This window comes from Lithobates pipiens, unplaced genomic scaffold (genome assembly GCF_037356315.1).
Source record: "Lithobates pipiens isolate NorthernLeopardFrog02 unplaced genomic scaffold, aLitPip1_a1.2 Scaffold_18, whole genome shotgun sequence".
NCBI lineage: Eukaryota > Metazoa > Chordata > Amphibia > Anura > Ranidae > Lithobates > Lithobates pipiens.
The window spans coordinates 575,983,583-576,053,456 of NW_027507758.1; the positions used below are offsets into that span (position 1 = coordinate 575,983,583).

General features: G+C 43.5%; 1 protein-coding gene across 1 annotated transcript; it reads left to right on the top strand.

The window, feature by feature from the left end:
* Nucleotides 1-25,223: 25,223 nt before the first annotated feature.
* LOC143989061 (cytochrome P450 2C26-like) lies at nt 25,224-57,640 on the top strand. Its single transcript, XM_077489073.1, has 10 exons — nt 25,224-25,357; nt 27,992-28,188; nt 29,678-29,840; nt 34,804-34,953; nt 36,869-37,029; nt 38,106-38,282; nt 42,873-43,014; nt 54,316-54,500; nt 56,078-56,219; nt 56,988-57,640. The coding sequence occupies exons 2-10, from the start codon at nt 28,006-28,008 to the stop codon at nt 57,164-57,166; spliced, it is 1,482 nt and encodes a 493-aa protein (XP_077345199.1). The 5' UTR covers nt 25,224-25,357; nt 27,992-28,005; the 3' UTR covers nt 57,167-57,640.
* The last annotated feature ends 12,234 nt before the right edge of the window (nt 57,641-69,874 follow it).

Sequence of the window (69,874 nt, forward strand, 5' to 3'; positions counted from 1 at the left end):
TCAATAAAAGGAAAATTACAAAATTGTTATCTTAATCTAAACTAATTCAATTTTTACCAATTTCCCCATTAACCTGGATTTCATTTCCAACCAAAAGGTTGTCTAAACCAGTTTCAATATATCTATATTTATTAATAAAATTGTTAAACTCATATTAGAAATTAATACTCATATGATAATTTCAAAATCACACACTAATATATATGCACAGATAAATGTCCTTAAAGGGGGACATATTACTTCATTTTACTCAATTTCTCTCTTTTTTTTTAAAAAACACTGTTTCCACAATCACAGAATATTCAATTAGTGTAAGACATGGTTAATTTGTAACCTTCATTTTACCATGTTTGGAAAACAGATTCAAAAATAATTGTGATCACATTGTTTATCATTAGATTCGTTAACCCGGCACATTTTGTTATAAATGTTTTGTCTAAAAAACTGAAATTGGCATGGTGTCCTTCCAGCTTATCACCAACCTCTCATGCCAGCCACATTCTTTGAGGAGAGCACAAAGGAGGGGGTCACATCTGCGTACATGACACAAGCGATAGAACTAAAGGTTCCAGCATTCACAAACATACACAAGTATCGCTCTAAAATCGCTTACATTATTCCCATTTGTACACAACATATGCATATCATTCTCTCACTTTCTTTTAACGCTTTTTAATACTTCCTTGCTTAAATTTCTGCTTTCTTTATTTTGTTCTGATATCCTTTGCATCCAATGTATTGTAATACCATACTTCACATACTGTACCTTCTATGATCAGACAGGCAGCTATAGTGCTCATCCCATCTTCCCTCTCTGACAACATATAAAGCATTCTGTTTTAACTCTCATTACTGTTTCTTGACTTTACTAGTTGTAGTGCCTGACCCCAAATTCATCCCACAACTTAACATCAAAAAGTCCCTTTCTGTCTAGTGTTAATGTCACTCTTGATCCATCCTGCTCACATAAATAGCCGTTTCTCTAGCTGTATACTCTGCATGATTTTTTGTCCCCGTGGACTTTGGTGGTAACCCAGTTACCCTTTGTGGATCCCTGTCCACTTTAACCATTAATCTAGGGACTCAGTATAGGCGGAACCGCACCTTCGGTTCATATATAGCACTCCTCTTGCGCTGGGCACTTTTGAGGGTCTCTTACCTGTCATTCCCTTACTTAATTTAATGCCCATAATGACTGGCCAGTCTTCTCTACGTGTGCCTATACCCTTTTGCCTCTAAACTACTTTATCTAGCAGATGTACTACATATACCTGTGAACAGCACTATTCTTCCCTTTCTCTATAACACTCTGATGGACAGTAGACAGTGACAACATAACATATAACCACCAATCAATACAGTTCGATTAAGGGGAGTAAAATAGGTACCCTTTGTTCCGAAAATGCCTTACCGATCAAGGAAGTCTGATAACTCAAATGTAAGCAAAAGGCTTACCTCAGCCGGCTGATTATCAGAAATTCCCGGATCGTCTCAAGCTCCTCGTTTCGGATAGTCAGGGTCACCTGATAACCCCTCCTGGCTCTGGCTTCGCCACCTGAAATGGATATTTTGATGATAGGCAACTCCTATCCTCATATTGATTAGTGCTTCCAAATTAATAACTACTGCAGTAGGGAACAGACACAAAAGATACGCTCAGCATCTTTCCAAATAACCCTTCTCCTTTATTATGACGCATTTGAAGGCTTTTATACACATGATTACGTAGGTATCACATTAATATTACAATTGTACATTTATGGTAACAAGGGGCGTTACATAGGCAGGCTAATTCTAATCAAGACTTGAAAGAATGCAAAACATGTACTGAAAACATTATTAGTGCCGTGTGCACAGTGAGGGCATCGCACAATACATATAAAATAGAATACAATTATATACAGAACCTACAAATTTCCATTACACAAGTATATTTTCAAAAAAAAATATCCATTTATTCTGGTTCAAAAAATAAAGATGAAGGCAACACTGGAGAAACTTGTGACATTTGTGTAGCCTTTTGGCCCCAGGGCAAACATTAAAGTCTGTGGAAAAGAAAATTGGCATATTGAGAAGTACATATAATGGGGAGCACAATCTGGTCCCTAAATCCCAGAGATCAAGAGCAGCAGCAGATGGTATATATGTCCCCAGGCTGTGGTACAACAGGCTGCGTCTTTGGTCAGACCAGACTGAAGCCAGGTCTTCACTTTCTTCTCTTCGCTCCACCCTTCACTGCACCCTTCCCTGCAGACTTCTCAACAGCCCTTCTGTGAGGCTGTGTCTCTGGTGGTGTACTTGTGGCAGGAGGAGGAGGAGGAACAGGAGGAACTTGATCCACGATTTCGCTAGTGGCAGTTAACTCGCCACTCAGCCCCTTCTGCAAGGCCGAGAAAATGATTCTCTCACATTGGAGGCGTTGGCCCCTCTCTAATTGCTGCAACCGGCTGGCTATATAGCAGCCATAGGCCTCTTCAGCTTCGGGGGGGCTCCTTAAGACATTTGTAGCCTCTCTAATGAGGCGCAGTGATTCCTCCTGTGTGACCGTCATCTTCTTTTGCCTTTTTGCCGGAAGACGGAGGGGAGGCACCTGCGACTGGGTGAGGCTCCTACTGGGCCCGGCCACCTCCTGGCTGACAGTGGGCCCAGCCTCCCCCTGCCTGCCACTTTCCACAACTTCCTCCTGGCTGAGCTCATCCTGTGTATAAAAAAGGGACATCGTTTTAGTTTTTTGTTCATCAATCATAAACATTTTTCAGCTCCTGACTTTAAAATTCTGTTAATACATATAAAAGAGTATCATTCTGACCCCAGTATTTATTGTTTCTGCTGGTGACAAACATTTGTGGCCGCTACTGTAAATTGATATGTCAAAATCTTTTTTTTTGTAACATCAATAATATTGTTTAAATTATAACATCTAGTTAACATCATTAATATTATGACTATAAATATTTATTGTAACAATATACCTGGCTCAAGCTGGGTGCATCTGCTTCTTCCAGGATGGAAGGCTCAGGTTGCTCATCAGCCTCTGCTGGGGTGGAGGGAATGCTGCATGGAAGGGTGGAGGGAAGGGTGGAGGGAAGGGTTGAAAGCGATTCCCTGGCCTTACTCTGGTCGCCAATAAAACGTAGTTTGTCAAAGTACCACAGCCTGGGTACATATACAGCATCTGCGGATGCTCCTGATCTGATGGATTTAAGGATTTTATTCTGCTCCTTTCTGTACATATTTCTCAATATGCCAATTTTCTTTTCCACAAAGTCCACGTCTGCCTCTGGGATCCAAGTCTGCACAAATGCCAGAAGTTTCTCCAGCGTTGCCTTCCTTACTTGTTTATTATAGTAAGCACTGTGCTTTACTTGCCACAGATTTGTCAGCTCCTTGTACTTATCGATAAATAGGCTCAAGATTTCTGGATCTTTAAATGTCTTATTCATTTTTCTGAAAGACAATACACAAGCCAAAAACAATAATGTTAGCCCAGACTCTCCTAAACTTAGCCCAATATTGTCAGGAAGATCCTCCTCACGGACGTCCGAGCGGCGAAAGTCGCAGAAGATCTCTAGCCCAGTTCCAGGAGCGTTACCGCGATCGGCGGTGCGCGCGCGGCCGTTTGACGCAAATTGGCGCCAATAGCGCTATTTAAACTGGATCCATGCCTCACTGCCTTGCTGCCTGATCAACAGCGTTCCTGTGCGTCCTGGTGATCCGTATTTGAATCTGAACCTGAACCTGTACCTGTATCTGTACCTGTACCCTGATCCGTATCGAACCCGGCTTGTTCCCGACTCTGCTGTTTGCTGCCTGCCCCCCGACTTTGGCTTGTACCCGACTACTCTTCTGGATTCCGTTTCTGTACCTGATCTGCCCGCCTGTGCCTGACCTGGACTGTTACACCATCCGTCAACTGTAAGTTGCTTGCTGTTGTACTACAGGACACCTCCCAGTCCTCCGCAATATCTGGCTGTACTCCTTCTGCGTTTGTAGCCTTCTACCTCTGGCCGCAGACTACTGGACTCTTCCGCTTCCGCTTATCCATTACACCTGCATCCGTTGTTGGACTACAATACCCCTCCGTTGTTTGTCACTTCCTGCAATCACTTGTATGCCGTTGCTGGACTACCGGAACCCTTCTGCTGTCTGCTGGAACTTATCTCATCTTTGCCTGCATTCAGACACCGGACTACAATACACCTCCTCCTTCAACGGTCTTCTGCCTCTACCACCTGCTATCCAGTCAGGCACTTGTGCCCCTCTGTGCTCCTGAGCCCCTGTCACCACTACCAGGGTCTCTCGAGTCAGAGGTCTACGAGAGGCCACTCCCTGCACTCCGGGCTCTGCTTAAAGGTACGTGACAGTATCAGGCAGCCATGTCTGAGCCCACGCAGGGAGATTCGGCCATGGATGATTTATGCCGTCATCTTGCTGGACTTACGCAGGCTGTTAAATCTCTACAAGAAGGCTATTCTCGATTGGAAGAGCGTGTCCAGGTCTTATCTACCACAGGCCCTACCGTGTCGGGAACTTCTTCTGCGCCATCAGTGGTTATGTTACCCCCTGAACCCAAGGTCCCAACTCCGGAGAGGTTTTCGGGAAATCGCAGCAAGTATAGAGCTTTTCGCAATGCCTGTGAATTGTTTTTTGCACTTCAACCCAGAACTTTCTCTCTAGAATCCACTAAGGTGGGTTTTGTTATCTCCCTTCTACTGGGTAAGCCCCAGGCTTGGGCCCACCGCCTTTTGGAGCAAAAGGAAGCCTGCCTTAATAATCTGAATACATTTTTTCAAGCCATGGGTTTGCTCTATGAGGATCCTCAACAGGCGGCCACAGCGGAAGCAGCTTTATATTCTCTTCAGCAAGGCCGCAGAGCGGCAGAGGACTATGCGTCTGAATTTCGGCGCTGGAGTTCCGATACTACCTGGAACGATGCTGCTCTGCGATACCAGTTTCGCATGGGACTCTCTGAACCTCTAAAGGATGAATTGGCCCGGGTGGGTGTTCCAGCAACTCTTGAAGCCCTTATCAACCTCTCCATCCAGATAGACAGACGCTTGAGAGAACGGAGAACAGAACGCACTGCCGGGCCGTCCCGACCAGTCTGGATGTTACCCCGTGTACCTAATCCCCCTGCACATCCTGCTGCTGACACGCCTGAACCCATGCAACTGGGCTTACTTAGACCAACGCTCACCACCGAGGAACGACAACGCCGGCAGCTCAACAATCTGTGTCTTTACTGTGGAGAACCCGGACATTACGTGAGATCCTGTCCTGCCAAATTCCGTAAGCATTCTTCCGTATCTTCTCCTGTTTTACCTGCTGTGCCTAGTAATGCTACTCACCTGGCTGTTCCCGTCTCTCTTCAGCTACCCGGAGGGAACATTCAAGTCCCCGCAATAGTTGATTCTGGAGCGTGCAGTGGATTTATGGACTTATCGTTTGCCCAAAAGTTCCAAGTGCCCTTACGGCCCAGGGCGAAAGGGTTGTCTGTACACCTTGCTGATGGGTCAGTTATCAAATCAGGACCAGTGACACAAGAGACATGTCCTTTGACTGCTACTATTTCCGGTAACCATCAGGAACAACTCTGCCTGGACATTATTGAATCTCCCCTTTTCCCTATCATACTGGGTATGCCCTGGCTTCGGGCACACAACCCGCAAATAGACTGGTCCACCGGAAACATTTTCTTTTTCTCCCCCTATTGTCGTCAACACTGCTTTCAAGAATCAACTAAGGTTTCACCCCATTTAATGTGTATGGAGACCGATGTTGAGACTCGCCAGCACGTTCCTGAGACCTACCATGACTTCCTGGACGTGTTCAGCAAGAAAGGGGCAGAAACACTTCCCCCTCATAGACCCTACGATTGCCCAATTGAGATCCTTCCCGGAGCCGAAATCCCTTTCGGGAGAATATTTCCCTTAACAGAAGTGGAATTGGAGACTCTCAGGACTTACATTGATGACAATCTGAAAAAGGGGTTCATACGTCCTTCTACGTCCCCAGCTGGGGCAGGAATCTTTTTTGTAGAAAAGAAGGACCATTCTCTCCGCCCTTGTGTTGACTACCGGGACTTAAATAAAGTTACAGTCAAGAACCGGTACCCACTGCCTTTGGTACCCGAATTATTCCAGCGCCTTGGATCAGCTAGTATCTTCACAAAATTGGATCTTCGCGGAGCCTATAATTTGGTCCGTATCCGAAGCGGGGACGAATGGAAGACTGCCTTCCGCACCCGCTTCGGACATTTTGAATATCTCGTAATGCCCTTTGGGCTATGCAACGCTCCTGCGACTTTCCAGCATTTTGTGAATGATATCTTTAGAGATTTTCTCGACCTGTTTGTTTTAGTATATCTGGACGACATCTTAATTTTCTCCCCCTCTCTGCCAGCTCACAGGGAACACGTTAAGAAGGTTCTCACTCGGCTTCGCCAACACGGCTTGTACGCAAAACCTGAGAAGTGCGAGTTTGAACGTCGCAGCATTCAGTTTTTGGGGCTGATTATTTCGGTGGATGGAATCAAGATGGATCCGCAAAAAGTTTCGGCCATCCTGGACTGGCCAGCCCCTACTGATAAAAGAGGAATTCAACGCTTTGTGGGGTTTGCGAATTTTTATTGAAAATTCATCAAGGGATTTTCTACAATCATCGCTCCAATCACCAGATTAACGAGACAAGGTATCAAGTTCCGGTGGACTCCGGAGGCACAGGCCGCATTTTCTTCCCTTAAAGAACAGTTTGTGTCAGCATCTGTCCTGAAGCATCCTAATTCTGCGCTACCCTACATCCTTGAGGTGGATGCATCCGAAGTTGCAGTGGGAGCAGTCCTTTCTCAGAGACAGGGCCCAAAGGCTTTATTGCACCCAGTGGCGTTTTTCTCACGTAAATTGTCTGAAGCGGAAAAGAATTATGATGTCGGGGACAGGGAGTTACTCGCTATCAAAGCCGCACTTGAGGAATGGCGCTATCTCCTGGAGGGAGCAGCCCATCCCATTCTGGTATACACTGACCACAAGAACTTAGAGTATTTAAAGACTGCTAAGAGGCTGAAGCCGCGTCAGGCCAGATGGGCACTGTTCTTTACAAGATTTTCCTTCCACATAACCTATAGGCCCGGATCAAAGAACACCAAACCCGACGCGCTATCCCGGATGTTCAGCGAACCCGAAGTTCTTCAACCCACAGACACCATCCTTGCGCCCGGAAATTTCCTTATGCTCCAGGAAGATCTTCTATCCCAACTTAAGCAGGCTTCATCTTCAGCTCCACATCCCTCAAACACCACTTTACTCTCTAGCAATAACTTGTTATGGCATGAAAACAAGATCTACGTGCCCCAACAACTACGGGTTGCTGTTCTCAAGTCTTGCCACGACCACAAATTGGCCGGTCATTTTGGGGTACACAAGACCGCCGAACTTCTCCAACGCACCTTCTGGTGGCCTCAGCTGCTAAGAGACTGTAAACTTTATGTTGAATCTTGCATTACCTGTACCCAGAAAAAGAGTAGCAAGACCAAAGCCTGGGGGTTGCTGAAACCACTCCCCATCCCGGAAAGGCCTTGGAAAATGATTTCCATAGACTTTATTGTAGAATTACCTCCGTCAGAAGGCTTCACCACTATCCTTGTGGTGGTCGACAGATTGTCCAAAATGGCTCACTTTCTGCCCATGAAGGGTACACCCTCTGCCCCTGAGACCGCAAGGATCTTCATTAAGGAGATTGTAAGACTCCACGGTATACCTGCGAACATTGTTTCCGACCGAGGGGTACAATTTACATCAAAATTTTGGAGAGCTTTATGTAAGTCCTTGAAAATTGATCTTTCATTCTCGTCTGCCTATCATCCCCAGACCAACGGCCAGACCGAACGAACGAACCAGACCCTTGAGCAATATTTGCGGTGTTATTCTTCTTTTTCGCAAGACGATTGGGTATCCCTTTTACCACTTGCCGAGTTTTCCTACAATAACTCTGTTCATTCTGCAACTAATCAATCTCCCTTCTTTGCGAACTATGGTTTTCACCCTCAGTTCCTATCAGCCAATATCCCAGAATGCACGGTTCCAGCAGTTCAAGAAACTTTGGACTTTTTCTGCACCAATAACAAATTGCTTCAAGAAACGATGGCAAGAACTCAAGAACGCAACAAAGCAGTTTTTGACAGAAAGAGGAGAGGGGAGCTCGACCTAAAACCCGGAGATTTGGTTTGGTTATCTACTCTGAATCTAAAATTAACATGCCCATCTAGAAAACTGGGCCCAAAATTTGTGGGTCCTTTCCCAATTTCCAGGAAAATTAACAATGTGGCTTATGAGCTGAAATTACCAGAATCGCTGCGTATTCACCCAGTGTTTCATGTGTCCCTCTTAAGACCTTCAATCCAGGATCCCTTCACCGATCGGAACGTGGGCCCTCCTGAACCTGTGCTTATTAATGGTGAAGAGGAGTTTGAAGTAGAAGCAATTTTGGATTGCAGAAAGAGACGCAACCAGGTACAGTATCTGGTGAAGTGGAAGGGGTATGGTCCAGAAGAGAACTCCTGGGAACCAGAGACTGGCATCCATGCCAAGAGGTTGGTTCTGGCATTTAAAAGATCTCACCCAGGTAAGATGTCCCAGTTGGGCATCCGGAGGCTGCCCATTGGGGGGGGGCAATGTCAGGAAGATCCTCCTCACGGACGTCCGAGCGGCGAAAGTCACAGAAGATCTCTTGCCCAGTTCCAGGAGCGTTACCGCGATCGGCGGTGCGCGCGCGGCCGTTTGACGCAAATTGGCGCCAATAGCGCTATTTAAACTGGATCCATGCCTCACTGCCTTGCTGCCTGATCAACAGCGTTCCTGTGCGTCCTGGTGATCCGTATTTGAATCTGAACCTGAACCTGTACCTGTATCTGTACCTGTACCCTGATCCGTATCGAACCCGGCTTGTTCCCGACTCTGCTGTTTGCTGCCTGCCCCCCGACTTTGGCTTGTACCCGACTACTCTTCTGGATTCCGTTTCTGTACCTGATCTGCCCGCCTGTGCCTGACCTGGACTGTTACACCATCCGTCAACTGTAAGTTGCTTGCTGTTGTACTACAGGACACCTCCCAGTCCTCCGCAATATCTGGCTGTACTCCTTCTGCGTTTGTAGCCTTCTACCTCTGGCCGCAGACTACTGGACTCTTCCACTTCCGCTTATCCATTACACCTGCATCCGTTGTTGGACTACTATACCCCTCCGTTGTTTGTCACTTCCTGCAATCACTTGTATGCCGTTGCTGGACTACCGGAACCCTTCTGCTGTCTACTGGAACTTATCTCATCTTTGCCTGCATTCAGACACCGGACTACAATACACCTCCTCCTTCAACGGTCTTCTGCCTCTACCACCTGCTATCCAGTCAGGCACTTGTGCCCCTCTGTGCTCCTGAGCCCCTGTCACCACTACCAGGGTCTCTCGAGTCAGAGGTCTACGAGAGGCCACTCCCTGCACTCCGGGCTCTGCTTAAAGGTACGTGACAAATATAGACCTCAATCTATAAGCAGTATATGCCACTGATTTTGATTTTTTTTTTAAACTTACCTTAGTTTTCCTTGCTCACAACTTCCGTTCCTATTTTCTCCAAGCACGTACGACATGTGCATGTTGGCGTTATATACAGAGCGCACGCGTAGAACCACGCCTGCGTTGCCCGCCCATGACGTTCTTTTGGTCAAGTCTTTTTTCCCGCGCTTTTGTGCGCACATAACGTACGTAAGCACGTACGACATGTGCATGTTGGCGTTATATACAGTGCGCACACGTAGAACCACCCCTGCGTTGCCCGCCCATGACGTTCTTTTGGTCAAGTCTTTTTTCCCGCCCTTTTGTGCGCACATAACGTACGTAAGTACGTACGACATGTGCATGCTGGCGTTATATACAGTGCGCACGCATAGAACCACCCCTGCGTTGCCTGCCCATGACGTTCTTTTGGTCAAGTCTTTTTTCCCGCCCTTTTGTGCGCACATAACGTACGTAAGCACGTACGACATGTGCATGCTGGCGTTATATACAGTGCGCACGCGTAGAACCACACCTGCGTTGCCCGCCCATGACGTTCTTTTACAAGAATATTTCCCGCCCCTTTTTCTCTACGGTGCGCAGTAGGAGAAACATGGCGGAAACACAACAGTTGCTTGATATTAATGACTCCAGTAGTCACGAATCCCCGGAGCCACAAACATCCCAATCCGGAAAGAGGAGATTTAAGGCCTCCAATATGGCCTTTGAAGAGATGGTGGAGATGGTGGCAATCTTGCGAAGTAAGGATTATGATGGCAAGCATGGACCATACACCCATCCGAACTTACGCAAGGCCAGAATCATGGCCAAAGTTGTTAAGACCCTGCACAATCTTTTTGGGGTACGACGGTCAAAAGACCAATTGAGGAAACGGTAGTCCGACCTTAAATTGAGGGAGCCGGATCAGTACAGAAGGATCAAGAAAGTTCTTAAAAAAAGTAAGTACTTGTCGTGTGTTCCTATTATGATTATTGCATACTGATCCATATGCTTTTCTTTACCTTTGTACAATGTAAAATTGCTGCTTTCATGTTGGTGGATACAGTAATCGTATCGTTAATAACAAACCCTCGTTCGTTGTTCGTGTCAAACATCGTTTATGATACAGGGTTTAATCATCATTTTTTTTCAGTGTAATTTTTCTTAAGAAAAAAAAAGATTAGGGCATTGTGGCTTAGATGTGTTTCAAACTACAATGACTAGAAAAGAACATTCAGTGTAATTGAAGGAGAGGACACTTGGCAGCTGGTTAAAAACACATCTGCACTCATGAGCAAAAGTGTGGGACACCAGAGAACATTTATTAGGGTAAACCACACAGGGTTCCTTGGTATACTTGGGGGGGGGGGGGGGGGGGGGCATCTGTGAAACTTGGCCCAAAAAGGTAAGTATTGTAGTTTTTTGCAAAGTGAATTTATTTATCATGTCTTCAACTTTTGCATCTCTTCATAAACAGACAATTGTACAACACTTCTAATCAATGTTTCATCTTCCTAGTTCTGGCCTGAAATATCTGTGTGCTAAGTATACCTTTTGGTTTGTTAATTTCTCATTGGGGAGAAAAGACTCACAAAGCAGGATCCCAGGGACCACCACCCTTGCCAGCATGAATGTGAGGTTAGCCCCACCCCCCCGTGGATGTGCATGTGGAGGAAGGAGAGGTGGAGGAAGGAGAGGAGATGGGTGTCAGGCTGGCACTTACCGAACCGATGAGTCCGCTTGGGCAGAGGGTGGTCTCCCGTACGTGTCCGACTTACAACCCCTGATAGAGCAGACAGGTGGCTGAGAGTGCGGAGTGGTAAGAGAGCCTGTGATATGGCTCCAGGAGCAGGAACTTGCAGGAAGCTTCCGGCAGCAGGTGTGTAGGTAGGACACAGGCAAACTGGGTACAGAGCAGGAGCAGAGCAGGCAGGTCCGGGTGCAGGCAGGGTACGGCAACAGGCGGGCAGCAGAGGCACAGAAGGAGCAGGCAAAAGAGAGGTCAAACAGGCCGAGGTCAGATGCAGGCAGAGGTCAGCGGTGTCAAAGGGAAGCCGGGTCGTCAGGAGATAAGCAAACAGGAACACAGGATACGAACAACGGGACAGGAACCGAGAAGCTGTTGATCAGGCAGCACCTGGGAGATGTCAGTAGCAAACCTAAATAGGCCGATTGGCGCCAAGCACCGCGCACGTGCGCGCGCGCGCACCCGAACGCCGGCAGACACACCAGCGGTACCCGAAGTGCCCACCACAGCACGCAACGGCGCGCGCTGACGCGCACCAGCGCCGGCAGGGGCACGTGAGGGCACACACCGACGCGCACCAGCGCCCACAGGAGCGCGCAACACCGCACGCACAGGAACACGCACCCCAGCATGCACCGCAGGACATCGGCGCGCACCAACACGGGCAGCACCGCGACCATCCAGGTAACGACCCTGACAGTGCCCCCTCCCTAAGGGCAGACTCCGGCTGCCCAGGTGAGCCGATCTGGAAACCTGGCGGTTCTTGAAGGCCCGCAAAAGTTCTTGAGCATGTAGATTGTCCTCGGGTTCCCAGGAGTTGTCCTCAGGTCCATAACCCTTCCACTTGATAAGGTACTGGGTTACATTACCCCTCTTTCTGCAATCAAGGATTGCTTCAACCTCAAACTCCTCTTCATTGTCCACTATAACAGGTTCGGGTGGGTCAGTAGTGCGGTCAGCAAAGGGATTTGGGGTAACGGGCTTCAGTAAGGTCACGTGAAAGACCGGGTGCACTCTAAAAGAGTCAGGCAGGTTAAGTTCATATGCAACTTCGTTTATCCTCCTCTTTACTGAAAAAGGGCCCATGAATTTAGGGCCTAACTTCTTGGAAGGACAGGCCATCTTAAGGTTGACTGTAGATAACTATACTTGGCTGCCGGGAGCCAGAACGAGTTCTCCCCGTCTCCTTTTGTCAAACGCCCGTTTATAGCATTCCTGGGACCGGGCCATGGTTTCCTTTAGGAGTTGGTTGTTTTTAGAAAAGAAGTCCAATGTCTCGGAAACTGCCGGAACAAGGCATTCTGGGACTGAGCTGGGCAAGAAGGCTGGGTGGAAGCCGTAATTGGCAAAGAACGGTGTCTGGTTGATGGCGGAATGCAAGGAGTTGTTATAAGCAAACTCCGCCATGGGTAGTAGCGAGACCCAGTCATCCTGCGAGAAAGAAGAAAAACAGCGGATGTACTGCTCCAGGGACTGATTGGTTCTCTCCGTTTGTCCGTTTGTCTGGGGGTGATAAGCGGAGGAAAAAGTCAATTCAATTTCAAGAGACCCGCAGAGCGCTCTCCAAAACCTCGAGGTGAATTGGGCGCCTCGATCGGAAACAATACTTGCCGGGATCCCATGCAGCCTTACAACTTCTTTGACAAAGATCTTGGCCGTCTCCATAGCCGAGGGAGTGCCCCTCATCGGGAGGAAGTGGGCCATCTTGGACAGCCTATCTACGACAACAAAGATAGTAGAGAACCCCTCGGAAAGGGGGAGTTCCACGATAAAGTCCATCGAAATCATTTTCCACGGTCTCTCAGGGACAGGCAAAGGTTTCAGTAGGCCCCAAGCCCGTGTCCAGCTGTTTTTATTTCGGGCGCAAGTGCTACACGAGTCCACATAGTCCTTGCAATCCTTAAGAAGTTGAGGCCACCAAAAGGTGCGCTGAATCAGTTCGGCAGTCTTCAGGGTACCAAAGTGTCCGGCCATCTTATGGTCGTGGCAGAGTTCCAACACGTTCACCTTCAAGGCTTCAGGGACCACAATCTTGCCTTTATGCCAGAACAACCCCTCACTACAGCTGACCTCGGGGCTCGGGGGCATCCCAACAGAAGCCTGTCTGATCCGGGAGATAAGGTCCCCTTGGAGGAGCAAGAAGTTCCCAGAAGGGAGAATTGTATCAGGAGGCCGAGTCTCTTCAGGGATAGAAAACATACGTGACAGGGCATCCGGCTTGACATTCTTAGAACCAGGTCTATAGGTGATGTGAAATTGAAACCGGGAAAAAAAAAAAAAGAGCCCATCTGGCTTGCCATGGTCTAAGTCTTTTGGCAGTTCTCAAATATTCCAGGTTTTTGTGGTCGGTGTAAACCAGGATGGGATGTGCAGCACCTTCCAATAGATAACGCCACTCCTCCAGAGCCGCCTTAATGGCCAGAAGTTCTCGGTCCCCAACATCATAGTTCCTTTCGGATGACGACAGTTTGCGAGAAAAGAACGCCACCGGGAAAAGAAGGGCCTTGGCACCCTGCCGTTGGGATAACACCGCCCCCACAGCGATTTCCGAAGCATCCACTTCAAGAACGAAGGGTAAGACTGGGTCCGGATGTTTTAGAATAGAGGCCGGGTCGTCAGGAGATAAGCAAACAGGAACACAGGATACGAACAACGGGACAGGAACCGAGAAGCTGTTGATCAGGCAGCACCTGGGAGATGTCAGTAGCAAACCTAAATAGGCTGATTGGCGCCAAGCACCGCGCACGTGCGCGCGCCGGTGCACGCAGGGGGCGCGCACGGGGGCGCGCGCACCCGAACGCCGGAAGACACACCAGCGGTACCCGAAGTGCCCACCACAGCGCGCAACGGCGCGCTCTGACGCGCACCAGCGCCAGCAGGGGCACGTGAGGGCACACACCGACGCGCACCAGCGCCCACAGGAGCGCGCAACACCGCACGCACAGGAGCACGCACCGCAGGACATCGGCACGCACCAACACGGGCAGCACCGCGACCATCCAGGTAACGACCCTGACAATGGGCACCCCACCAGGTGAGTGTCTGACACCACAGCTTCAGGTAATCGATGTATACCTGCATATTTCAAAACACACGTTTTTACATCTATTTTAGGTGATGTTCTGGTTGGGGAAAGGGACACATTTCCAAGCACCAGTGCCCCCCCCCCCCCCGAGGATGTGGAGGAAGGAGGGGTTGAGGAAGGAGAGGTGGAGGAAGTAGGGGAGATGGGCACCCCACCAGGTGAGTGTCTGACACCCCAGCTTGGTTAAATCCATGTATGACTGCATATTTTTTACAACATTTTTTATCATCTATTGTAGGTGATGTTCTGGTTGTGGAAAGGGCCCCGTTTTCCAGTGACAGCGCACAAAGGCTGATTGGCCAGATAATGGGCTGGAATGGGGAAATAGATGCCATGCGAACTAGCCTGGATCTCATGAAGAATCGGCTTGACAATATGCAGCAGGAAATGAACATGATCGATATTTTGGGGAGAATATAATCCGTTTCTCCAGAATATCGATCATGTTCTTCATTTCCGTTGTTTTTATTAAGATTGGAACTTCCCAAATTAGAAATATTGGGGCTGATTGTTGTTACATTTTTCAAAATTTTAACGAAAAAGAAAAAAAAAATTTAAAAAAAAAAGAAAAAAAAGTTTAAAAATATAAAAAAAGTCAAATAAAATGTTTTTAAAATAAATAAAAAAATTAATCCAAAAAAAAATATATTTTACATATAAATATTCAAAGGCACATGTGAATGTGGCCAAATTAAAAATTTGAATAATCAACAATGTGTGGCGTATTCTTTCAATGCTCAATACCAGTTTTGGAAAAGTGATTTTGTGTTTCCAGTGACAATGGGCCTTATTTAATTAATGAAAATACACTTGGCACTACAAGTGCACTAGGATAACATAGGAGACAGCACAAACCAAAAGCAAGCAAGAAAAACATTTCCTGATTTTATCTTCTTTTATTATTTTAATTTTTAAAACTTAAAGATTGTGTGGCATTGCAATGGCCCCCCTACCGTTAAAATAAGTCACATATTTTTTCCCGAACCTCACGAGCACTTTGGGGGGCCAAGCCAATACGGCCAGTATCCAGGCCTGTCATATTTTCGGGAACAAGCCCAGCCTCAGGCCCAAATGAAGATAGATAATTAAAAGAGTTCTTATTTAAATAATTGTGCAAGATGCAACATGTAAGGACAACATGATTAAGTTTGTATTCCGCCATGTGTATGGGAGTTAGAAAAACACGGAACCGGCTGGCCATTATTCCAAAGGCATTTTCAACAACTCTTCTCGCTCTGGCCAGCCGGTAGTTGAAAACCCTCCTCTCCGGGGTGAGGGTTCTTTGGGGGAATGGCCTCATCACGTGCTCGTCCAGACTGAAAGCTTCATCAGCTATGAAGACGAAGGGGAGTCCTTCCACATTATCTGTATCAGGTGGCAATCCCAGGCCACCTGTCTGGAGACGCTGGTAGAACTCCGTCTGGGCGAAGACTCCTCCATCTGACATCCGGCCATTCTTCCCCACGTCCACATACATAAATTCATATTGTGCCGACACCACCGCCATTGACACAATAGTATGAAACCCCTTATAGTTGTAATAGTACGACCCCGAATGGGGTGGTGGCATGATGTGGACGTGCTTCCCATCTATCGCCCCACCGCAGTTGGGAAAGTCCCAACGGGTGGCAAAATGGGATGCCACAGTCTGCCATTCCTGTGGCGATGAAGGAAACTGGGGAGGCAAAGCATAAAAAAACAAAATAAGTACTTTTGCACATTAAACATTGTACATTACAACAAAAACATTATTTCCCGCTTCTGCCTAGTGACAGGACACCGATCGTCTGCTCCCTGTCATCGGGAGCAGTGATCAGGGTCAGGTCACTGCTAGCCCATCCCCCAGACAGTTATAAACACTCACCCAGAACACACTTAACCATTCCTCGGCCCCCTTGTGGTTAACACCTTCACTGCATGTGACATTTTTACAGTAATCAATACAATTTTAGAGTAAACATGTGCAGAGTAAAATATTTCGTTTCGGAATTTCGCTTTCGTCCGAAAACTTAATTTATTTAGTTACTCCCGAAATTCGTTTTTATTTATTTCGTTTTTCGTTCAAAAATTGCATTCGTCCGAAAATCCACATGAATTACGGTCGAATCTGTCTTTGAAGGCTTATGGTGTCCGTCGAATGTATAAAGAAGATTCAACGGAGCTAGTATATAGCATACTTTAGAACCCTATTAAAGTCTATGGGACTCCAACGTTCAAAATCTAAAGTGCTAATTTTAAAGACTAATTTGCAAGTTACTGTCCTAAAAAGTGTTTGGGGACCCGGGTCCTGCCCCAGGGGACATGTATCAATGCAAAAAAAAGTTTTAAAAACGGCCGTTTTTTTGGGAGCAGTGATTTTAATAATGATTAAAGTGAAACAATAAAAGTGTAATATTCCTTTAAATTTCATAGGGGGGGTTGTCTATAGTATGCCTGTGAAGGGACGCATGTTTCTGGTGCTTAGAACTGTCCCTGCACAAAGTGTCATTTATGCAGGAAAAAAAGTCCTTTAAAATCACTCGCAGGGGAACCCTGCCTCAAATTTAAGAAAAAATTTGATGTGGGGTTCCCCCTAAATATCCATAACCAGACCCTTCAGGTCTGGTATGGATATTAAGGGGAACCCCGCGTCAAATTAAAAAAGAAAAAATTGACGTGGGGGTCCCCCTAAAAATCCATACCAGACCCTTTATCCGAGCACGCAACCTGGCAGGAAAAGAGGGGGGGAAGAGAGAGCGGCCCCCCCTCCCTCCTGAACCATACCAGGCCACATGCCCTTAACATTGGGAGGATGCTTTGGGGGTCTGGGACCCCTCAAAGCACCTTGTCCCCATGTTGATGAGGACAAGGGCCTCATCCCCACAACCGTGGCCGGTGGTTGTGGAGGTCTGCGGGCGGGGGGCTTATCAGAATCTGGAAGCCCCCTTTAACAAGGGGACCCCCAGATCCCGGCCCCCCCCTGTTTGAAATGGTAAGGGGGTACAAAAGTACCCCTACCATTTCACAAAGAAAGTGTAAAAAAATGGTTAAATAAAACAAACACACTTTTGAAAAATTCCTTTATTAAAAATAAAAAAAATAAAAAAAAGATTCCAGCGGCGGTAATCCACTCTTGCTATCCAGCGACGGACGGTCATCTCTCCAGCGATGGCTCATCTCATCCAGCGCAGCGTATCCATCCTTCTTCTGTCTCCGTGGAGGAGACACTGCAGGCATTCCGGCGGCTTGACGTTTCTTATATACGGAGGGCGGGGTCACCCGTCACCTGACCCCGCCCCCCTCTGACGCAAGGGGAAACCCCGGGTCCCCTGTGACGTATGGGTGACCCCGGCCCCCTCTGATGTAACAGAAACCTGCCTGTGTTACATCAGAGGGGTGCGGGTCACCCCTATACGTCACAGGGAACCCCGGGTTTCCCCTTGCGTCAGAGGGGGGCGGGGTCAGGTGACGGGTGGCCCCGCTCACCGTATATAAGAAACGTCAGGCCGCCGGAATGCCTGCAGTGTCTCCTCCACGGAGACAGAAGAAAGATGGATTCGCTGCACTGGATGAGATGAGCCATCGCTGGAGAGATGACCGTCCGTCGCTGGATAGCAAGAGTGGATTACCGCCGCTGGAATCTTTTTTTTATTTTTTTTATTTTTAATAAAGGAATTTTTCAAAAGTGTGTTTGTTTTATTTAACCATTTTTTACACTTTCTTTGTGAAATGGTAGGGGTACTTTTGTACCCCCTTACCATTTCAAACAGGGGGGGCCGGAATCTGGGGGTCTCCTTGTTAAAGGGGGCTTCCAGATTCTGATAAGCCCCCCGCCCGCAGACCTCCACAACCACCGGCCACGGTTGTGGGGATGAGGCCCTTGTCCTCATCAACATGGGGACAAGGTGCTTTGAGGGGTCCCAGACCCCCAAAGCATCCTCCCAATGTTGAGGGCATGTGGCCTGGTACGGTTCAGGAGGGAGGGGGGCCGCTCTCTCGTCCCCCCCTCTTTTCCTGCGGCCTGCCAGGTTGCGTGCTCGGATAAAGGGTCTGGTATGGATTTTTAGGGGGACCCCCACGTCAATTTTTTCTTTTTTAATTTGACGCGGGGTTCCCCTTAATATCCATACCAGACCTGAAGGGTCTGGTTATGGATATTTAGGGGGAACCCCACGTCAAATTTTTTCTTAAATTTGAGGCAGGGTTCCCCTTAATATCCATACCAGACCTGAAGGGCCTGGTAATTGAATTTGGGGGACCCCCACGCTTTTTTTTAAATTTTTTTTAAATTTTTTTTTATCAATGACTTTCAATGAGTGTTCTCTGTATTACGGGAGCCGACAATTCATAATAGCTGCGAGTGATTTTAAAGGACTTTTTTTCCTGCATAAATTACACTTTGTGCAGGGACAGTTCTAAGCACCAGAAACATGCGCCCCTTCACAGGCATACTATAGACAACCCCCCCCTACGAAATTTAAAGGAATATTACACTTTTATTGTTTCACTTTAATCATTATTAAAATCACTGCTCCCGAAAAAACTGCCGTTTTTAAAACTTTTTTTTGCATTGATACATGTCCCCTGGGGCAGGACCCGGGTCCCCAAACACTTTTTAGGACAGTAACTTGCAGAATCTTTTCTCTCTGTCAAATCTTTTTTCTCTGTCGAATATTTTCTATATATAATCTTGGACTAATAGAGGTAAGGTTAGGCACATTCGACCACAGGTTCTATAGACAGATTGTTATTGTCAGAGTCATGTCGAATCTCCTATTCTATATTGAACTGTTGTAACAATGAAAACGAAAATAAAGCATTTATTTATGTCGGATCTTTCGTTTTTCAGATTTTGTGCTTTCGTTATCGTTTGTCAAAACGAAAACGAAAATAGCTGAAATTCAGACGAAAATGCATTCGGACGAAAACGAATGCACATGTCTATTTTAGAGCATTGATCACTGTATTAATGACAATGGTCCCAAAAATGTATGGAAATTGTCCAATGTGTCCGCCATAATGTGGCAGTCACAATAAAATAAAATAAATCGGTTAGCACCGTCATTACTATATCCAAAAATTGCAAGATTTAAAAAATGCCATAAAAATAGACCATATTTTGGATACGCTAGAACTTTTGCACAAACCAATCAATAAACGCTTATTGCGATTCATTGGAACAAATTTGTTTAAGAATACGTATCAGCATAAAATGATGTAGAAAAAATTCTGGTTAATATATTTTTGGGGCTATATTTCTTATAGCGAAAAGTGAAAAATAATGCATATTTGTAAAAATGCGGTTTGGTTTTGTTGGTGGTTAATCGCAAAAAAAAAAAAAAAGCAGAGGTGATCAAAGACAACCAAATAAAACCTCTATTTGTGCTAATAAAATGAAGATAATTTACTAGAGGAGCCATGTTACAAGGACGCACGATTGTCAATTCAAACAACGCACTGCCAAATCGCAAAAAGTGCTGATGGTCAGGAAAGGGGAAAATCATTCCAGGGTTGAAGTGGGTTAAAAATACAATATATAATTCAACATTAATTTAAGGACACACAGACTATTTGGAATTATATTAAGTGGGGGGATCCAGTTAAGGACACACAGACCATTTGGGATACTATTAAGAGGGGGGGATCCAGTTAAGGACACACAGACCATTTGGGATACTATTAAGGGGGGGGGGGGATTCAGTTAAGGACACACAGACCATTTGGAATAATATTAAATGTTTGGTTTTAGGATAAAGCAATACAATGGAGCTGACAAAATACATTTTAAGTGACTAGACTAGGTGGCTATGGGCCTACCATAGCATGTTGGTGAGGTTTAATGAAGGCAAATATGCATGAAAGACAAAAAAGGAGCATTAAAAGATTACAGCATGCATGAGGACAAAGGGGACATTCACAGCATATTGCAATCATGGTAATTAGAGATTGAGGAAAGAAATACAAGACATTAGCAAACATTAAAGACAGTAAAATGTGATGTTAAATGATAAATCTTACCTTAATATAGTCCTCCTGCAGGACCTGTATGATGGCAGAACAGGTCTCTGGAATAATGATCCCCAGAGCCTGGGGGGAGATGCCTGTCGAGAACTTGAGGTCCTGAAGGCTTCTCCCTGTCGCCAAGTAGCGCAACGTGTGCTCCGGAGTGATGGCTTGCCGCATGCAGGTATCCTGCCTGGTGATATAAGGGGTGAGCAAAGCCAGCAGACAGTGAAAAACGGGGTCCGTCATCCAGAGATAATTCCTGAAATCATCAGGATTATTCTCACGGATCTCACGAAGCAAAGGTATGTGAGAGAACTGGTCACGCTGGAGTAACCAATTCTTCGTCCATGAACTCCTCCCCACCCCGTTCACGGACTGTTCTTGGGTTGAAGAATGAACTACAACACCAAGCACAAGCAAAGCACGAACTCGACGACGAGTACATACACGCAACATTGCTTCAAAACGGTCGGCTTGACAGAACGAACTTAACAGAAGTCACTGAAGAACAGCAAGGCCTGTGAAGAGCGAGCTGAAAGTCAGCAACGAGCGCAGCAGATCGCACTGCAAAATACAGAGACGACCTGACTACACGCACTAAAAAACAGATACAAACCTCACAAGCACAAACTGAAAAGCAGTTAAACGTTCTGAAAAATACGAGTCTGAAAAGCGTGAATCGTCTCTCACCAAACTTCTGCTAACACGAGGTAAACACGAAATTAGCAGAAGGAGCCCAAAGGGTGGCGCACTTGGTATTGAACTTCCGTTTTATAGTCTCGTCAGACCTGGTGTACGTCACCGCGTTCCAGACGGGCGGACTTTGTTGTGATCGTGTGTAGGCATGTCCGTTTCCACGGAACTCTGTCGGAACTCCGGCGGAACTCCGGCGGAACTCTGTTGGAAACTCCTTCGGAGTTCAGTCCGCTCGTGTGTACGCGGCATTACTACTACTACTACTACTTTACACATTAAAATACATTAAAATATGTTTTCTATTTGAAAACAAGGTTACAGCCAAACTTTAGGCAGATAAAAAAAAGACACAAATGAATGCATCTCTAGTCATCGGTTCTTTGTCAAATGTATTTTAAATGCAAGCAATAAAAGTACTGCATTTTATTTGTATCTGCCTTCTGTAGTCCCTTGCGCAGCACATCTAATGCCGTGTACACACGATCGAATTGTCCGGCGTACTTAGTCCAGCAAACAATCCGGCGAATAGTCCGGCGGACTTTCTACCGAACGGACTTGGCCACAAACAGACACACGGAAAGTCCGGCGATTGCTAGCGCAATGACTTACAGCACGTACAGCTGGACTAGAAAAAGGAAGTTCAATAGCCAGTAGCCAATAGCTTCCTTTTTGTACTTGCTTCTGAGCATGTGTCATTCTTAGTCCGCCAGACTAGCATACTGACGAACGTATTGTCCACTGAAACCCAAGTCTGGCGGAAAGATTGGACTGCAAAACTACTTTCTAAGTCTGCCGGACTTCACGCTAAAAAAGTCCGCTGAAGCCCACATACAATCGAATTGTCCAGAGAAATGCGGTCCGGCAGACTTAGTACGCTGGACAATTTGATCGTGTGAACGCGGCATTAGGCTTCATGTACACGGGACATTTCTCAACCGCTGGGACATCACAGCTAGTAAACCACGTTTAAAAACATATGTTTAGCAACGTTTACAAGCCGCGTTTATCCTCGTTTAGCCACGTTTGCTTTCAGGAGCGTTTACTAAAGATAACCTCAGCAGACCCTGCCAAATGATTAGAAAGCACTAAAAACAAGTATTTCAGCCATTCTGTGAGGCAACAGTGTGAGTAGCAGCTGAGAAAGCAATTTTACCTTTGACGTTCTCTTGGAAAACGTTAGACCCGTCTAGTTTGCAAATTCTCAAAGGTTGACGGGTGAGTGAAATTCCTATTCAACTTCAGTGCCACATAATGCAAGAGGTGTATTGTACAGTATAATTGGCTGATGCGGGGAATATCACATGGTATATCACTTGCATACAGTGATCATTGAGTTTTTGGTGTGTTTTTAGCATTTTCCAGGCTCAAAAGTAATAAACGAAATGTTTCCCTTTAAAAACGCTACTAGACGAAAACGTGCCTAAACGCGGGTAGCCGCGTTTAGCAGCATTTGGCGTTTGAAATGCCTCTAGACACAGCTTCTGAATGCATTTTTTTGGGTTCCAAAACAAGCCTCTAAATGCAACGGCCTAGAAATGGCTATAAACAAACCTGTGTACATGTACTGATAAGATAACCTAGAGGAGAGATCAGGGGCAGTTGAAAAAAATGCGCAACTGCTCCTAAACGCCCGTTTGCCAGCAGCAGTGTACATGAGGCCTTAGGCTGGTAGAGGGAGAATTGGCACAAGGTGCCAAGGGATTTGCTGATAGGACAAGAGAACAGAGTGACAGAGAGATGAAATCTGCTGCTTCTCTATTTACTGTCCATTCACTGGTTTGGGGAGGGACAAGATCTGTAATTGTTGCTTAATCTCTGGTAGGCAATACATATCACGTATATGTGTTTAACAGTTTTGCTTATAATTCAACTTTAAATGTACAGTATATCATAGACATCTCATAGATATTTTATGTACTTTATGTGGAATAATGAAATTTAAAAAAATGTAAAAAATATATATTTGCTCCGATGTTCTAGGAATGTTAACTCTGCAAGAGAGGGGCTTTCTCAGCTGTGCTACTCATCACAATTAGTGGATTTTTCTGTGAAATAAATAAGGTTGTTTAAAGTGGTTGTAAACCTCTGACATGAAAAATGAACAAAGCATATCCTTCTAAAGTGTGTATTTTCCTCTATTCAAAGGACCTAGTGTGATTTCTGTCTGCTTTTTCAATCCTCTGTTATCTGCATGAGCTACTTCTAGCAGTCTGTGTCAACACCAAGCGATCCTACGAGATGACCCTCCTCCCAATGACACATGATTGACAGCCTTAGCTGTGCATGTTTCTCCATGAGAATGTGTAGAGGTGGGTGTCCATTCCCTCCACTTAAGAGTCATATTACACTCATCTATCTGCTCTGTGTTGTGCAGTGTGTGACATCAGATGTCCGCCCACTGCTTTCATAAGCAACAAAATGCTGTGTAAATTCTGGATCCTAAACTGATGTAGAGAAGAGAGGACTACAGATAAACTGATACAACGTATGTAAAATGATTTTTTTTTTCGTCACTGTGTATCACCTGAGGCCACTAACTTCAGTGGGTATATGTAAGGGTTTATAGCCACTTTAACCTAACATCACATATTAAAGTATGCAATCATATAGTTATATAGTTATAACATCAGATTAAACTGATACCACGTACGTCCTTTTGATTTATCACAAACTATGTAGTGTAAGGGCCTTGTGGATTGGATATAGATTACATAGGTTGTGTAGGTAAGCTCTGACACCACATAACTTGCATATGTTAAAGTGGTTGTAAATCCTTATATATGGTTATACACAGAAATGAAACAAATCGTTTTTACCTGTTTATCTGCAGCCACTTTTCCTGTAGAGCCTTCGAAAGCAGTGGTCTCCAAATATGGCCCTTTGCTTGCCTTTATCCAGCCCTCGGGGCCCTATGCCATCCACCGACACCAATGATGGTGCACCATTCTTCCCATAGACTAATGATGGGGGGCCATTCCTCACACAGATACCAATAATGGGGCACTATTCCCCCCATAGACATCAATGATTGGGGCACTATTCCCCCCATAGACATCAATGATGGAGCACAATAATGGGGCACCATTCCTTCCACTGATACCAACAATAGGGCACAATTTCTTCCACTAAAACCAATGATGGGGCTCTGTTTGCTCTCACCGACACCATAACATTTTCTAATCCCACTGGCCACAGTTTGGCCCCTTTAAAGCCTTAAAGACCATAAACTGGCCCTTTGTTCAGAAAGTTTGGAGCCCCGTGTTCTAAAGCACACAGATTAAATGATTTTTCTCAGCTCCAGCAGGCAGGGGGGGGGGGGGGGGGCATCTGACCTCACACACACACACTACGTGAATTCAAATTCATGGAAGTCCGGTCTGTAAAATTTTCTGCCAGCAGAGGTCCTGATCACACGTTAGTGCTATGATCATGACCTTTCATATCACAGCCTCCATCTCCTTCTAGGTTAGGTTCATCTCTGTAGCTGGGGAACATGTCGAAAATTACACATGTTCCCTACCCACAGAGAAATGTGCTGCACTTCAGCAGACACAAGGTTGCCATTAATTCCTAATGGCACCCCTATGCATTTTCACACACACCACACCAAACTGCATGGTGCCACAGTGCCACGTAACTTGATGTGGCATGACCTAAAGCGGAGTTCAATGCAAAAAGACAACCCGGTCTTCAGCAATAGTACCCCACCCCCCTCGTTTTTGGATATATATATTTTTATATATTATATTATCAGTTTTTATTTATTCATGCAAAATCTTTATCCCAAAAGGGAAAAAAAAACTGTTTGCTGTAACTGCTTATAAAGTGTGAAGTGGAGTTTGGCTTCAATTCGTCAGAGGTTCTAACTCTGCTAAATACATAACACTTCCTTCAAACTCAGATTGGCAATGCTGCTGTCTGCTGTGTCTACTCTGCTCATTTCTCCAGAGTTGTGTCTCAGTAATACAGGAGGTGTGTTACTGGCCAGGTGAAAACAGAAGGAAAAAGGCACAAGAAAGTAAAACGAATATAGCCACCACCACATCTTTTTGGTTTTGGGTTTCATACCATTTTAATAAAGTGAACACTGTTAGATAAACATTTGAGTAGTAATACAACATACTCGTGGTGTTATTGAACTCGGTTGACTTTACTCTTCTTATCTGAGGGTGGAGCAAAGTTGTGCTATAAAAGCCAAGTAACAACCAGTCTGAGCACATTGCATTAAGCATTCAACCAGGTGTATGAAAAGGAATAACTGGCTCCGACACCAAAGAAGAGAGAAGATCATAAAACTGACACAGTAAGTAGCTGCTGAATATTTAGGACCTATTTTTGACTCCGAGATTGTTTTTTTTTTTTTCTGGGGGTGGGTTTGAGTAATTGAATTCTGAATTTCAGGCAAATAGCTAAAGACACAGATGAAATACATACACTATATTACCAAAAGTATTGGGACACCTGCCTTTACACGCACATGAACTTTAATGGAATCCCCGTATTAGTCCATAGGGTTCAATATTAAGTTGGCTCACCTATAACAGCTTCAAATCTTCTGGGCTGTCCACAAGGTTTCGGTGTGTCTGTGAGAATGTTTGACCATTTTTCCAGAAGTTTATTTGTGAGGTCATGTACTGATGTGGACAAGAAGGCCCGACTCACAGTCTCTGCTGTAATTCATCCCAAAGGTGTTCTGTTAGGTTGAGGTCAGAAGGTCTGTGCAGGCTAGTTAAGTTCCTCCACCCCCAACTCACTCATCCATGTCTTTATGTACCTTGCTTTGTGCACTGGTGCAAACTCATGTTGGAAAAGGAAAGGGCCATCCCCAAACTGTTTCCAAAAAGTTGGGAGCATGAAATTATCCAAAAGGTCCTGGTATTATGACTCCATAAGAGTTCCTAACCCCTGAAAAACAATCCCACACCGTAATCTCCCCTCCACCAAATGATTTGGACCAGGGCACAAAGCAAAGTCCATAAAGGCATGGGTGAGTGAGTTTGTGGTGGAGGAACTTGACTGGCCTGCACAGAGTCCTGACCTCAACCCGATAGAACAAATGGTCATTGAGTAAAAGAAGCAGCCAGCAACTCCATAACATCAAATGTATTTATTTTCAAGCCTTCACAGTGAGTAGAGTCAGCAGCAGACAAGTTTCAGCGATAAGCCTTGTTCACAGCATGTGAACACATCCACATCCTTGCCACTCTTACAGTAAAGAACCCTCTACATTGTTTAAGTTTAAACATCTTTTATTCTAATTTTAATGAGTGGCCACGAGTCTTGTTAAACTCCCTTCTGCAAAAAAGTTTTATCCCTATTGTGGAGTCACCAGTGACCAGCGTCTCTTCTCCAGAGAGAATAAGTTCAGTGCTCACATCCTTTCCTCATAAGTAATATCCTCCAGACCCTTTATTATGCGAGTCCTCTGAAATCGAGGGTTAGTGCCTCTCAGAGTGGAGTAATACGTGGAGATAAGTTTTGTCAGGTCCGGGTCTCTCTTTTTCCAGGTCAGGTGTCTTTAGACTCAGTAGAGAGCCAAACTGAGTACGTACTAAGTAGACGTGATGTCAAAGTCTGTCTGTAGTTGAGAAAAGGATTTAAAACCCTGATGGGGTATATAGATGACATAGGTATTTCACCTTGCAAGTGTTTTTAACCCCTTCCCACCGAGCGTACGCAGATGTGCGTACTCGGCTTCCGGGGGTTATACAGGGATGATGCCCACACCTGCAGGAATCATCCTGGTACCGTTTTTTACAGCGGGCGATCAGTTACCCAGCCATAACAACCGATGCGGCTAAAAGCCGATCGGCTGTTATGCCGGAGGAGTGGGAGGGGACGTCCCCCCTCCCGCCACCTCCCGCCATTCTTGCCGGTGCTCCCGCTCAATCTGAACTGTCTGATGCCTCCGGCTGCTGGGCAGGGACTGGAATGAAGCCATAAGCGGCTTCATTCCAGTCTCCTAATAGTAAACACGGAAGCGACGTCATGACGTCACTTCCCGTTTACTCGGCTGCCAATGGTGCCGGTTTAAAAAAAATATACAGTATTCAGAATCGCCATTTTCGGTGATCTGAATATATTACAAGTGTAAAGGAGGGGTGGGGGGTCTTTTAGACCTCCGATCCCTCCATAAAGAGTACCTGTCACCACCTATTACTGTCACAAGTGATCAAATTTTTTTATTTTTTATTTTTAAAACAATTTATTAATTTTAAAATAAATTAAAATATATATATATATATATTTTTTAAAGCGCCCGCCGTCCCCACGAGCTCGCAAAGCAAAGAAAACGCATACGGCAGTAGCGCCCGCATATGTAAACAGTGTTCAAATCACACATGTGAGATATCGCCACGATCGTCAGTAACTCTAACCTGGTAACCGTAAAAATTTTTTAAAGCGTCGCCTATTGAGATTTTTAGGTCCTGTAGTTTGTCGTCATTCCACGAGTGCGTGCAATTATAAAGTGTGACATGTTTGGTATCTATTTACTCGGCGTAACATTATCTTTCTCATTATGCAAAAAAATTGCATTTTATTGTTTTTGTTTTTTTTTAATTCATGAAAGTGTCCCTTTTCCCAAAAAGTTGCGTTTAAGACACAGCTGCGTAAATACCGTGTGACATAAAATATTGCAACAATCGCAGTTTTATTCTCTAGAGTCTCTGCTAAATATATATATATATCTAAATATATAAATATATATATATATATATATATATATATATATATATATATATATATATATATATATATAATGTTTGGGGGTTCCAAGTAATTTTCTAGCAAAAAAATATATGTATTTTAACTTGTAAACACCAAATGCCAAAAATATGCTTAGTCATGAAAGGGTTAATCCAGAAATTATTACCAACTGTGAGCGCACTTTCCTAGTAGAACTTAATATAAATGTTTCATTTGTGTTTTGCTTCAGATATTGCTGAAGACATGTTTTCCATGGACCCTGTGACGATTCTTGTCTCCGTCGTTGTCATTCTTTTCTTGGTCAAAGTTTACAACAACCAGAAGCAAGAAAAAGGCAAAAACCTCCCTCCTGGACCCAGACCTTTCCCCTTCATCGGAAGTATGCACCTAATTGACCTAAAGAAGCCCCACATATCCTTTATGGAGGTATTATGTCATTTCTCCGTAAGGTCTTAGTATCCTGCATAAAAATCATATTTATATGATCAAAACACCTTGTGATGCTTGACTAAAAGGGACTGCCAGGGAGGGTATAACAAAATGACATCAGTGCTACCTGTAAAAGAGGAAGGTTTATACCTGTCTGGTTTGTATAAAAAGAAAAAAACATTCCCCTTGTGCTTATTTATTGCTGTTATGCAACGCCATGTGTTACCACATCAAAATAAAGATAAATGGCAGTTATATATATATATATATATATATATATATATATATATATATACTGTATATGACTGTAGTCACACCCTAATAAAATATCAAAAACGTAATGTAAAACTACATATAAATAGTCCATAAGTATAAGTTCTGTGTCTACATGAGGAAGTCACAATGAATATGACAAAACGCGTCAAGGGCGGAGTAGTGATGTCATCACGCACGAGACAGAAACTGGAAGTATATGGTTTTCAATACTGATGTGATGCTGAGGAGACCTCTTAAGGGGGCAATGCTGTATTAAAGTAATCCATTACTTCATGTGTTAGTGTGTACCTCAATTGTGAGGTTGTACTTTTATTGTGTCAATACATTTTTTTTATATACTGCACATTGAAGGGTTTTTTTTATTTTTTCTGAGCAATATTAATTAAGAAAATAGTGCTTGAAGTCCTTGAAGTCGGATTTACTAAGAGAAGTGCACACTGACCTATTTAATGTATAGGTCCATATTTTAAGGTAAGCAGGGGGTGTGATTGGTGATGGGGCACCTGGAGGTGGTTCACAGATTCATAAATCACATGGTCATTTATTGTTTGCATATATTGCACTTTACTGGTAATAAAAACGCATGCCATCTAATGCATGTCTATGTAAATTTTAGCACATACACAGGATTTATACTTTGCCATCCTTTTACCATCCACTAAACAAAAATGTAACTTTTGCTGTGCAGGCTCAGCCCTGCTCCAAGGGAGGACATTTTCCTTTTTGGAGTCAGTCTTTACCCTGGGTTCACACTAGTGCGATGCGGGAATTAGTACGACTACAGCTCTGGTTCCCGCTTCGCTCCTCTCCCGCAGGCAGTTCACACTCCCTGTGCAGTTAATGATATCCCCAGTTTAGTTTACAGATCGCAGTACGAACTGTGAACTCACACAGGAATAAAATCGCATAGGTGAGAATACCCATGCGATCCGATTCTAGTGCGGGGAAAAACAATCAGTACACTATTTTCTGTGCGAATATAATGCGAGTTCAGCCATATAACTGTATAGCTGAACTCACATTGCTCAGAGATCGCATGTGATCAGCACCTGCAGTGCGGGTGCGAATCACATGCGATCTCTGAGATCACGCTAGTGTGAATCCGGGCTCAAAGCAAAAACTGCAGATAGGATTTTTTTATTTTTGTAATTTATATGTTTATTTTTTGTAATATATTAACCCCATTTCTTATTCTCTGATGTTCTTGCAGTTGTCCAAGCAGTATGGTCCAGTATACACCATCCAATTAGGGATGTCAAAGACGGTTATCCTGTGTGGATATGATGCTGTAAAAGAAGCTCTAATCAATCATGCAGATGAATTTGCTGATAGACCAAAAATGCCGTTGTTTTATAAGATTGAAAAGGATCACGGTAAATATTTCTCATTTTCTTAAAAAAGGAATTTTGTCTTTGGGCTCATTTACACTTGCTTCATTCGTTAAACTTGTTAAAGCGCCTACCACTTAAACATGCTTTTTTCATGTGTTTTTGGTGCTTTGGTGGTGCGTCGTTATTGTTTCAGTGGTGCTTTTTTGAAGCTTTAATGAGGCTTGGCAGATCCCCCGTGTGTGTGGATCTTATACCTGCAATTTCTCCAAATAAATCTGAATTAAAGCCTCTCAAAAGCTGCAGGTGATTCAAGCAAGTTTTGCCATAGACTTCTATGGAGGCTTTGAAGAACCAGTAAAGTGACATGGGGTATCATTTTTGAAGTGAAGTCAAAGCAAAGCAAAAGCAAGGTGTAAAGAGGATTGTAAGCTAACCATTTTATTTAGTGACAGGGGTTTGACTGTCATTCAGAGAACATTCAAAAATCAAATGCCGCGTACACGCGATCGGAATTTCAGCCAGCAAAAGACCAATGAGACCTTTTCATCGGAAAATGCGACCATGTGTACGCTCCATCGGAATTTAGCTGGGCGAATTCCCGCCAGCAAAAATTTGATAGCATTTTCTCAATTTTCCCAATGGAAAAACTTTCTATCGGAAATTACGATCGTGTGTATGCAATTCCGTCACACAAAAACTCACGCATGCTCAGATTCAACTACCAGATGGAAGCTATTGGCTACTGTGTATTGAATTTCCTTTTTCTAGTCCAGTTGTACGTGTTGTACGTCACAGCGTTCTTGGCAGTCGGACTTTGTTGTGACCGTGTAAGCAAGACAGTTTGAGCGGAATTCCGATGGGAAAACCATCAGAGCTTTTTCCGACGAGAATGTACGCATCATAAAAGGAGACAGTACAGTTACAATACAATAAAATACAAGAGGGTTAAGAGGGCCCTGCTCATAAGTGCTTACATACTAATAGGGTGGGGCAAGTGGAACAACATTTTAAAATTGTGGGTGGATGAGCTGATGATAGAGTTAAAAGTTCATTTGTTGGAGGTGTGATGGTCTTCCCTGTAGAGATGTGTTTACAGGGATCACCTAAAGGTGGCAGAATAGGAGATAGCCGGACACAGAGTTCCAGAGGATGGGAGAGGCTCTAAAGACATCCTGGAGATGAACATGGGAGGAGGAGGCAAGAGAGCTAGAAAGCAGGAGGTCTTGGGAGGAACGGAGAGGGCAGTTTGGGTGATATTTGTAGACAAGATTAGTTATGTAGCTGGGGGCAGAGTTGTGAATAATTTTGTATGTTGTTGTTAGTATATTGAATTCAATTCACTGGGTGATTGGAAGCCAGTTGAGGCACCACTGCATTACATGCAGTTGTGGGACATTTGTACAGCGGCTCCATTTACTTGAATGGGTTGAGGTTGGTGGGCAGTAGTTCCTGCCGAAAGCAACATGGGGAATAATTCCTGCCATGGCTGTCAAGCAAAGCATTGCTGCCGCTGCCTGTGCACACCGCTGGCTGCTGTCTCTTCAGCTAAAGAGGGAACAGTTTGGGGGGGTAATAAAATTCAAATTTCTAGTGTAAACAAGCTCTAATTCTGCGCTAAAGATCAGATACTTAACCACTTGCCGCTCGCCCTATAGGCGAATGATGGCTGCAAAGTGGTTTCAAAATCCTGACTGGGCGTTATATAACGTCCTCAGGATCTTGAGCCGCTGCGCACCCCTGGGGGCGCGCATCGCGGCGATCATTGTTGCAGGGTGTCAGTCTGACACCCCGCAACTACGATTTCGGTAAAGAGTCTCCGACAGAGACTCCTTACCACGTGATCAGCCTTGTCCAATCACGGCTGATCACAGTGTAAATAGGAAGAGCCGGTGATCGGCTTTTCCTCACTCGCATCTGTCAGACACGAGCAGAGGAGTAGAGGAGAGCCGATCGGCTGCTCCTCTGACAGGGGGGGTCTGTGCTGATCGATTATCAGCACAGCCCCCCCCCCAAGGATGCCCACACTGGACCACCAGGGTCACCACCAGACCACCGGGGATGCCCAGCACCATGTATGCCACCCTAGACCACCAGGGATGCCAGTCAGTGCCCACAATGGATGCCAATCAGTGCCCACAATGGGAATCACTGATTGGCAGGCATTGTTTGGCACTGATTGGCATCCATCAGTACAAATACAATGCCGCCTATGTGTGCCCATCCGTGCCAACTATCAGTGCCCATCCATGCTCATCTGTACCGCCTATCCATGGCCATCTGTGCCGCCTATCCATGCCCATTCATGCCGCCTATCCATGCCAATCAGTGCCACCTATCAGTGTCCATCCGTGTCGCCCATCAGTGCCCATCAGTGTCACCTATCAGTGCCACATATCAGTGCCCATCAATGCCACCTCATCAGTACCACTTCATTGGTGCCACCCCATCAGTGCCCATCAGTGCTGCCTTATCAGTGCCTGTCAGTGCAGCCCCATCAGTGCCCATCAGTGAAGGAGAAAACATACATATTTACAAAGTTTTGAAACTGAAACAAAAAAAAACATACTTTTTTTCAAAAATGTTGGTCTTTTTTTATTTGTTTAGCAAAAAATAAAAACCGTACAGGTAATCAAATACCACCAAAAAGCTCTATTTGTGGGGAAAAAAAATTCATTTGGGTACAGCGTAGCATGACCGCGCAATTGTCATTCAAACTGCGACAGCGCTTAAAGTTCAAAATTGGTCTGCCCGGTATTGAAGTGGTTAAATCACTAGAAACTGTATTGATGTTACAAGGTGATTCATTGTGTTTTAACAGTTTAGAAACACCTGCTGTGTGTTTACAAGATTTTGTTGTAAACAGACTGTAACTAAACAAAAGCTAGGATTTTTTTGATTGTGCATTGTGATTTTGAAGATACATTTCACCACAATGCCTATAGCTATGGTAGTGAAAGGGATGAAGTAGCATTTGATTTGTGCATTTTGCAACATTGTTCACTGTAACAAGATTTATACACTTTTTAACCCTATGCACCCGTTCATACCAGTTTGTCGCACCCCATTGCCAGCAATGTAAATGTTCATATCGCCACGACTCATGTCTCATCGATTATGAAAAAGGTTCCTGCACTACTATTTACCTATTGCATGGTGACTTGCATAGACTTCTGTTAAATGAAGTCGCAAGCTGCAATGAAATCGGCAGTGTAAATCGTACCGATGTGTGGCTTTGAAATTGCGTTGTAGCAGCGCCATTTTAAAGCCGCACCAGTGTGGACCAAGGCTTAGTTTGGAATTTGATTTATGCTAGGCTTGTATATATAGAGGGTATTTGTTTATAGCACTGTACTTTATTCACTGTCTATATTTTTTGGCACAGTTTTTGACTTTGACTTTTTAAAAATTCCACACATTCATAAGCCTTAATATACAAAAGATCAAAACAAGAACTATAAATATACACTATACAATCTCAAGTACAGCAAACACATTTACAATACACCCATATGTATCTGACGCGCCTGCTCGGCTCATGGCACTTAAGAAAAGAAATACGTGACCTATACATTTCTACATATGTCCTTTGCATGGATGATACACAGTTCTCCACTTCATTTAATTTTTTTTTCCCTTCCTTTGAATTTTTGATTCTGAACAGCTATCATGTGACAGGTCAGGTAGGGTAGTGCAGAAGTGATCATCACAATTTACATTTGGGGCACCAGTAATCGAAGATTAACTTTGCAATTCCCCCGGTGAATAATTAAGAGAGGTCAATGGCCACTTTAATTTTATAACATAGGTATTAATAACAATACAAACAATTTCATTTCATGCTGTGAGCGTTGCATGTCTGCTGGTGTTCTGTCAGATTAGGCGACCTGTCAGATCTCGTAACAGAAGTGACCTTCTGTCACGCCCATCTTGGTACACCCCACACTAAGCCTACAGTCTGAAGTGGCCAAGCGGACATCTTTTTACACCCACCGAAGTCTTGCATTTCACTTATTTTTACCAGTAAACTGAGCTTATATCGTAAAATACAGTATTTAGAACTCTGTGACACTGTTTTGATGTTGAATTTTAAAAGTAGCGACAAGCCTGCTGATCTCACAGGTTTGCTAATCTGACAGAAGACTGCTGATTTTAAAATTCAACATCAAAACCGTGTCACAGAGTTCTAAATAATGTATTTTACGATATAAGCTCAGTTTACTAAGTGTGCAATGCAAGACTTCGATGAGTGGCGACTTCGGACTGTAGGTTTAGTGTGACCTGAAGGGCCTGGTATGGAATTTTGGGAGACCTCCATGCATTTTTTTTTTCTTAATGCTAACATGACCTGTGTGCAAATAGCCTTAAAAAAACCCCATAGAAGTGAACCAGCGCAAAAAAAAAGTCAAGTTGAGAGGTGCGCCTGTTCAACGTATGCAAATGAATCTACGCGGCTTGACATTTACTACGATTTTGCCGGCACAGTGAACCAAACCACTTGAACGTGCGCAAATGCTGCTTGCGCATGCGCAGTACATAAATTGACCTCGTGCAGTTCCAAGTGTATTTGCAGGCGCTGCAAGCTTGTTCAGAGAAAGTTACTTTTCCATTGTATTTTGGGCATATTTGTTACTTGGGCAGTTATAACTATACTTCCTCACACCCACATCACCCCCATAATACTGGCACTTCTACCTTCTTTTATTCTGAGTTGAATAATGCGTGCGCCATGTCTATAGCAGCGCACAGATCGCCGCCTCCCATGCACTGGCATGCTAATAGTAAATGGGGAATTGTGTTGTGTTACAGGCGCAAATGCTTTGTGAATACGAAAACGGCTGTTGCGCATCGTCGTGTGCTGCAACTCATGCCGCAAACCCTTTGTAAATCAGCCCCTATGTATGGTTCCACAAGTTTTTGTGTGAGGAAATTTATGATAATATGGCACTCTATTAAACATTATTTAAATTAGTTTTTAGATTATTTTCATATATATTGATTTTGTCAGGCATTGTCTTTTCCAATGGAGAAAGCTGGAAGGCAATGAGAAGATTCACTCTAGCAAGGCTACGAGATTATGGAATGGGGAAGAAAGGTATAGAAGACAAGATTAATGAGGAAGCTGAATGCTTAGTGCAAACATTTAGATCCTACGGAGGTAAGATATTATTCTTGTGTCCCCCTAAGTTCAGTATATATATATATATATATATATATATATATATATATTACTATCTCAGAAAAGTGAGTACACCCCTAACATTTTTGTAAATATTTTATTATATCTTTTCATGTGACAGCACTGAAGAAATGACACTTTGCTACAATGTAAAGTAGTGAGTGTACAGCTTGTATAAAATAACTCAATACACAACCATTAATGTCTAAACCCCTGGCAACAAAAGTGAGTACACCCCTACGTGAAATTTCCAAATTGGGCCCAATTAGCCATTTTACCCACCTGTTACAAGGTCTCAGGTGTGAATGGGGAGCAGGTGTGTTAAATTTGGTGTTATCGCTTTCACTCTCTTATACTGGTCACTGGAAGTTCAACATGGCACCTCATAGCAAAGAACTCTCTGAGGATCTGAAAAAATGAATTGTTGCTCTACCTAAAGATGGCATAGGCTAGATTGCCAAGACCCTGAAACTGAGCTGCAGCACGGTGGCCAAGACCAAAGAGTGGTTTAACAGGACAGGTTCAACTCAGAACAGGCCTCGCTATGGTCAACCAAAGAAGTTGAGTGCACGTGCTCAGTGTCATATCCAGAGGTTGTCTTGGGAAATAGATATATAAGTGCTGCAAGCATTTCTGTACAGGTTGAAGAGGTGGGGGGGGGGGGGGGGGTCAGTCTGTCAGTGCTCAGACCATAAGCTGCACACTACATCAAATTGGTCTGTATGGCGTCGTCCCAGAAGGAAGCCTCTTCTAAAGATGATGCACAAAGCCTGAAAACAGTTTGCTAAAGACAAGCAGACTAAGGACATGGATTACTGGAACCATGTCCTGTGGTCTGATGAGACCAAGATAAATTTATTTGGTTCAGATGGTGTCAAGCATGTGTGGGCAGAAACCAGGTGAGGAGTACAAAGAAAGGTGTGTCTTGCCTACAGTCAAGCATGGTGGTGGGAGTGTCATGGTCTGCAGCTGCATGAGTGCTGAGGGCACTGAGGAGCTACAGTTCATTGCGGTAATCAGGAATACCAACATGTACTGTGACATACTGAAGCAGAACATTATCCCCTCCCTTCGGAGACTGGGCCGCAGGGCAGTATTCCAACATAACGACCCCAAACACACCTCTAAGATGGCCACTCCCTTGCTAAAGTAGCTGAGGGTAAAGGTGATGGGCTGGCCAAGCATGTCTCCAGACCTAAACCCTATTGAGCATCTGTGGGGCATCCTCAAACGGAGCGACAAGGTCTCTAACATCCACCAGATCTGTGATGTAGTCATGGAGGAGTGGAAGAGGACTCCAGTGGCAACCTGTGAAGCTCTGGTGAACTCCATGCCCAAGAGGGTTAAGGCAGTGCTGAGAAATAATGGTGGCCACAGAAAATATTGACACTTTGGGCCCAATTTGGAAATTTTCACTTAGGGGTGTACTCACTTTTGTTGCCATCGGTTTAGACATGAATGGCTGTGTGTTGAGTTATTTTGAGGGGACAGCAAATTTACACTGTTATATAAGCTGTACACTCACTACTGTACATTGTAGCAAAGTGTCATTTCTTCAGTGTTGTCACGTGAAAAGATATAATAAAATATTTACAAAAATGTGAGGGGTGTACTCACTTCTGTGAGACACTGTATGTATGTATATATATATATATATATATATATATATATATATATATATATATATATATATGTATGTATGTATGTATGTATATATATATATATATATATATATATATATATATATATATATATATATATATATATATATATATATATATATATATATATATAGATATATAGATATATATATAGATATATATATATATATTAAAAAGAAGGCCAGTGTGGCCAGAATTTGTTGTTCATTTTGCTTTTTTCCTTTTATTTTTAGGGAAGCCCTTTGATAATCGGGTCATCCTTAACGCTGCTGTAGCTAACATAATAGTTTCCTTGTTGCTAAATAACAGGTTTGAATACGACGATCCAACCTTGTTAAACCTCATGCACCTTGTAAACGAAAATATAAGACTCATGGGGACCCCTATGGCCAGGGTAAGCTGTTTTCCTATTCATATACTGTATTTGTGTCAAGATGAGGTCACCTATACCAGTTGAAAATATAGTATCATGAGGATGAAAGAACAAAATACATTGTAGTAAAGCACCTTGCATTAGGTGTTTTGGATTATAATGTTGCTATTATAGATAGAGTGAATTATCATAACTCTATGCCTCAAAAATATTGTCTCTCACTAAGGTTTACTTTTTCTTGGCATAAACATTAGACAGTGGGCACATCAATAAAATTTAGCTTGCAAAGCATGCTCAAGGTTCTGATAACAATTTCTAGCACTGCCTGCATGCTTGGAGCTGCCCTATGTATAGCGAGACAGAGGTATTCCATTCAGCAGTAATCTGATCTCACTAGCTTTTCTTGCTTTTTTCACAGTACAGATTAGCCTCCAGAAAGATTTTATTCTTGCTTTGAGTTTGCTACATGTTTGCTTCAAGTTATACATATGAAATATTCACAGGTGATACTGCATATTCAACTTAAAAAAAATAAAAAAAAGTTATATATACACTGTATATACATACATACATATACATACAGTATCTCACAGAAGTGAGTACACCCCTCACATTTTTGTATTATTTTATTATATCTTTTCATGTGACAACACTGAAGAAATGCCACTTTGCTACAATGTAAAGTAGTGAGTGTACAGATTTTATAACAGTGTAAATTTGCTGTCCCCTCAAAATAACTCAACACACAGCCATTAATGTCTAAACCGCTGGCAACAAAAATGAGTACACCCCTAAGTGAAAATGTCCAAATTGGGCCCAACGTGGCCCCACTGCTTTACATTGTAGCAAATTGTCATTTCTTCAGTGTTGTCACATGAAAAGATTTAATAAAATATTTACAAAAATGTGAGGGGTGTACTCACTTTTGTGAGATACTGTATATATATATATATATATATATATATATATATATATATATATATATATATATATATATATATATATAATTTTATTTTTAATTGAAACAATATAAATACATTTGCACAAAGACAAGTGCTATGCATTCCCCTTAAGGCTACTTTCTCTCTGTATTTCAGCTGTATGATATGTTCCCTACATTAATAGACCCTCTACCAGGAGCCCACCACAAAATTGCTGAATATTGTGAACAACTGCATGAATTTATGAGACAAAAATTTACCAAGCAGAGGAAAGACCTTGATGTAAATCATCACAGAAATCTTATTGATGCTTTCCTGGCAAAACAGCAAGAGGTGAGGATGAAAATGTTTGATATGAAATGAATTGCAGGGGGGCACATGCATGTTTTCAACTAGAATGAAATATTCTAGGTCCACTCTGCACTACCCAGGCAAAACTTCTCTTTGCTCCTCTCTGCTAATCAAAAAAGGAATTTCCCACCTATGCATCAGCAATTATTCTGGGTATTCTGATAAGAATAAGCAGAAATACTAATTTATGGAATGCAACTCATTAGTCATTCAGCCCTCCAAAATACTTCCTAATGCACCACTTACTGCAGTAATGGGGTTCTATGCTGCTATTGAAGACAGTATGCTTTAAATCCTCTTGACTCTGTGCACCCTAGACCCATGGGCGTAGCATAAGGGATTGCAGGGCTTACAATCGAAACCCCGCCCTTAGCTCCAGGGGCCCCTGCAGCCTCCCTGACATATTATCATATCCTCCACAAAGTCCAGCTCTGATCTGCCCTAGGGCCCCACAGCCACGCTCCAGTACTGGGCTTCCACTTTGCCTTCCACAGTCCACACCCCTCTCACAGTCCACACCTCATTGTCTGGGAAGAAGCTGTGCATCATTTCCTGAATGGAGAGGAGCATGGGGGGAGACACAGGCCAAGATGGGGAAGTGTCTGTGCTGTGCGCTGGCAACATGGAATTGTAACCAAGCTCAGTGAGTTAAGAGTAGGAGAGTGCCGTCCTGTAGCCACGATGGGACCAATGTCACTGGTGAGGTAAGACTCCGCTCAGTGTTTTCTAGTCACTAGCTGGGATTCTCTGTGAACCCCCCTCCCCACCTGGGGATGTCCGCTTACCCCACTTCCCTAACAACTGGGGAAAAGACATGCACCTCTGGGAGGTGACCTTCCCCTAACACCTGCCAAAACTGACAGAGAAACCTTCAGAAATTGCTAAAACAAATCCCGTAACAACTCCTGAGGGTCCCCTGAGGGGCTGTAGGCCCCCCAAATCTAAGTTTCGCCCCATCAAAGCGCCCTGGCCACCCCCTCCGCCCTGGATGCTATGCCCGGCTGCTGAGTTCCTTTCCCATTACAGCACTCTATACTGCTCCTCCTCCGCAGGGCTGAAATCCCATTCCTTTACAACACAGACAGGCAGCCATGATCTGCCTACTGCAACTACACTACCGTTCCACCCAGGGGATTTTACAGGGCAGAATGGCAACATCAAAGCCAGATACACCCTGTGAAGGCTGATAGACTGTGTGTAAGGGAATGTGATTTCAGCCCTGTGTATTGTGGGGGGAGAGGAGCTGTTAACAGTGCTGGAATGGGAAAGGAGCTCTGCCAAATGACCTGCCAGGGGTCCCTGTCCTCTGATTCTCCAGCAGTGATCCCTGTCCTCTAATGTAAGGAGGTACTCTGGGAACTCTAAACTCTTAAGCTACTTTGAGTATTTTGGCATGCGTTGGGTTTATCTGCACACACGGTGGAAGTGGTGGATGGTAGTGGGGGGGGGGGGGGGGGCAGGTCAACTTTTGCATCGGGGCTTACAAGCTTAAAGCTACGCCTCTGCCTAGACCCCAGAATGGATGTTAAGCTACTTATGAAATTCCAGACCATAGTTTGAGAAGAGATCTGCACAGCCTCTTGGGAGCACTCCTCCAATGGAATGCCTTGAGCATCTTGGCTCCTCCATATGTTAAAGCATAAGTTCACCCTTTGCAACATGTTACGCGTTAAACCCATGTTTAGGGTGTAATAATAAAAAACATTATTTTATATAGTGCCTTTAAAGGTGGCTTCTCAAAGTGCTTTACAAGAAATACACAGGACAATATAAAGAAAAAAGGGGCAAATAAATGAAAGCTTGCCTTAAAAATTTTTAGATTTGATTTGAATGAGTTTAGAGAACTCTGTGATGTTCTTTGAAAATGAATTCCATAGTTTTGGAGCATAGCAGGAGAAGGTTCTGCCTCCCATTGAGTGTAGGTGAGTAGGGGGCACACAGAACAAACCAGAATTTGAGGAGCAGAGGTTATGGGGGGGGGGGTGTAAATTGATAATTGGGGTGCCAAGCCATGTGGACCCTAATAGGTGAGCAAGAGGATCTTAAAGTCTATGTGAAACCTTATGGGTAGCCAGTGCTAGGACTCCAGGAATGTGCGGTGAGGTCAGTGGCTGGTGAGGCCCTGGCTAGTCTCAGAGCCAGATACACACAGGTTACATTCGCCACGATCGGTAGAACAAGAGAAATAATTCTAGCACTAGACCTCCTCTGTAACTCTAAACATGTAATCTGTAAAAAAAATTTAAGCGTTGCCTATTTTTTTATTTTTTTTTATATTCATGATATTATATTCATGAAACCATATTTTACCCCAAAAAATGCGTTTAAAAAAATTCTGCGCAAATACAGTGTAACATAAAAAGTTGCAATGACCACCATTTTATTCCCTAGGGCAGTGATGGCGAACCTTGACACCCCAGATGTTTTGGAACTACATTTCCCATGATGCTCAACTACACTGGAGAGTGCAAGAGCATCATGGGAAATGTAGTTCCAAAACATCTGGGGTGCCAAGGTTCGCCATCACTGCCCTAGGGTGTTTGCTAAAACAATATATATGTTTGGGGTGTTCTGAATATTTGTCTAGCAAAAAAATTATGATTATTTCATGTAGTAGAGAAGTGTCAGGATTGGCCTGGGTGGCAAGGGGTTACTTACCATAAGTAAGTAATATACAAATAATTATTATATATTATTTTTGAGGTAATTTACTATATTTTCAAAAACTAGCAAGCAGGTGGCTAAACTGAAAAATTACTGAAGTTTGAAGTTATAACTTCCAACCAGTAATTTCACAGTAAATAGATAAATAATAAATTATTATCTTATAAATTATTATCTTATAATATATAGCATAATAATATAGGATTTAGCTTGAATATAACAGTACCTTTTCAACAGCAGCAGAGTCGCATTCTCCCTCGTAACTGTGTGAGAAAAACATGGGATTGTGGGTAAATGTTAATACACATAAACCCATGTTTTTTCCTTGTAGTTAAGAGGGCTGGGCTGGAAGGGAGCCTTCTTGGACTCTGCAGTGAGAGGTGTGCCTCCACTGCAGAATTTTTATTAGACAGCTGGGGCTAGTGGTACTTTACCATTGGTCCAAGACTCCAAGCTGTCCATTGAGCTCAGTGCCTCTGACAAGAAGTGAGGAGAAGCACTGTGAGCTTATCTCTCAGTCTGCTGCAACCAGAGTGTGCCAGCTTGTATTTAACCTGGCCGCTCTGTATGTGACTCCTGACAGTCTGCGCAAGGAGCCCCATATCTCCAAAATGTATAGGTCGTAGGAGCCCCACATTTTTACCAGTGGTGGGATAGGACTTAGGCAACCTGTGCTCTCAGGTTGCCGAGCTATGACCCCCGAAGCTCAATTTCTTTTTTTTTTTATGTTCATGGCAGATGAGGCTTTGCTTCACCTTCCTCCTCTGACTGCACGTCCCTGATTTAGGTAAGTCAGGAGAACACAAATGTATGGATAAGCCTTTCGGCTACAGTGTATGATAGCATAGGACACAGCCAAGCAACATTTCTCAAGTAGAAAAAAGATGTTCTGATGTAAGGTAAGTGTAAGGTGTAACACACTCTAGCGATCCCCCCTGCATTCCCCATTCCCCCCCAACACCTAGTGTCATTCAACCTGGAATACTAAGGAAATACTGTGTGTGTAATGCGTCATGAGTATGGTGCCCTGCATTCATTATGTAATGGTGTGAGATCAATGGTGATGTCATCACATCAGTACCGCTCCCTGCATCACTGAAGAACACCTAAAATAGAAAAGAAAGGAAGATGACCCCGTGGCTTTACATAACTGAACTGAAGACTTATAGAAGGGATAAGTACAGTAAAACCTTGGTTTGAGAGTAACTTTGGTTTCAGAGCATTTTGCAAGACAAGCAAAATATTTTGATAAATTTTGACTTGATATACAAGCGATGTCTTGATAGAAGAGTAGCGTCATGTCACAACTGAGTATAAAACAGAACAGAGGCACCTCTGAAGTGTAGCAATATGGTTATATTTAATGAAGGTACAACATTTAGCAAGTCACCTAAGTATGCAGGTATCCAGGATAAAGCTGTTCACATAGACCATCCTCTGCACCGCCATCAACGTCATCCATTCCATTCTGCAGGGTAGTACGGAGGATGGTCTATGTGGACAGATTTACCCCAGGTGCTATGCTCTGTAGTGACTGTTGGATTTTGCTTTTAACCCCCCTGTGGAGGCTGCCATTTGTGGATGGACATTTTATGGTTATAACCTATCACAGTGCTATAATTTTTTTATATGGACTATAAACTGAAGGACTTATGAATAAATGGTTGTGGGACGAATCATCTGAGTTTCCATTATTTCTTATGGGGAACTATACCAGTGCTTTGGATTACAAACTATGCTCTCAATACAAGTTTTTATTGTATAATATTAAATGTCATAAAATACAGCATGTGGAGTCTTTTGGAGGGTAGGGGCAATGAGCCTGGAGTTGGGCTTTAACGTACATGCAACTGATGAAGGAAAAGAGGAATAAAAGCTCACACAGATATATATTTTTCCATTATTCAGGGAAAGCCAGAATCTACACTGTATTTTCATGATGAAAACCTAATTACCCTGGTGGCCCAACTGTTTGGTGCTGGAATGGAAACTACATCCACCACTCTAAGATGGAGCCTCCTGATCATGATCAAATACCCAGAAATTCAAAGTAAGGAAAATTAATATACTAGGGGTTCTGTTAATTCTTTGATCTGTTCATGAATTCATAGCATTCAAAGTAAACATGATCTCACTGATTTATAAAAAAAAAGTCCTCGGCTGATATGTCAACCTCGTGGCATGTTTTTTGTGGATGTAGAATTATTTTGATATATTTTAGAAAGAATAACCACACAGGCTTGGTGGGTTAAGCGAATAGAACCCAAACCTTTCCATTTAACCAATATTAAAGGCAGACAATTTTTGTTTATCTTAATGCATTCTATGCATTATTATAAAAAACCTCCTGTGTACAGCTGCCCCCCTCAGCCCCTCTATTACTTACCTGAGCTCCATTTTGATCCAGCGATGTTGGTCGAGAGCCTCAGTTGTCTGGGACTCTCCCTCCAGATTGACTGAGACACAGATGTAGGCACCATTGGCTCCCGCTGCTGTCAATCAAAGTCAGTGAGCCAATGAGGAGCGAAAGGAGGAGGGACAAAGCCACGGCTTTGTGTCTGTATAGACACACAGAGCAGTGACTTGGTTTAGGTGCTCTCATAGCAAGCTGCTTGCTGTGGGGACACTCGGTAGGAAGGAGGGGCCAGGAGCGCCAGCAGGGGACCCAAAAAGAGGACAATTGCAGCTGCTCTGTGCAAAACCACTGCACAGAGCAGGTAAGTATGGCATGTTTGTTATTTTTTAAACAAAAAAAAAAGACTTTAACCACCCTGGCGGTATGATTATGTCAGTTTTTTGCGTCTCAAAGTGGTACACTGTTTTGCATAGAAATTTGGCTTTTTATTTTGTAGGCCTGTAATTCTTAGGAATAACTCACTTAAAGCGGAGGTCCACCCTAAAGTGGACCTTCTGCTCATTGGAATCCCCCCCTCCGGCGCCACAATTGGCACCTTTCAGGGGGGAGGGGGGGTGCAGGTACCTGTACAGTACAGGTATCTGCACCCACTTCCGGGATAGCTCTCTGCGGAAAGGGGAATAGATTACGCCCCTTTCCGAAAGTCCCCCGCTGCCTGCTGGGAAACACAGAGATCCCAGAGGCAGCGGGTCCATCCTTATTGCGCAGCGCGACTCACGCATGCGCAGTAGGGAACCGGGAAATGAAGCCAAAAGGCTCCACTTCCTGATTCCCATACCCAAGATAGCGGCGGCAGCACCCGAGAGACGATCGAGAGATCGGCTTCGGTTGCCGACATCGCGGGCGCGCTGGGCGGGTAAGTGTCCTTATTTTAAAAGTCAGCAGCTGCAGTATTTGTAGCTGCTGGCTTTTAAAAAAAAAAAACGGGGGGCGTGGCCAGCGCGTGACTAAGATGGCCGCTTGAGCTCTGAGCTCTCTTCATCCACGGCGACTAACAGCTACTCACCGCATACCCCAGCCGTTACCAGACGCCTATAGTGGGACCTCAGTTCCCGCACTACCTCAGGAACATGTCGCTGAAGCGAAAAGAGACCCGGCTGCCAAGTAAGCTAACGGCCTTCATGTACCAGCCGTCCGCGCGGCGCGGCCAAGATGGCGCCGCGACAGATGACAGAAGCACACAGGCAATGTCTGCAGGCCCTCCCCGCAGAAACGAGTGCCACGCATCACCGGAGGCTGCTCTGGTAAGTGCCTCTACATCGGGGGACTCCTCTCGCTCCCCTCCCGGGACTCCAACCACCCACAGCCCTGCAAAAAGTTAAATGAGGCTGGATGCCTCAGAGGGAATCCGGGAGGGAGACAGCACAGGGGAAGTGATATATGGATTCCCCTCACAGAGCCCTCAGCCTGACGCCATTGCCTCCTTCCCCACTGTAGGTCAGGCTGTCATGGACACAACCCTTAAAGACATGTTAATGTCTCTACGCAGTTCCCTACAATCTGACCTGCTCTCAGTCATGCATGGCTTTGGCAATAAAATGACAGTAATGGATAACAGGGTCACTCATTTGGAAACCAATGTGGATGCTATGACTGCCACCATAAATGACATAATTGACTCGCAAGAGGCCCAGGCCCAAGAAACTATATGGCTGACTGACAAATTGGCAAATTTGGAAGACAGAGCCAGACGCAATAATTTTAAAATCCGAGGAGTGCCAGAATCGGTGCAAAATGCTGATCTTCCTGCGTTTGCAAAGGGCTTACTCAAATCTGTGCTTCCAGAAGCAAAAAATATGGAATTACTCATAGACCGTATCCATAGACTACCAAAACCTGCGTTTCTACCAGATTCCATTCCCAGAGACGTCATCCTCAGGGTACATTTTTTTCATATTAAAGAGCAGTTCATGCAAAAAGCCAGAGCTCTGCAAACGCTGCCTGAACCCTATAATCACCTCCAATTTTTCGCCGACCTTTCTCAGCACACCCTGAGCAGAAGTAGGCAACTAAATAATATTACCAAAACCTTACGCAATAACCAGATACAATATCAATGGATTGCTCCTGCCAAACTCTCCAACAGCCATGCTGGCTCCAAACATGTGATCTCCTCAGTTTCACAAGGTCTGCGTTTACTACAAGATTGGGCTATTGTCCCGTCCAACAACGAAATACTGCCTATGGATCAAAGCAATACTGGCACCGTGCTGACCCAACCTCTCCCCCCGAGAGGTCACAGGCATGTCCTACCTATTTGAAAGGCTGGGGTACACTTTTCTCTTTGGCCGTGCAGATGTGACTCCTGCTCACACTCGGTCGTGTTAAGACTTATACCCCCATCCAGGGTTATCTTTTTAGACACTGCTGTGTCGTTCTTACACCCTGAGAACTGTTTTTGTTCTTTTTTTTTTGTGTATTTTTCTTGGCTCCAGTTTCGCCATATTCCACCCCGTTCACAGTTTTTTGTTTTTTGTTTGTTTTGATCTTTCTTTTCTACCGATTGGCACACTAACCAATACCTGGGGACACCTCGGTCTCCTCAGCTGACTGCTCACTTGGACCACTCCGCGCTTGCCGTGGTATCGCTTGAAGGCACCGACCTACCTCAAAACTCTTTTCCTCCCCTTTTTTTTTTTTTTTTTTTTAATTGCAGGTACCCAAGATCTCCTACTGAAGTTCCGTCCGCTGTCCGTCTTTGCACGCTTGATAGTCCACTGAACAACACTTCAAGGAAGTCCTCTCCCCGGAATCACCTTCCAACCCGGATCCTCTCAGACTGCGAGGACTACTGATCTTTCTCCAATCCTCAACGTAAACAAAGGTACCTCAATTCACCACAGCTGTCCCTCACGTACACAACATGACTATAACCATTGTTACCATTAATGCTAAAGGTCTAAATCACCCGGCTAAAAGAGCCTCTCTCTGGGCTTTGGCTAAACAAACCAAATGCGACATCCTCTGTGCGCAGGAGACGCACTTCCTGGCCAACAACCCTCCTTCCTGTACCAACAGAAACGTTAGTACGATAATAACAGCCAACGCAGACCAGAAAAAAAAGGAGTATTAATAGCTGTTCACAACTCTTTGATCTTTCACCAAGACCATTGCCTTTTGGACCCCGGAGGACATTATATCATCTTAAAATGTCATATTAACAATGCCCCTTACACTATTGTCAATGTATATGTCCCCAATACCCATCAACTCCGCTTTCTTCGAAAGCTACACAAAAAAGTTGAAGCATTACAACATGGTGCAACTATATGGTGTGGAAACTTCAACTGTACCCCTGACCCAGCACTAGATTCATCTGCACGCACTACAAGACGTCGCCCGGAACTAAACTCCCTCCTGCATGAATTGAGACTTTATGATGACTGGAGATGCACTCACGCAGATGAAAAAGACTTTACATTTTTCTCTCCCTGTCATAATTCGTACTCGCGTATCGACCTCTTCCTCACAGACCCATGGACGCTACAGAAAGTCTCTGACTCTACTATTCATTTGACCTCTTGGTCTGATCATTCCCCTGTCAGCCTAACCATTGAAGATTCCATCAAACGTGCTCCAACCTACTTATGGAGACTAAATACCAGGCTACTGCAATCCCCACCACATGCACAACTACTACAGGATAACTTAATTTCCTTCTTTGAACAAAATGCTAACTCAGTTTCTGACCCACAGGTTTTATGGTCAGCTCATAAGGCGTATATGCGCGGAATCTTTATTCAACTGGGAGCTAATGATAAGAGACAGAGGAGGCAGCAAATGAACTCATTATTGGCCGACATTCAATCCACTGATCTCCTTAACAGGCAAAATCCTACACAAACACTTAAATCAAAACTGATTGCCCTAAGATTAGATCTCAGAGCCCTGCTGTTAGAAACTCACGACAAATACCAAAAACGACTGGAAATGAGATTTTATGTTGAAAGCAATAAACCGGGTAAACTACTCTCCCGCCAGACCAAAGGGTACTCCTCTAAGTCCCACATCCCTTTCGTATACCATCTGATTACTAATACCAAAATGACTGACCCTCAAGCCATTGCTGACGCCTTTAGCACCTATTATAGCACTCTTTATAATTTGAAAGATGACCCACAACAACCCCAACCTACCCCCCAACAAATCAAGAAGTTTTTAGACTCAACTAGCCTACCCAGATTAACTCCCCTTCAATTAGAAGAACTAAACGCACCATTCACGACGACAGAAATAACGCGTGCCATTCAATCCTTGCCCAATAATAAAGCACCTGGACCTGACGGTTTTGTAGCAGAATACTTCAAACAATTTCATCCGATCCTTACTAAACACATTACTCCATGGTTCAATTCTGCTGCCTCCTCCGCCTCTCTCCCGCAAGAAATGTTGAAAGCCCTAATTATAACGATACCGAAGCCAGGGAAGGAGCCCACATCCACACAGAATTTCCGCCCTATCTCCCTACTTAACTATGATGTAAAACTCTATGCTAAAGTAATAGCTAATAGATTATCGGACCTACTGCCACAATTGATACACCCTGACCAATCAGGATTCCTAAAAGGCCGCCAGACATCTGATGCGACCCGACGAATGATCAATGTGATTCATCACACAGTGACCCATCGAATGCCTTCTCTGCTCCTATCTTTGGATGCGGAGAAGGCATTCGATAGGGTTCACTGGCAATATTTGAAACAAACTTTAGAAAAATTTGGATTCCAGGGCCATATCTTGATGGCAATCTTGGCCTTGTATTCCAACCCGTCAGCACAAGTCTATTGTTCTTCCATGTTGTCCACTAAATTTAATATTACTAATGGCACACGTCAAGGCTGTCCCCTTTCACCCCTAATCTTTGATTTATTAATCGAACCCCTCGTGGCTAAAGTAAGATCACACACATCTATTTCGGGTGTGCTTATGGGCAGCAAAGAACACAAAATCAGCCTCTTTGCTGATGATGTGATATTTTCATTGACCAACCCTTTCTCTTCCCTGGCTTCGGTACATAACTTACTTGATGAATTCAGCTGTGTATCCTACTATAAGGTTAATGTAACTAAATCTTATATATTACCCCTAGCAATGTCTCCTTTACAGCAACAACACCTGCGCAATCAATACCAATATGCCTGGTCTTCGGACTCGATTACCTACCTGGGCACTTCTCTCACGAAGACAACCACTGCTCTATACAAAGCGAACTTCGTCCCTTTCTTAGCCAAGCTTCCTGCAGACTTAGCCAATATCTCTAAAATTACATTATCACCCTCAGGCAGACTTGCAGCATTCAAAATGCTCAAACTCCCTCAGTTGCTTTACCTATTTAGAGCATTGCCCATACCCATACCGTCCTTCTTTACACAAATTCAATCCATACTTCGAAAGTTTATATGGCAAGACAAAAAATCCAGAGTGGCAAGACGTATTCTTATAAAACATAGACGAGTAGGGGGCTTGGGATATGTTGATTTGAGGCACTACTACCATGCGGCACTCTTAACCCAACTCAAAGCTTGGTTCACCTCCGATCCAAATAATCAATGGAGCAATATGGAAGCCTCTCAAGTTTTAGGCAAAAATCTACAAAATTGGCTATTATCCGCGCCCAAACTTAAAAAATCTGACCAATATCTATCCCCGACAATCAAAGCATCAGTGGCAGCCTTTACATACCTCTTTAAGCATTTGCACTCTACTGCTCATACCTGCGAAATCCCTCTCCCCATAGATACGGTACAGGTATTGATTAAAGACATACAGCTCTCCTCTTGGAAACACAAGGGTATCTCCCACATCTCAGACCTATATGATAATGAATTCATACATCCTTTTACCTACTTACAGACCAAGTTTTCCTTGCCTCACACTGATTACTTCAAATATGTCCAAATATCACACTGTCTCATAAGGAATCCGTCCCTTCTTCGTAACATACCAATCTCGGCTTGGCGCTACCTATCCAACAACTCCTCATCGACCAAAGGTATCTCCCTCTTTTACACCCTTTTAGATGGCAAAACTACTTTTGAAAAATTACCTCCCACGCTAATCTGGGAAAGAGACTTAGGTACCACGTACTCTCCTCAACAATGGCACACTGTAATCAGTGCCACCTTCAAGGCAACTAAATCGGCTAACCTGTGGGATCTCTCACATAAACTACAAAATCGGTGGTACATCACCCCATTGCAAATACATAAATTTAACCCCTCCACAAATCCTAACTGTTGGAGACTATGTGGCCTCCCAGGTACCCTATACTACGTACTTTGGGACTGCCCTAAACTGACGCAATTTTGGGTTGATACCTTTCGTCTTATTTCAGAAATTACGCATAATGCCTCCCCTCCGTCTCAAGAACTGGCACTCCTTAATATTGGAATTGAAAACTACCCCCACAATTCTCAATGCATAGTTACACATATATGCCTAGCTGCAAGGTTAACCATTGTACGTAACTGGAAATCCACTGAACAACTTTATCACACAGATGTCATCAGAGTAACACATATACATGGCATGTATGAACGCATGTATGCCTTGGCAGAAGGTTCTCTCCCTAAACTGGCACACAAATGGGAAGCTTGGATAAACTGGTACGAATCGTCTAAACCTTTATTCCACTGACTAATATCACTACTCCAAGAGGGACTCATTTTACCCCTGTCCCCATATTTCTCCCCCCTCCCCCCTTTTTTTTTTTTTATGTGCCTTCCTCCTAGCTGTTTGTTCAATACTGGCTATTACAACTAGTTACCCTCAGTGGTTCTATTTTTTGTTTCATGTTGCCAACCTTACACTGGCTTTGTTATTGCCATTTTCTGTCTCTAGGCTTTGAAATACTGGCTCATTCTGCTAACATAGGGACAGAATATGGTGTTACTATTATACTCATCGGCTACCACTCTTTCCCTGCTGGCAGGGCTGGCACCTTGCTCCTGCGTACAGTGTGTTCCCATTTGGGGTACCTGGGGCAGGGTGCTATCCCACCTATATATCACATTTTGGAATACTACCGTTACAGCAGTTTACATACTGTTCTATACCCCTTATAATTTTGTTTTTTTTATGTTTTTCTGTTGTATTTGAAAAATAGATGTAATAAGCGCATACTTTGTACTACTAAGAACGCTTTATTACGCTGTCTTTCTTAAAACTGTACTTTGCATTTCTTTATATCAATAAAAATTATTGAAAAATAAAGAAAAAAAACGGCGGAACTCCCGTGGACTCCCGCTTTAAATCTGTCCAAACAAGAGTCTAGTAGATATCCCAGGAATGATAAAGTTTGAAACAAAAAATCATAAATTATAATATAATAACTAACTATAAAAAATGATAAATATAATAATAATAATAATAAAATACATTTTCTAACGATTCACTATCGCTCAATTCTGCAGGTGATTGTAATTTACTATTGCTGTTTTCTATCTGGTCTAAAACTACTTTTGACATAAAGGGACACTTTTTGGTTGCCATGGACAATCTCAAATTTCCAGCCAGAAAGAACAGTATATATAATATAAAAGTACATGCGGGGCACTGTGAAATGGTGTCATACAGTAATGTAATCTTACAGATTACAGTGTACTGTATGTGTTATGAATTTGTACTTTTTGAATTTGCCACCGGGCTCCGCCCCCCCCCCCCCCCCCATGCGTTGCGACGCTTGCAGGGAATGGAGCCTGGCACACAGAGGCACCGGGCGGGAGACAGAGCCCGCAGACGCAGCTGGGGGGAGATTGCAGGATCCTGGTGACAAGGTAAGTAACCCCCACCAGGATCCTGAGATGCAATCCCTAATGTGGCTCAGGGTTACCGCTAATGGTACTGAAATTTAACCCCGAGCCACACTCGGGAAATCCGTCAGGGAGGTTAATATCCCTTTAAGCACATTAGAGCCTTCTTAGGACAAATGTGTCTACAAGTGTTTTTCCATTCTGAAAAGAAGGGATTCATTCCTCATTTTAGGATAGTAGATCTCGGAAAGACACTAGTGTTGATTTACTAAAGACAAATAGATTGTGAACTTTGCAAAGTGCAGTTTCAATCTGCAAGCGCAGTTGCCCCAGAGCTTATCAAATTAAGTAAAGCTTCACTTTGCGAAGAATACCCAATCACGTGCAAGGGAAATTAAAAAAGCAGCATTTTTGCTTGCACATGATTGGAGTCAGCAGAGCTACTGCTCATTTACTAAGTTCTGGAGCCACTACTCTTGCAGAGTGCAACTGCATTTTACAAAATGCACAGTCTGTTTGTCTTTAGTAAATCAACCACACTCTCTCGTGGCTCCCTGAAATCTACTCCAGAAAAGTTGAAGTTCCATTTTTGGGTGGAACTCCGCTTTAAGGCAAAAAACATATTTCTTATTTTATTTTCAATATAGTAAGTAGCTCAGGGACAGGACCCAGGAGGACAAGAAGTTAGAATGGACAGGCACACACACATGAAACTGACTCTCACAGTGACATTGACAGCCTTGTGCAGCCGCACTCCAGTCCAAACAGCACTGACAGTCCCACTCCCAGCTTGCCTTCCTTACATCCTGCAGACTGACCCACGAGACTCCAGCCACTTTGATCGGCTCTCTTGCACCATGACATCACATGACATGCTAAGGTGCTGCCAATCAGCAGTCTGGCTGGTGCTCTGTCAAAACGGCCAACTCGTTGAAATCTCCAACAATGTCACTTTTGGTTACTCTCCAGCATCAGTAAATGGAGATTTCGATGACTTGGGTGTTTTGACACAACACTGGCAGCATATATAATACGGTACATGACAACTTGGCTGTTTTGACAGAGCAGCGGCTAAGGAGGGAAAAGTTGTCGTCCCCTTGGAGGCAGCCATGTTGTTGGTTACTAGCGGTAGACTAACAATTTCTGCTCCTTATATCCTGTACTGTTTTGTATACGCTGCCGATGTTGTGTAAAAACAGCAAACTTGTTCATACCTCCAATTACTGATGCTGGAGAGTCACCGGAGGTGACATTTTTGGAGATTTCAACAAGTAGGCTGTTTTGACAGAACAGCAGCAAGGCTGCTGATTGGTTAATTTGCTCATTGTATGCCCTGGCCAATCAGCGATTGGACAGTTGGGACTGTTGCAAACCTTTAAATCACCACGGACCACATAGAAGCCCCATACAGGTCTTTGGCATTCTTCCAATCTTCTGAACAACCTATCTGACATATGTCTTTATTGTCTTCAGTTTTCAGATTAACTTCTTGAGATCCGCACTATTGCCGAATGACAGCTACAGCGTGGACCTGCTTTGCTGGGACTACGTCTATTGATGTTGTCCCGTGGACAAGCGGCCTGAGGGGCGCGCGCAGCGCACTCTGTGATCAGCGAGTTTATGAGACTCGCCTGATCACGGATCGGAGCAAGGGGTCGATCCTGACCCCTTACCACGTGATCAGCTGTCAGTCAATGACAGCTGATCATGTGATCACAACACAGCCGGTAATCGACTATTTTTCCTCCTCGCGCTGTCAGCCGATCACCGGCGGCCGTGATCGGGACATCAGTCCCGATCACGGTGAGCTGGGGACAGCTCATCAGTGCCCACCTGCCCCCTGCCAGTGCCACCAAAAATATGCCAAAAAGTGACACCCATCAGTGACCACAGTGCCACCTATCAGTGCCCACAATCTGCCTCACACACACAGTGCTGCATCTCAGTGCCACATATCCGTGCCCATCAGTGTCATGTACCAGTGCCCATCAGTGACGCCCATCAGTGCCCAGCAGTGCCACCTATCAGTGCCCATCAATCCCATCTATCAGTGGTACCTATCAGTGCCCAGCCATGCCACCCATCCGTGCCATCTTATCTGTGCCCATCTTTGCCCATCAGTGCCGCCTTATCTGTGCCCATCAGTACTGCCTTATTTGTGCCTATCGGTGCCAACTTATCTGTGCCTATTAGTGCCGCCTTAACTGTGCCTATCAGTGCCCACCAGCGCTGCCCATCAGTGCCCACCAGCGCCGCCTCATCAGCGCATTTCAATGAAGGAGAAAAATGACCTGTTTGCAAAATTTTATAACAAATTATTAAACATGATTTTTTATTTATTTTATTTTTTTGCATCTTTTTTGTTTGTTTAGCAAAAAATAAAACTCCCAGCTGTAATTAAATACCACCAAAAGAAAGCTCTATTTGTGGGGAAAAAATGATAAAAATTTCATTTGGGTACAGTGTTGTATGGCCGAGCAATTGTCATTCAAAGTGCATCAGCACTGAAAGCTGAAAATTGGTCTGGGCAGGAGGGGGGTTTAAGTGCCCAGTAAGCAAGTGGTTAATGTTCAGTTTTTTGCCAATTTGTGGCATTTACAGCCAAATTACTGCAAACAATTTCAGTCTCAGGATTTCTCATCTCTTTCTCTTGTCCTGCCCTTTTTCTCTGAAATTTGGTTTCATATGTCTTCAGACACTCACAGACAAACCACCTTTTTAAGCACATTCTCATTGGTTGGGTTTTCAATTCTGTTATATTATATTTTATATATATTTCAACTATTTGCAATGAATACAGAGGTTTTGATTGAATACATTTGCAAATATATGTGGAATGTTCCTCTGTGCAGTACCTAACTAATTTAACATAGATCCCATCTTGGGACATAGAGCAAAGAGTAAATTGAGGGCAGATATCCCTGGAAGGGAAGTAACACATCTAGAAGCCCAGCGTAACTCAATGGAACCTAAAGACCAAGATTTTTATTGCATGCCTTTGAAAATAAATGTGGAAGCTACACTGCTATGTCAAGGCCCCTCTTCTTTTCATTGTTTGTTATGTATTATGTATGCCATGATGTTGATATTGTTACTGATGTATGTCTTTATGTTGTAAACTGCTGCAGAAGACATTTTCATTATATAAACCAATACTAATAGCTTATTTTTAAATACCTAACAGAAAAAGTGCAAAAAGAAATTGAAAAAGTTATAGGCACAGCCCAACCAAAGCTAGAACACAGGAAGCAAATGCCCTACACTGATGCTGTTGTGTGTGAAGTTCAGCGCTTTGGTGATATTGTCCCAACTAACCTTCCGCATGCAACAACTTGTGATATCACATTCAGAGGCTATTTGATTCCAAAGGTGAGTTTTTAAAATATGTTTTGTAATATATCGTGATAGGACAACAGTTTGACATAGTAAATGTAAAAGTAATACCGGGGAGCCATTCTTGGTAGAAAAATGGTGTCTGAGGGCTAACAGTAAAGGAAACTAAGTAAGCTTCAATCTAGGCTCTGTAGAAGAAGGTGTGTGTCAGGTTATGGAGTCGGGGTAGGAGACCAGTGAGCTATAGCAGTAGAGAGGCCCCCTCACTTGAGGTGCAGAGTCTAAGTACTACAAACATTGATTACTAAAGGGGTTCTCAAGGATAAAGGGCATCAATTTACTTTTGAAGTCCCCTAAAGAATTCACAACATAAAAAATTGGAGGAATAAACACCCTTCTTACGTCTTATTAATACATACAATTGAAAAAACAGGCCAATGGCCTGGCCATAAAATTGCAGTTTTTACACTAATCCACACAGCCAATACCCATCAACTATATCAGAGTAACAAATACATGAAAGATTATTGTAGCATATTGGGGAGCTAAGCCCCATCACTGTATACATAAACATTGTGTTTTGCAGGAGTTTTAAACCAGTTTCAGGGAATAAGACTGTGAAGCTTCACCTAAAATAAAGAAAGAAAATATGCAAGATAATACCAGTAAGAATGACAGTATCAGTAACAGAGTGACATCCCTGAAACCTGCTCAAGCACTTTATTGAGCACTCATTTAAGTAGGCATGGACATTAAACCCTTGGCCTCTATCTGAACATTTTGTTTGGCTAGCCATCCTTTAAGCCACATATATACTCATAAGGGTCGATTTACTGAAACTGGAGAGTCCAAAATCAGCTTCCAGGTTTTTTGGTCAAAGCCTATATAACAGGCTGAGGTTAGAAGCTGATTGGCTACCATGCACAGCTGCACCAGATTTAACACTCTCCAGTTTTAGTAAATGAACCCCACAGTGTTCTTTATAACAAAGCATTGTGTAAACATTTAAGACAGTTGGACAAATGTCAGATGTACATATACAGGGACTTCCCAGGCGAGCAAAGATAACAATCCCTCCGGATATAGACCTAGTGGGGGAGTATCTGGTGCACACCACTAGATACTCCCCACTCTTTGGGAACCCTCAAAAGTCCTTTTTTCAATTTTCTAAAGTGAATCTAAGTACTTATCAGTGTTCGCCAGAGCTCTTGATAGAGGGTGGGTGGGTGGGTTTAGCTGAATGTTAGTACCAGGTCATAGTCCTCAGGATCACCCCACCAGAAGGTGAGCAAACCAGGGTCCAGTAGCAGAAATAGCAGGTAGGGATCAAGAAAATGTGTAGTCATTAAACAAGCCAAAGGTCAGTAAGGAGTGGTTGCAGGTTGAAAAGTGTAGTCAGTAAACAAGCCAAAGGTCAGTAAGGAGTGGTTGCAGGTTGGAATCAAGCAGAAGCGTAGTCAAGGAACAAGCCAAAGGCGGCTGTTAACCATATACTGTGTGTGTGTGTGTGTGTGTGTGTGTGTGTGTGTATATATATATATATATATATATATATATATATATATATATATATTTTTTTTTTTTACATTTAGTTTGTAATAACTTTCTTCTAGGGTACCACTATTGTTCCATTGTTGTCCTCCATATTGAAAGACAAAGCTTACTTTGCAAAGCCTGATCAATTTTATCCAGAACATTTTCTTGATGCAGATGGAAAGTTTAGTAGGAACGATGCATTCATACCCTTCTCAGCAGGTAACATTAAAACAGAACTTTCTAGACAGAACCATAGAATGAAGCTGTAAGGATAAAATATAGGGTTTATCATTCCAAGCTGTTTTAAAATGTTCAGTCTCCGGAGTTTTGATTTCTGTTCTGGCTTCTCTATCTAATGAGTCAATGAAGAAAGTATACGGGGCAGAGTTTTCTAACTTCACTGGCCACATGTCTGTTCCAAATCAGTTACGTAGGAATAAAATGACGGTCCTAAAACCTGCTCAAGCACCTTATTGAGAACTCATTTAAATAGGCATGGTCATTAAACCCATGGCCACTATCTGAACATTTTGTTTGGTTAGCCTTCCTTTAAGAAGTGTAATATAGTTATACCTTGCCTACTGATCTATGAGTGTTTACAGCATATGTAAAAGTAAAGCTTTCACAAACCTGGACAATTGAGTTGGACCAAATGGTGAAAAAAAATTACAAACAGAGATAGCCTTGAATAAAAAACGCACTGAAATACTTGAGATTGGTTTTACACCCTTTTTTGAGCCTTTATTGGTCAGGGAGTGTCTGGCCATTACAGTAAAGGACCAATAGGAAGGCTCCAGAGGTGGGACAGCATGGTCCAAGTGCACATTTTACATTAAAAGTTACGATTTTCATGTAACTTCAGCTGCCTATATTATGTGTATTATGAATGTATGTGTAGCATTCACAGCATGAGGTATACATTGAGATTCTAAAGCTTTTTCTTGATCAAAAATGTTTTCAATAAGTCTCTTATGTTTTTCTTCTTAGGTAAGAGAAGTTGTGCAGGGGAAGGTTTGGCAAAAATGGAGCTATTCCTCTTCTTTACCACACTGCTGCAAAATTTCACATTCCAGGCTCTACCTGGGACTGTTGTGGACCTCACTCCTGCACTGGGGTCTACAAATGCTCCTTTGCCTCAGAATATCTGTGCTATACCCCGCAACTGAAATCTTCCTCCAAGATAATTTGATGGTATGCTTCTTCATCCACACAGCAGGAGTGACAGCAATATCTTCACAAAAAATATGAAGTATCCTAAAAAAAAATTATGTTTTTGGATATTGTTGTACTTTACCCGAATTGTGTTTTTGAAAAGATATTGTTGCAATAATTATTGGATTTTCTACGGACCGTTGTCATTCGACGGCATAGGTGGACAAATCATGGAAACCAGGTGGCCAATGTGTTTGGCAATACCAGCTGATGCCTAACTTTTTGAACATTTATTATTGGGAAAAAGTTCACACAGAAGATAGAGAAATGTATAAGGTGATAACATCTTAACAACTTAACCACTTGCTTACTGGGCACTTAAACCCCCCTCAGTCCCAGACCAATTTTCAGCTTTCAGCGCTGATGCACTTTGAATGACAATTGCGCGGGCATACAACACTGTACCCAAATGAAATTTTTATCATTTTTTTCCCACAAATAGAGCTTTCTTTTGGTGGTATTTAGTTACAGCTCGGAGTTTTATTTTTTGCTAAACAAACAAAAAAAGATGCAAAAAAAAAAAATCATGTTTTAATAGTTTGTTATAAAATTTTGCAAACGGGTCATTTTTCTCCTTCATTGAAGTGCGCTGATTAGGCGGCACTGATAGGCTGCATTGGTGGGCACTGATGGGCTGCATTGGTGGGCACTGATGGGCTGCATTGGTGGGCACTGATGGGCTGCATTGGTGGGCACTGATGGGCTGCATTGGTGGGCACTGATAGGCTGCATTGGTGGGCACTGATAGGCTGCACTGGTGGGCACTGATAGGCATAGTTAAGGCGGCACTAATAGGCACAGATAAGGCGGCACCGATGGGCACAGATAAGGCGGCACCGATGGGCAAAGATGGGCACAGATAAGATGGCACGGATGGGTGGCACGGATAAGTGGCACGGATGGGTGGCACGGATGGGCACTGATAGGTACTACAGATAGATGGGACTGATAGGTGGCTCTGATAGGTGGCACTGCTGGGCACTGATGGGCGGCACTGCTGGGCACTGATGGGCGGCACTGGGGTGCAGCACCTTTGAGGCAGATTGTGGGCACTGTGGGTGGCACTGTGGGTGGCACTGTGGGCACTGACGGGGGGCACTTACTTTTATTCAGGATGGCACTGCGGGGGGCAGGTGGGCACTGGCAGGGGGCAGGTGGTTGCTTGTATTACTGGCCGGTGATCGGGACTGATGTCCCAATCACGGCCGCCGGTGATCGGCTTTTTTTTTTTCTCCTCGCGCTGTCAGCGCGAGGAGGAATAATAGCCGATTACTGACTCCGTTCTATCACATGATCAGCTGTCATTGGCTGACAGCTGATCACGTGATAAGGGGTCGGGATCGACCCCTTGCACGGATCGGTGATCAGGCGAGTCTCATGGACTTGCGGATCACAGAGCGCGCCGCGCGCGCCCCTCAGGGGACGCGCAGGCTGCTCGTACACGGGACGACGTCAATAGACGTAGTCCCGGAAATGTAGGTCCGCGCTAATGCCGTTATTTGGCAATAGCGCGGATCCCAAGTGGTTAAACAGTACACTTCAACATTAACATTTTTGTTTCATGTTTTGTAAATATGATTCTCACCTAAATGAAGGTGATGCTATTCTTCACCACCAACCCTCTTGGAAACACACCACACATCTAAGAACAATGCAGGGCCATAGGTGCCAAAATCTTTCACAATTTGCTGTTTGGTTGACTACTGCAGTAATGTCTAAGGCACCTGAGCAAATGTCATCATCTCCAAGAAAGCAGGAAATTGATGACATAAAAAAGTAAATGGTGGCACAGGATTGTAGAGCCTGAAGTGGCAGGAAAATTGGATCTGGAATTGTGTTTTACTACTGGGCCAGTAGTAAGCCTATTTGGCTTAATATATTAAACTGGATTACATAATCTCAGATAGCAGGCAATTGTGCTGCAAGTTTGAAAATGACTTGCTAAGCTATTGCTAGACTTGCCAGGCCTCACAAGTTTGTTGCACAATTGCAGCATGCCCACATTGCATGACTCCAGATTAATTTTCTGTCAGGAGCCATGAATCAGACGGAGACAGAAAATGCAGTAAAAATCACACCATTTAATATAGTGGTAAAAATGGTACAAATAGTAAAAGTAGTCAAAACATAGCCAGGGTTTGGTAACCAAATCGTGTAGTCAGAACAAGCAAGGAAATCAGGGAACCAGAGATCAGCGTAGTCAGAGGCAGCAGACAGGATCAGAAACCAGAAGGGACATCAGCCAGGCAAGTCTTCAACAGGAACACAGCAGAGAGTGTCTAGATTTGTTGACCAAGGTGAAGGCACAGGAGATCGAATACAATACACAGGAGATCGAATAATACGGCTTGTTAATGAGCAGGATATGATCACCAGGTGAGTTACTGTGTAATGATGAGTACTGCCAATTAACCGACAGCTGAGCAAACTGAATTCTGATAAGGGAGAGCTGAGCCCAGCCCTGACTTTTTCTTTGCAAACATTCTGTAAGTCTGCTGCAAGTTCTGGTTTAGTTATTTTGTGCAATAGTCATCCCACCACAAGGGACACTGTGGCTGATTTTCCATGCTGTAAACTTGGAGAGCTTCTGCTGTAGACTCACCACTGCAACTTTGCCCTTATTAGAGACTTGCCATGCACATTTGCTACTAATTGGAAAAGTGTCAACTATAACTTGTGCTTCAAGTGCTCTGCAAGTGTACAATTTGCTAGTGAAAATGTGCAGCAAGTTACATACTTACAATTCAACACTGCCATACATTTGTGGCAAGTTATCCTTGCTATCTGGGATGCTGGCTTTTAAAAATAAGTGTAGACGGGAGGTACTGAATAACCTTGAAGACGCAGAGGATACAGGCTGAGAAATTTAAATGATATTTCCCTTTAATCCACCCATAGTTTATAACACTGGAAGAATTCCGTGGGATATTCAGCCCCCTGAAATATATAAATTTATCAGGGTGTTGTAGGTGTGTCTACCCTACTCCCACTTTGATATGATGTGTACAACCTCTAATGCTGCATACACACGATTGGACTTTCCGGCAGACTTGGTCCGGCGGACCGTAATTTGTCGGACAATTCGATCGTGTGTGGGCTCCAGTGGACTTTTTTTTCCCCAAAAGTCTGACAGACCTAGAAATAAAACATGTTTCAAATCTATCCGACGGACTCAAGTACAACAGACTAAAAATTGGGAAAACCGTTCATCTGTGTGCTAGTCTGACGGAACAAATATGAAGGGCAGCTATTAGCTACTGGCTATTGAACTTCCTTGTTTACGTCATCACGTTCAAAACGAATGGACCTTCGAACGGACTTAGTCCGGTCGTGTGTGACCAAGTCCGTTTCGTTCAGAAAGTCCGTCGGACCTCCGCCGAAAGTCCATCGGGAAGACCATCAGACCTAGTCCGTCGAAAAGTCCAGGCAGGTGTACGCGGCATAAGAGAACATTCCAGGAGGCATCCATATAAGATGTCCCAACTGCCTTATTTAGTATGTTTCTGTTCAAAGTTGTTGACTTTACTCCAAAGCACTTTAGCATTTTCACATTCCTAACCCCTATCATGCAGAACATAAAGAAATATAAAATATAAAAAGTATCATGAAATTTAGAGAGAAGAGCAGGAGAGAGATTTTTCCTGCTGTTGTGTTTGAGACAGGAAGATAAGAAAATTTTCTCTGATGGGACAAGACAGAACATAAAAATGGAGGTCTTAACTAGAAAAAAAAAACTTTTACATAAAATACAAAGTTTTGGGCGTGCCACTATTTTTTTTTCAACGCAACTGGTCCCAATTATAAACGCTTATTGAGATTCTTAAATACTGTCCCAATTCATTGAAATAAGGTGCTGAAGTAAAGCACTGTAGAAGTCTCAGAATCAGAAATGTTTTTAATGCTTTGATTTGTGTAAGCTTCAATGAAGTTGCAAGGAAGCAAATAAATAAAATCAAGAACATCAGGTCAGCTACAGGGAAGCATATTAACTGCTATTTCATTGGAAGATGAAAGTACAGAAGTTGGTTCTGTTTAGGCTTTTTTTTTTTTTTTAAGTAACTAGAGTATTACATTTTAATATTGTTGGTTTGTTTTAATCTGTGTCTTAATGGAAAACAGTATCACTTTTATTATCGTTTCATTATTGTATGCTTTTTTTAAACTTTTTGTTCTTTGTGAGTAAGAATAAGTATGTTATTGTTATTTGTATGTCGATTAAAATGTGATACGCTGTATATTTTGCAACTGGTAATAAAACGTAGACAAAAATAATAAAAAAAAAATCTAAATTGATATATGGTTTAACTTCCAGTGTATGATGAATCTCCACTCTCTTCAGAGCTCACAGGAAACCTCTGCAAGACATAGATAAAATTGGTGGCAATAAAATCTATTAAGGATGGCAGCTGAGCCTAATCCCTCTTTGCTTTCAATATTTTTATTGAGATAATCAAATAAGATTACAGAAACGGACAATAAATTAGAAACAAATGCCAAAGGCATCATGATAAGAATTAAAGTGTAAGTAAAGTCCCCTATCGTTTTAATCCACGGAATCTGCCATCTTTGCCTCTGTTTAATCTTCAGCTGCCACGGTGCTGCACATGTGATCCGTTATGAAACCAGCCATTGGGTGGTTTGACAGTTTGGTTGAGAGCACAGCCAATGTGCAGTTAGCATTCTTGGCATGCCGTTTTTTGAAACTGTTTAAATCGATGGGTTTACTTCCACTTTAACAGGTAGATTAACATGTGCACCCAACAAAGGAGAGTACCATTTTTGAAATTATAAAGCACTTTACAAGAACATTAGTGGTAAATCATTCATTATCATTTAAAACACATGCATCAGGAGGATTCACCAGTGAAGTTTTCAAGGAACTCTAATGCCTCGTACACACGGCTGGATTTTCCGTCAGAATAAACGCAGACGGTCTTTCCGACAGAGTTTCGACCGAAAGGACTTGCCTACACACGATCACACCAAAGTCCGTTTGTTTCTAACGCAATGATGTACAATGGCACTAGAAAAGGAAGTTCAATAGCCAGTACCCAATATCTGCCCTTGCGTTGTATTTGGCCCATCGGACCAGTATACAGATGAACGGTTTTCCTGATAGGAATTGATTCCGTCGGAAAGATTTAAAACATGTTCTATTTCTAGGTCCGTCTGAATTTTTGAAGAAAAAAGTCAGACCAAGCCCACACACGATCGGAATATCCGACGGAATGATTCCGTTGGACCTTTTCTGCCGGAAAGTCCGGTTGTGTGTACGTGGCATTAAAATAAAGGGTCACTTTGTAAATTTCCACACAAGATTCACACAATGTTCACCCAGAAATGTAATTTTCAAAGGAAATCCAATTGGAGATGCTGCATTCTGCATGAATTTTGGATGAAAATTGTGTCTCTTTTTTTTTTTTTTTGGTTAACCATAGTATTTTATTGATGTTCACAGTGTACAACATTACAGTATACGTTGCATTTCATACAAAAAATTTGTTATACAATGTATTAGCATAAGAGGATGTCAATGTTGAAACATAGCTAATCACATACCAGCCCCTTCTAATGCAATAGAGAATGATTTTGCTTTGAGCTACAACCTGTCACCCCATCTGGGTTCACATTGTGAGCAGGCTTTTGGTCATACATTAGGAAGAGGCCTGCCCTCATCCCTGGAGAAGGGCTCTGGTGCTCGGTCACGTGCTACTGTACTTATGTCTCATTGCAGAGATTTCCTATCACTTCCTGTCCCATAGCCAAACAGGAAATGGGAGGCAATCCCTGCAAATTAAAGGAATTATTTGGGAACCCCCAGTTCACCAGAACCAATGTCCCCATGGGAAGATTTCCCCTCCTCAGGGGCGGACTGACCCATCGGTCATTTGGTCGCCGTCTGAGGGCCCGGAGCCATTAGGGGCCCGTGGCCAGCCCAACGAGAGGCCCCTTGAATATAATGCTATAATAATACTGCTAACAGCGCGTTGCTCCCGGCTGGCCCCTCCTTCCCTCCCTTCCGTCGCAGGTGCTTGCACTGTACAATACATCACCTAAGATGGAAGAGAAGGGAGGATGATAACTGTCAGATAACTGTCTTAATATGAGATTCTTCTAACTCATTTGTTCTCACACACTTATCTAAAACTTTCACACATTTTCTCAGCATTCCTTTAGCTACTGAAGAAATCATGTACTGTCTCTTATCTTTTTCTTTTATTAATTTAGCTAGCTTAGAAAAAAGAACAATAGCGTTTTGTCTTGACCAGCTGTAATCGTCTTGATGTCTACTGCGCATTTCTTATTCTGTGTGACGCGAAATTTACTATATCAATCGCTTTGTAATAACTCAATACAATTAGTTCTCGAAGGACGCCATGGTGTGTGTGTGGTTTTATTTGTCCTTTGAGAATTGATTCCAGAGTACTCTGAATTTATACAATACATTGGATCTAAGGTCTGAGAGGTTGAAGGGACCATCCTAGACACGGGATTAACCCTTTCAGCACTGGGGGCTTGTCCCGGGATGGATGTTTATTTACCCTTAACGGACTTGAAAAGCTACTTTTAACAGCTCGGTAAGTGAATTCTATTCTTATTAAGTGAAATTGACTTGCCGGGGTCCAAGTGTCAGGTGTGTGACTTGGCTACCATCCCACAGAGATTGCTGTTGGGTTATAGAACCTCTCATAAGTATAGATAAGTTGACCGGTCATGACCTTAAGGGTCATATAGTGTTTTGGGGACACTAGAAAAGGTTTTGGTGACCTTAGAAGAAAAGGTTTTGGTGACCTTAGAAGAAAAGGTTTTGGTGACCTTAGAAAAATGTACAGAGTACTCTAGAGTTTTAGTTCTGTTCGGGACAGAACTGGTGACTGATGATCAATGTATTGTGTAAACTTTGTGTATGATTGTATAACTGCTTTTGCTTTAAAAGTATCACGCTGGATGAATTGGGCTCAATGTGTATATGTGAACTGCTATTTTGTTTCAAGAACCAAAAGGCATACTTGGTGAGTGGTATTCCTGGAGGTTATAAAGTTACATATTGGGTAAAGCCATTTTGGGAAGGGTAAACCGATTAATGTACATTGCAAAGTTAATTTCATAGAAGGTTTAAACTTGTCTGAAACAAAACAGCAGCTCCATGAGCAAGATTGTGCGTTTATTGTATGTCCGAAATACTCTTGAACTTGTTCCAAATTTATTCTGTTACAGACTTGAAGTGATTGTAACCGTATTAGTATAAAAAAGTATCACGGACTGTACTGATATTTTTTTGTTAAAGGAATCTAAGTTGAGGTATTGTCTAATTGTCTGATTCACACCGTTGTCTGATTGTCTGCACCGCTAGGTGGCAGTCAAGCATGGTAAATTGTTTTGTTTTCATAGAAAAATGAAATGTACGGAGCAATACCTAGTTAACCCTTGGGTGGATCATATGGCAGGATGGACAGAAAGCAGTTTTGGGTATTCTGACAACTTTGGATCCATTATTGATCCAGACTTTCCTGAGTAATCTCAAACCCCATTTACTGGTCCTAGTCAAACAAATGATTACTGAATGGTCAACACTTTCTAGAGGCAGATTTAAAGGCAGAAATGGAAGAGGGACGAGTCGCTCTAGAAACAATGGATGTTTCAATTTCGGTGCTGAGGATCACTGGGTGAGTCAGTGTCCTCACCCCACCGCTACTGAGACTCCCAATTCCAGCTCTGTCCCTAACCAGACACAACAACCACAGGCATCCATCCAACAAGGTCCAACATTTCCAATCAAATGGGGAAATCAACAACAATGATGGGGCCCGGAGGGTAGTGTCCCAGCTTTTACTTTTGTCTCAGATGATTTCACTGACAGTCCAATGGTTGCTATTTCAATAAATGGGAGACTCCTCCCCTATCTCGTTGATAGCGGGGCCACTAGGAGTACTATTTGTGAAGATCATTTCAGAGGCAAGTGGGAACCAGCAGAACCCTCTTTGGGAATTAATGGGATACTGACAAAAACATATAGGACTCCACCCCTTCCAATAGAAGATGATGAAGGGTACACCATATGCACACATTCTTTTAGGATAATGCCAAGGTGTCCTGTAAATTTGTTGGGAAGAGACTTGTTTGGGCCACTAGGAATCACAATTAGAACCAACTCAGAAGGAGGTCTAGACATTTCCTCAGATAAAATCACTATAGTAGCATGCAAACCAGGTTTATTGATGCTGTCACAACAAAATAGTGAAGAAGATTTTGAGCATATAGACCCCCAGGTCTGGTCTACATCAGATCTGGATGTAGGACTTGTTTCATGCACACCATACAAGGCCACTCTCAAAGAAGGTGCATTTTCTATCTATCACAAACAGTATCCACTCTCTAAAGAAAAAATGGATGGCATAGTGCCAATGGTGAAAAAGTTTCTGCAGGATGGTATCCTGGAGGAAATTATTTCTCCATACAACACACCTGTTAACCCTGTAAAGAAGCCGGATGGCTCCTTCAGATTTGTACAGGACTTGAGGGCCATAAATGACCTCATAGTCCCAATAGCACCCATTGTACCTGATGTTCCATCACTACTGTCCTCCATTCCAGCAACAGCCAAATGTTTTACTGTAATTGATTTAAAGAATGTTTTTTTCTCTGCCCTTGTAGACAAGGAGACAAGGCCACTCTTTGCTTTTACTGTGTTGATTGACCAACACAATCGCCAGTTTACCTGGTGTAGAATGCCCCAGGGATATATAGACTCACCTGTGGTCTTTTCTATAGTACTCCAAGCCACCCTCAGGCCTTGGACTGCCCCTCATGGTTCTGTACTGTTGCAATATGTTGATGATCTTTTGATTTGTAGTTCTTCAGAGGAGAACTGCCGAGCTGATAGCCTATCCTTACTGAAATGGTTACATACGTGTGGTCACAAAGTGTCTAAGAAAAAATTACAATGGTGTAAACAGGAGGTTGAGTACCTAGGGTTTGTGCTGTCTCCGGGAGTTAGGAAAGTCAGTCACAAAAGAACTGTTGCTATAGTGGGTCTGCCCCGCCCACTTACCAAGAGAGACCTGCTAACCTTTCTTGGACTGATTGGTTACTGCCGCCAATGGATACCTGACTGTTCTTTCTATGACAATATATTGAGACAAGCAACCCTCTCTGAAATGTCTGATATTGTAAAATGGTCTGATGAAATGTTAAATGCTTTTACCGTGTTGAAAAGTGCAATGGTTATCAGCCCGAGCCTCGACCTCCCTGATTTTAGCAAAATGTTTCACTTGTTTGCTAGGGAAAATTGCAGAACCATGGCAGGAGTACTGGCCCAGGAACATGGTGGGAGACTGCGCCCTGTAGCTTTTTTCTCAAAGGTGGTTCCAGTACAGGTGCAAGGCATGCCTGCTTGTCTCAGAGCATTGGCTTCTTGTTCTATGGTTGTAGAGTTGGCAACACCATTTACCTTGGGCCATAACACTACTTTACACACCTCACACAACGTTACCACACTCCTCAAAACTTTACATACTCAGCATATGTCAGCACAAAGATTGAGTGGGTATGAAGTCATCCTCCTGTCCAATCCAAACCTGAAAATAAAAAGTTCAAACAAGCTCTGGCCCAGCTCCAATTTTGAATGCCTTATTAGGTCTTAAAGGAGAACAGGATGACTTACCACCACCTCATGATTGTACACAATCAATACATCAGGGCACTTCACCTAGAGCAGATATGCTTTTAGTACCAATTCTTACTGCACAAACAGTTTTTGTTGATGGCTCTTGCAGCAGACCAAGTGATAATGACTATCATGCAGGATATGCTGTTGTCCAACTGCCGGATACTGTCCTTGAGGCCAATCCAATACCCTATCAGTCTGCACAAGCTGCTGAATTGATAGCATTAACCTGTGCATGCCAGCTGTTTGCAGGAAAAGAGGTAAACATTTACACCGATTCCAGGTATGCTCATGGTGTGGTTTGGGACCATGGTGTAATATGGCTTCGCAGAGGATATGTGGCAGCAGATGGAAAGAGCATCTCACACTCTGACCTAGTCACAGCATTACTAGATGCAATTCAGTTGCCTTCAAAACTAGCTATCATGCACTGTAAGGCACATACAGGCAAAATGACTGATATAGCCAAAGGTAATGCACTAGCTGACAGAATAGCTAAAGAAGCTGCATCTACACAAAAGGCAAATATTCAAATGCCCATGCTAACACCTCAGCCATATTTCCTGAAAGAGACACATTGGCTCACGGAACTACAGGCTTTTGCCACACCTGATGATATTGCGCAATGGAACTGTGATGGGATGGTACAAAAGGATCCTAAAACAGGATTAATCTGCAAAGAAGGGAAGCCGTGTATTCCTGTTGCTAGCGCCCCCCTGTTCATTGCACAATATCATGGACTGGGTCACAAGGGATGGCAGGCGACATGTGAACTTCTAGATGCAGATTTTTTCATTGCAGGATTACCTAGTCTAGTCAAAGCTTTTGTAAGGAGATGTGTCACTTGCATTAGGAACAATCCAACAAGCCCAAAGAAATCAAAGCATGAACATCTTGAGTACCCAACAACACCGTTTACCCATTTACAGATAGACTTTACACATATGCCCAAAGAAGGAAAAAAAAACAACAATACCTTTTGGTCATAGTGGACATGATGTCACGCTGCCCAGAAATTTTTGTCACCAACAATGAAAACTCACAAACTGTAGTGAAGAGCCTCACACAGGAAATTATTCCTAGATGGGGATGTCCATTGCAAATAAATTCAGACAATGGCCCAGCTTTCACAGCTAAAATCTGCCAAGATCTTGTAAAAGTACTAAAAATAGACTGGAAATTTCCCCTCCCCTACCATCCACAGAGTTCAGGAATTGTAGAGAGAATGAATAGAACAATTAAAAACAGAATAAGGAAAGCTACGGGTGGGAATTTTGGCAAGTGGAAAAAAGTTCTCCCAGCTGTATTAGCTGAAATCAGAATGACCCCTCACAGTGTGATGGGTTATTTCCCCTTTGAAGTACTCATGGGTAGGCCATCACCCACACCGTGGGCTAATCATCCCTTGATGGTAGAGAAAGGTGATTTGGAACAAATACAGGAGGAATATGTAAAAAAACTGATTGAAACTCTTGATATTGTTGAAAGAAGAGTTGCTCGCACCTCTCCTTCTTCACAGGTACCAACCCACCCATTCCAGGTCGGTGATCAAGTTGTGGTCCAGAGGCTTCAGAAAGGCCGAAAGCCGCAAGAGGTTCCATTCGGACCAGTGACCAAAGTGGTAGCCGTCACCAGGACCACCATCCTTACAGAGGAAAGTCCGACTTGGATCCATGCCAGCAGAGTAAAGAAGGTTGATCTAAGCCAAGGAATTGAGGAAAGGCTGAAAAGAGGTGAAGCAGGTGTTTTAAGTGCTCAAAAGACAAGCACAGACATAAAGGACAGTGATGTCACTCATTTCACCACAGACTTCTGGGAAGGCCTTTTGCCTTCTGGTGATGTTTCTACTTCTGATCTTTGTCCCAGTGTGGATAATAACTAACTGTATCTATCATCCTGATGACTTAGGTGCCTTGAAACTCATATGTGGTAAAAACGAAATACACACCAACCATACTGATTTTCACCTCAGAAATCGCAGTAAAAGAGATGTCTCTAATGAATTGATCAAAGAAACAAGTTTTTCTGGAAAAATGTTACTGTTAAAATTTAAATATGCTTATGCTAGAAAGTCAGGATATGAAAAATGCTGGATTTGTAGTAAGTTGCACCCAGAAACTGCTAAGATCCCACTTTTAGCTGTCCCTCTAAACCTCAAGTCATTATTGGAAAATACTCTAGTCTTAAGTATTAAGAATGTCTCAGAAGTGTTCCGCAATCAGAGTATTATGTTTTACACTTTAGGAAGGACACATGAACCCGAGTGGTGTGTTCAGTTAGGCAATACATCCAACGGAATAGGTATGTGTTCCAAGTCTGTATTTAACATTTCAAAGGGTATTTCCTTCCACACCAGTAACATTATCATAGGTCATATGTGTAGTTACAAAAATCAATCCCTTAACAACACCATTAGTGAACTTACTACATACAGGAACACAACCTCTGGGATACTTGTGAGTAAACTTGTTAGTGCTGCATTTGAGGCTGGAACTGAACCCCAACGTAGTTCTCTAAGAAGTTTTTCATTGGGAAACAATACATACGTATGCTGTGCTAAAATTTGTTACCCATGGATCCCTGCAGGAGTGAAAGGATGGTGTTATTTAGCACAGTTGGTACCAGTCATGTCATGTCATGTTCGATTTGGAATTTGTTGCGTGTAGCTAGAGTAAGGGCTTCTTTGCTATCATAGAAATTAAACCGCGCAATAACATCCTTAGGCCTGGTTCCTGATGGGGGTTTTGGGCCCATGGAGCGGTGTGCTCTATCCAACCTCCAGTCAATGTCCACCGCTGTGGGGGCAAGTGTGTTAAAGAGACCCAAGAGATATGGAGGAGAAGAGAAAAGCACAATGTGTTGTCACCTACAGATTCAGGGATTCCCTGGAAATTAAGATTCTGTCGTCTCTCCCTGTTCTCCAGGTCCTCCTTCTGTAGCTGCAATTGGGAGACCAGGTGTTTAAGGGAATGGTTTTCCTCCTCCAGCACTTGGA

Excerpts from the sequence above, each read along its gene's own strand:
- LOC143989061 (XM_077489073.1), top strand. The coding sequence starts at position 28,006 with ATGTTTTCCATGGACCCTGTGACGATTCTTGTCTCCGTCGTTGTCATT. Across the intron at positions 28,189-29,677 it reads CCCACATATCCTTTATGGAG|TTGTCCAAGCAGTATGGTCC; the intron begins GTATTATGTCAT and ends ATGTTCTTGCAG. Across the intron at positions 54,501-56,077 it reads GAGGCTATTTGATTCCAAAG|GGTACCACTATTGTTCCATT; the intron begins GTGAGTTTTTAA and ends ACTTTCTTCTAG.